This window comes from Aegilops tauschii, chromosome 4 (assembly GCF_002575655.3).
Source record: "Aegilops tauschii subsp. strangulata cultivar AL8/78 chromosome 4, Aet v6.0, whole genome shotgun sequence".
NCBI lineage: Eukaryota > Viridiplantae > Streptophyta > Magnoliopsida > Poales > Poaceae > Aegilops > Aegilops tauschii.
In genome coordinates, this window is record NC_053038.3 from 119,531,900 (window position 1) to 119,603,988 (window position 72,089).

A 72,089-nucleotide genomic window follows, 5' to 3' on the forward strand; every position below is an offset into this window, starting at 1 on the left:
GCAAATAATGATATATTACTCATGCAATGCAACCAAACTTGTGCACCGAGTCCCTCGGACTCTCTTATCCAACGGGTTGCCTCGCAACCGAACGGTGATCTTTCCGGCGATCACAACCACGACCAACACTTGGTCTCCAACACTCACCGAGACCTCGTCTCGTGGTCATATCAAACCATTGCCCTGACTTCTCATGACTATCTCACAATTCAAGTCACCATATTCTTCACATCTTTATTTACCAACTTAATTATTTCAGGTTTATCCTCCATTTCGACCAAGACCTGATAGTGGGACCTACTACGAACTGTGTTGCTATCGATAGACTTTATATACACTCTGCAGTGGTAGCACACTGTACCCACACCACGGAACTCATGGCCTCGTCATCCCATTCGGGTGGACCAACCGCATTCCGACGAAACCGACCTACTGACGTGACACTCTCACGGCCACTCTGACCCACTCCCAACTGGGCTAGTCCTGGGTGGCCCCGTGTCTACCAAAGACACAACGACCACCGTCGTGGCCAAAACGTCCCTCACGGGGACTGGTACAAAAGATTATAACAACGGGCACACAAGGTTATGTCTGCCTACCTGATTAGGGTAAGCATGCCCATAACCTTCCCTAGTTGGAGGCACTGGCGAGAGGCACGACAATAGATCGCATTAAGGCCTCCCCATAAGGCAAATGTGGCCGCACTGAAAAAGTTCGATTTGGTGGCACTATGCCTCGATCCCATCGATGACGGAGGAGGTTTGTTATTATTAAGTCATTTTATTTTCTTATCCATCATCATGAACATGAATGCAACAATGAGCATGCAGCATACAAATGCATGAACAAAATATTGAACTTCTCAAGTGCACAACTATAGCATAAGGAACATGACAATACCAAGTAATAGCATATCAACGGTGCATTACAATCCTCATAACATTTTATAACAAAGACATGCAAATAAAGTAGAGTAGTGACATGGCATTATCAATAACAACATTCTAATTAGCATGGCAAACGATATCGTGAAAACAGAAGCATGCATGACAGTCATAATGGAATAACTGCAGACGAAAACGATATGAAACAACTGCAACTACACACACAAGGTGCAAGCAAAGTCAACATGGAAGTTCGGGGCTCATGATAAGAGGTTGGCTTGCCTGGGGGGTCGACAAATACTCCGGGAAAAAGTGCGGAACGATCGCGGAAAGATATGCCGGAAACAGTTCTCTCTCGGAGGGGGCTGTTTACGGGCAAGGGAAAAATGGGCATTTTTAGAATGTGCAAACATAGAGAAAATAGAATTGAGCGTTGGAATCACCTTATTCGGAGTTACGGGTAAAAAGATACGGATGTTTAAAGCTCAGGGACTAGTCTGTAAAAATACTTCTACAAGCAGGTCCCTGGTAGTTTGAATAGAACGTGTCTTCTCTGAAAATACGTTTTCCAGAGACGGAAACGTATTCCCGGCAGAGGAGAAGTACGCTTTCTGAGATTGAAAGCGTACTTTCCAGAAATGCGCTTTCGCGCGGGGAAAGCGACTTCGCGGCGGGGCGCCGCCACTTATCCGACGTGGCCAGCGGGTCAACACGGCAGCAGCGCGGCCGGGCGCCTGGGTCACTGCCAGGTGGGGTCAGGGAAAGGCGCGGGGCTCTCCTGGCCAGGTCAACGCCTCCTCCTGGTCGTCTCCTTCCTGCTCGCAACGCCGGCAACAGAGGGAGCCGGGCGCCGGCCTGGCCGTCGTCTAGCTGCTCCCCAGGGTCGGCCGACGAGCGGAGGGGCTCCGCCACTCAACGCCGTGCCCGTAGGTAGCCTGGGAAAGGCCCGGGGCAGCCTACAGCGCCGGGGCCGTGGAGGTCCGCGGCGCCCGGAGAAAGAGGGCGGCGGGGTCGGTGGTTGGGTGGCTCTGGTGGGGGAAAAGGACGGGCGGCCAGCCAGGGAGGATCGCCGGAGAGTGGCGCGTCCATCCATGGGCTCGGACAGGGCTGGGGACGGCTGGAGAGAGGGGTTGGGCGCGGAACAGAGAGGTGGGCTCGCCGTAAATCTGAGCGCTCTGGCGAGGGATACGGTCGGGCTCAGGCGCTGGAGTGCTCTGGAGGAATGGGGAAGGGGTTGGCTTGCTTGGAGAAGGCTCGGGCTGGCTATTTATAGCCGGGGCAAGGAGGGGAGGAGGTGGCACGCGGCGAGCGACATGTCCGCGTGTTGGCGACGGCGCAGTGTCGGCAGGCGCGGCCAAGGCTCACGGGAAGCAGCGGGAAGGCGACGAGGAGGATCAAGACGAGCAGCAGAGGCTCACGGAGACGAGAGGCGCTCGGGGACGAAAGGAGGAAGCGGACAGAGGCGAGGAAGAAGACGAGCTCACGGGCATGCACTACTCGAGCGTTGGCACGGCTCGCCGGAGAAGAAAACGAAGGGGGCCAGAGATCCAGAGGGAAGAGGACGGCGAGGGGGAACTGTTGGGCATTAATGGCGAAGCCAGAGACGGTCGGAGCAGCGATGCCGACGACAACAGTGGCTAGACCACCGTTTTGGCTGGCTGCCCTCATAGTCACCACTGACATGGCGCGCTCTGGGGATTTTACTCAGGCCAGTTCATGTCTACCACGTAGTCCCTCCAGAGTGGAGTATTACCATGGTAAAGAAACGGGCAGAGACAAAATGAGCTGAGTAAACCAAGCTCCACAAGTTTACTGCTGCAAACTTTACCTCAGTCTAGAGATTAAACCAGAGAGGGTAAAAGGTAAAAATGGCGTCTGGGAGGCTTAGGGTAGCAAGGACTACGGTCCTGGAGATTATGAGATAATTTGGTCAAGTATTTAGCATAGTTGCTGTACAACTGCTAAATCTGACCTAGAAACTGAATGAGGAAGAAGCACTCACTAGGAGTGATGGATTGAGCTAAAACTTGGCAAATTTTGATAATTTGGACATACAATGATGCTGTAAAAAGTTCATACCAAATGGACTTACCAAAATGGTACTTCCTTCACAGCTATCATTTCTGTCCAAAAACTTCAGAAAACTCCTCAGGGTAGTTGGCTAGATGAAATGAGCCAAAATCTTGTGGAGATAGATCATATAGATAGGCAAAGGCCTGGGAAAATTATCAGCCATAATGGAGCAAGATAAAATACACTTTCTTCACAAACTGAAAAATTGGACAGAAACCAAGAATTGCTCCTGTGCTCACATAGTTCAATGAAATGAACTGAATTTGGGTGGAGGCTAATGATTTGAGATACTTGAGAGGATGGAAAAGTTTCATCCCATTTGGAAACTCTATGAAGGTACTTCCTTCACAAAGTTGCATTCTGGTCAGAAACTTTGAAAAATTGCACAGGGAGCTAGGATGAATGGATTGAGCTCATATTCGGCATCCATGGGTTATTTATCATTGTTACACACCCTGACAAATTGCAGCTCAAGTGGAATTAGGAATAAAGCACTTCCTTTGCAAAATTTTAGAGAAGGCAGAAACTTGTATTGGATCATGTGCCAAAATTTTGAACTGAGGAACATGAGATTAGGATCGAACTAGTGATTATATAACAAGGACAAGCTCCACAATTTATGTGGTAATTTTCTCTGCTATAAAAATAGTAGTTCCTTTGGAAAATGGCAGAAATGCAATATTGGCATTAAATAGGAAAAGGCAATTTTCCTTATTTAATTATGGCCAATATACTTGCCAGAGCTTGGATTAAGCATAAGTATCAACTCCACCAATTCTCATGAATTTAGGAGATGTCTAGCTATGCCTTTGGATTTTATTCCTTAGAAAGGCAAGAAAAGGAATAAATCACAATTCAAAAATATTGCATGGGACTTAGCAATATTTTTGCATATCCAAGGTTCAGAAAGATAGGATGATCTCTGGGAACAATTGGGAGGATCAACAGATCAAGGAAAAATGATGGCTCCTTTGGAAGCACAAAGGACCTATCCAAATTCCAAAAATTTGGAATTAGGGTTTGAGAGGATTTGAGCTGATGCAAATGAGGTCTTGCCCAATGAAAAAGATATGAGCAAGGTTTTGAAAGGTTGGAAATGACAAAAATTCCTCAGAGTCATCCAGCAAACTCAGGAGAAAGATTTTGAAAATGAGTGCCAGGAAGGAATAACAGCACAAAAATTGATAACCCAATTTTGGGGCTGTTACAACTCTTCCCCCCCCCTTAAAAAGAATATCGTCCTCGAGATTCCTAGGGTTACAACACAATCGAAAAGATAACCACTCCGGGGAAAAACCTCGGGGTTAATTTTTTAACCCTTTGGTTAAATTCAAACGAGATAGGGGCACCGATAATTGGTACACCCGGAAAGGGGTATGGCAAACCTGGATATATCCACTGCTAGGGGCACTTGAGATCAAACTCCCGAAAAATGCTAGATGCACCCAATGAACAGTGGTTTCCCCTGCTGACACGTGGGTCCAGGGCCCACTGGCAGCCTCCTTCTTCTACCTCCAGCTTGCTGCTTCTCCTATGCTGCTGCTCCGCGTGCGGCTTGGCGCAGCGCGCATCTAGCTCCTAGGGCAATGAGGACCCTAGAGCCATAGTGCACGGCGTGCACGGCGCCGGTGCAGCGAGCACTCATGTCGCGGGCCAGCACCTTGTCGGCACTGCTCGCGGATTCGCCTCTTGGACGCCGGTGATCGAGCGACGAGCGGTTCTCCTGGACCTCGCTCACCGTACACCGGGGTTGGGTTATAAAAGACGGCAGCGCGGCTCTCCTCCAACGCACAAACACAATGCCACTCTACTACCTCTTTGGTTTGGGCAAGATCAAGCCGAGCTCCTTCGGCGAGCAGGTGTTCTTGGTGGCGTTGCGTTTGTTCCTCGCAGCGCTGCTGGGCACGCTGATAGGCTCGTCACTCCTCCTGCTGATTCTCATCAGGAATGATCGAGCTCGGAACAACGCACGACTGGGTGCGGTGGCTCGTGATGCGGGAGAAGATGGCGCACTGGGTGGTCCTCCGCCATGCTTGATTCTCCGTCGGTTTGCCCCGGCGGAGTAATCGCATGCTGCGGTGGAGCGGTGGTGGCGATCAACCTGCGCCACGCAAGGCAGAGGTGATGGTGGTGATGGGGTCCGGATGTAGGTGAGGTGGCTGTGCTAGCTCGAAAATCACACGGAGTACGAGGAAAATTTCGTGGATAGCTCCACGAAATGTAGGTGTCAAGGTGGAATCAAGTTGAAACTTGTATCGGGGTAGATGTACTGGATCGAGGGAGTAAGGTTGGCAGTGTTCCTCCGGAAATGAAATTGGGAAGAAGAATTAGAGACGGGGAATTTCCGGGCGGAAATGCCTCTACGAGGTTCTTGATTTGAAAATCCGGCACACGGTGTATGCACAGATAAATAGGGGTATGTGACTTTGCATTTCCCCGAGTACTGCCCGAATGTACTCGTGGGTGAACCGGGTATGTGTGCAGTATGCAGTAAAATCTAAGCTAGCAAACAGACAGAGGCAATAAACATGCAATGAAAAACACACGAGACAAATCATACTAGAGTGTGTTCATGCTAGTGGGTATATGTACTCCTGGCATACATATACCTACACTAGCGCGCATTTTATTATAGACTCGAGACGAGTCAATGTTATTTTAGTGTATGTGATCTACTAATTAAAATCTTGTTAGCAACATAGTGTCAACCCTGTCAAACATTTCTGCTTGATAGAGAGACAAGCAAAAATACAAAAACAAAAGCACAAAAGCATACATGGAACACAACATACGGATTACAACAGTACTAGCATACAACAGAGCACGAACGCTCTACGCACTAAATGGAACAACTCATTCCGGGATACATGGTTCTATCCTCATATTGGGGATGAACCGACAGACTGATCACCTCACTGCGTGACTGAGGTCATGCAGAGGACTTGCCTTGCTGGGGCTCTCCGGGAGGACGAAGACTGAGCCAATCTCCATCTTCATCGTCTGACAGCACTATGGGTTGGGGTTCGGCTGCTGGGGGTGTGGCTGAAATTGATCCGAGCAAATGCTGCTGGTGGATCCGTAAAAGAGCCTTGTCGAGGGTGACGATGTTGGGTCTAGGCTACAACACAGGCTGAGAGGATAGCACTGGTTCGGATGGCATTGGGCAAATGACTTGAGATGCGAATTTACGAGCCTCGCGGTAAGCTTCCTTGACGACTCGCACTGCATCGTTGTCCAGAGTTCTAAACTCGGCAGGCATCTGGGAAATCATCATCCCCTGGGCGGTGATATACTACACCAAGCGAGCGATTGCGGGGTCATCTCCTTGGATAGCGGGAGAAGGCTGCATTCCTAGTTCTGTCACAATGGGGTAAAAGAAGAAATCCCGCCTCGCAGCCATATGCGGGTACCTGGTTCGGAGGTGAAGCATAGCCTCCACAGTAGCGGCCTGAATGGCTAAATCAGAGGTGTGCATAGCTCTACCCTGAAAAACCAACGGCTGGCCATCTGCTGCGGGACCTAGGCTGATGTGCACTCTTGCATCAAAGCGATGAAGGTGAGGGACGGGTGCTGATTGGAACACCAGGTAATCGGGGCTATCCTTACAGCCAAAGGCTTTGGTGAGCATCTTAGTAAGAAGGGGTGGAAAGCCAGTGTGGTTGACGGCACCTGTGCGGGTGTAAAGCTTGGGAGCTTTGAAGGTGCCAGCCATGGCTGGAGTGCTACTAGCTAGGCTTCTCCGCAGGGACATGGCTGACTGAGGGGTGAGCGATACGGCGAGCGGAAAGGGGTTTTTTATAGGCAGCTATGCGGGACATGCCCGCATGGTGTGGCCCCTTTCCCTTAATGGCGAAGGGTGAGTGGTGCGGCCGACCGGAAAGGATGCGGTTGCTATTCGTTCCACGGATAACTAGGCGGGGACAGCGGGGTGAGGACGTGTCGGTCCCGACTGCGCCACCTGTTGATTAACAGTGGCCATGCCGGATGCCAGGGATGCCCTTAGGGCCATTACGGGTTAATGGTAGCGGTGATCTAATGCTAGGATAACCTATGCCAGCCTGGCTGCTCTGATACCATGTCCTGTGGCACCCCGATCCGCATGGAGCGGGGGCCTTCGCACGTCAGCCCATGATAACACCTGACACACGACAGGTCCATAATACAGCATTCCAGGTACAATAATATTCATCAAATACATGTGCATAAGCTTATATCATTGATGAATACAATCATCTGGCATAGCCCTACGACTATTTGAATGGCAGCGGAAGTCTATTAAAAATGGCGGTGGAAGTCTTGGTTTGGCGGCTCATCAACTCTGGCTGGACTCCACAACTCACAGGACTGGCAAGGTTATGGCCTAGCACGATGGATCAATCGAATAATTCAAGTATGACCTACAAAACTGGCATGACATGCCAGGTCAGTACATTGAATGTACTTGCAAGACAACCAAATACATAGCATCCAAACAAGCAGAAGACAAGGCAAGAACCGAGCGCATGTAACAGCCTATCTCATATCAATTACTAAACATGGCATGATAAAGATCAACTAAGCATGAACAATATCATAGCATCTACTAACATGACAGTAATCATGGCATATCAAAACCTTCCTCTACATGGCAATGGCAAACATAGCATATCATCTCAATCATGGCATAATTTAACATATAAATCAAAGCATGGCACGGCATCATGAAACTATGCTGAAAATAAACTACCAATCATATCCCATGCAGACATAACATGTTAACTATATGCAACCATCTTCCGTTCTATCATGGTTCTTTAAATGCAAATAATGATATATTACTCATGCAATGCAACCAAACTTGCGCACCGAGTCCCTCGGACTCTCTTACCAACGGGTTGCCTCGCAACCGAACGGTGATCTTTTCGGCGATCACAACCACGACCAACACTTGGTCTCCAACACTCACTGAGACCTCGTCTCGTGATCATATCAAACCATTGCCGTGACTTCTCACGACTATCTCACAGTTCAAGTCACCATATTCTTCACATCTTTATTTACCAACTTAATTATTTCAAGTTTATCCTCCATTTCGACCAAGACTTGATAGTGGGACCTACTACGAACTGTGTTGCTATCGATAGACTTTATATACACTCTGCAGAGGTAGCACACAATACCCACACCACGGAACTCATGGCCTCGTCATCCCATTCGGGTGGACCAACGGCATTCCGACGAAACCGACCTACTGACACGACACTCTCACGGCCACTCCGACCCACTCCCAACTGGGCTAGTCCTGGGTGGCCCCGTGTCTACCAAAGACACAACGACCACCGTCGTGGCCAAAACGTCCCTCACGGGGACCGGTACAAAAAATTCTAACAACGGGCACACAAGGTTATGTCTGCCTACCTGATCAGGGTAAGCATGCCCATAACCTTCCCTAGTTGGAGGCACCGGCAAGAGGCAAGCCAATAGATCGCATTAAGGCCTCCCCATAAGGCGAATGTGGCTGCACTGAAAAAGGTCGATTTGGTGGCACTATGCCTCGATCCCATCAATGACGGAAGAGGTTTGTTATTATTAAGTCATTTTATTTTCTTCTCCATCATCATGAACATGAATGCAACAATGAGCATGCAGCATACAAATGCACGAACAAAATATTGAACTTCTCAAGTGTACAACTATAGCATAAGGAACATGACAATACCAAGTAATAGCATATCAATGGTGCATTACAATCCTCATAACATTTTATAATGAAGACATGCAAATAAAGTAGAGTAGTGACATGGCATTATCAATAACAACATTCTAATTAGCATGGCAAACGATATCGTGAAAACACAAGCATGCATGACAGTCATAATGGAATAACTGCAGACGAAAACGATATGAAACAACTGCAACTACACACACACAAGGTGCAAGCAAAGTCAACATGCAAGTTCGGGGCTCATGATAAGAGGTTGGCTTGCCTGGGGGGTCGACAAATACTCCGTGAAAAAGTGCGGAACGATCGCGGAAAGATTTGCCGGAAACAGTTCTCTCTCGGAGGGGGCTGTTTACGGGCAAGGGCAAAATGGGAATTTTTAGAATGTGCAGACATAGAGAAAATAGTCCCATTGAAAAGAGCTCGACGAACAGAGAAATTGAGCGTTGGAAGGTCCTTATTCGGAATTACGGGTAAAAAGATACGGACGTTTAAAGCTCAAGGACCAGTCTGTAAAAATACTTCTACAAACAGGTCCCTGGTAGTTTAAACAGAAGGCGTCTTCTCTGAAAATACGTTTTCCAGAGAGGGAAACGTATTCCCGGCCGAAGGTGAGGAGAAATACGCTTTCTGAGATTGAAAGCGTACTTTCCAGAAATGCGCTTTCGCGCGGGGAAAGCTACTTCGCGGCGGGGCACCGCCACTTATCCGACGTGGCCAGCGGGTCAAGACGGCAGCAGCGGGGCCGGGCGCCTGGGTCACTGCCAGGTGGGGTCAGGGAAAGGCGCGGGGCCCGCCTGGCCAGGTCAACGCCTCCTCCTGGCCGTCTCCTTCTTACTCGCGACGCCGGCAACAGAGGGAGCCGGGCGCCGGCCTGGCCGTCGTCTGGCTGCTCCCCAGGGCCGGCCGACGAGCGAAGGGGCTCCGCCACTCAACGCCGCGCCTGTAGGTAGCCTGGGAGAGGCTTGGGGCAGCAAAGGCTCACAGAGACGAGAGGCGCTCGGGGACGAAAGGAGGAAGCGGACAGAGGCGAGGAACAAGACGAGCTCACGGGCACGCACTGCTCGAGCGTTGGCACGGCTCGCCGGAGAAGAAAACGAAGGGGGCCAGAGGTCCAGAGGGAAGAGGACGGCGAGGGGGAACTGTTGGGCATTAATGGCAAAGCCAGAGACGGTAGAGTAGCGATGCCGATGACAACAGTGGCTAGACCACCGTTTTGGCTGGCTGCCCTCGTAGTCACCACTGACATGGCGTGCTCTGGGGTTTTTACTGAGGCGAGTTCATGTCTACCACGTAGTCCTTCCAGAGTGGAGTATTACCATGGTAAAGAAACGGGCAGAGACAAAATGAGATGAGTAAACCAAGCTCCACAAGTTTACTACTGCAAACTTTACCACACTTTAGAGATTAAACCAGAGAGGGTAAAAGGTAAAAATGTTGTCTGGGAGGCTTAGGGTAGCAAGGACTACGGTCCTGGAGATTATGAGATAATTTGGTCAAGTATTTAGCATAGTTGCTGTACAACTGCTAAATCTGACCCAGAAACTGAATGAGGAAGAAGCACTCACTAGGAGTGATGGATTGAGCTAACACTTGGCAAATTTTGATGATTTGGACATACAATGATGCTGTAAAAAGTTCATACCAAATGGATTTACCAAAATGGTACTTCCTTCATAGCTATCATTTCTGTCCAAAAACTTCAGAAAAATCCTCAGGGCAATTGGCTAGATGAAATGAGCCAAAATCTTCTGGAGATGGATCATATAGATAGGAAAAGGCCTGGGAAAATTATCAGCAATAATGTAGCAAGATAAAATACAGTTGCTTCACAAACTGAAAAATTGGACAGAAACCAAGAATTGCTCTTGTGCTCACATAGTTCAATGAAATGAACTGAATTTGGGTGGAGGTTAATGATTTGAGATACTTGAGAGGATGGAAAAGTTTCATCCCATTTGGAAACTCTATGAACGTACTTCCTTCACAAAGTTGCATTCTTGTCAGAAATTTGAAAAATTGCACAGGGAGCTAGGATGAATGGATTGAGCTCATATTTGGCATCCATGGGTTACTTATCAATGTTAAACACCCTGCCAAATTGCAGCTCAATTGGAATTAGGAATAAAGCACTTCCTTTGCAAAATTTCAGAGAAGGCAGAAACTTGCATTGGATCATGTGCCAAATTTTTGAACTGAGGAACATGAGATTAGGATTGAACTAGTAATTATATAGCAAGTACAAGCTCCACAATTTATGTGGGAAGTTTCTCTGCTATAAAAATAGTAGTTTCTTTGGAAAATGGCAGAAATGTAATATTGGCATTAAATAGGAAAAGGCAATATACTTGCCAGAGCTTGGATTAGCAATAAGTATCAACTCCACCAATTCTCATGAATTTAGGAGATGGCTAGCTATGCCTTTGGATTTTATTCCTCAGAAAGGCAAGAAAAGGAATAAATCACAATTCAAAAATATTGCATGGGACTTAGCAATATTTTTTCATATCCAAGGTTCAGAAAGATAGGATGATCTCTGGGAACAATTGGGAGGATCAACAGATCAAGGAAAATGATGGCTCCTTTGTAAGCACAAAGGTCCTATCCAAATTCCAAAAATTTGGAATTAGGGTTTGAGAGGATTTGAGCTGATGCAAATGAGGTCTTGCCCACTGAAAAAGACATGAGCAAGGTTTTGAAAGGTTGGAATTGACAAAAATTCCTCAGAGTCATCCAGCGGAGAAAGATTTTGAAAATGAGTGCCAGGAAGGAATAACAGCACAAAAATTGATAACCCAATTTTGGGGCTGTTACATTGATCTGACTCCTTCATCTTGATTTGATGGTATCCGGAGTATGCGTCGAGGAAGCACAGTGAGTCGTGTCCTGTGGTTGCATGAGTAATCTGATCGATGCGAGGGAGGGGGAAGGGATCCTTAGGGCAGGCCTTGTTGAGGTCTTTGAAATCGATGCACAGGCGCCATGATTTGTCCTTCTTTGGCACCATCACCAGGTTTGCTAGCCAGTCCGTGTGTTTTATTTCTCTAATGAATCCGGCCTCGATTAGCTTGGCTAGCTCCTCCCCGTAGCTTGACATTTGGGTTCGGAAAAGCGCCGCAGTGTTTGTTTGACCGGTTTATGTCCCTTAAATATATTGAGGTTGTGTTCGGCCAACCTACTTGGGCCTGGCATATCAGAAGGGTGCCAGGCGAATATGTCCCGGTTCTCGTGCAGGAACTCTCGTAGCGCGGCGTCGACCGTTGGGTCTAGTTGTGCCCCAATAAATGATGTCTTCTTGTGGTCCGTTGGGTGCACTTGGATTTGACTATTTCTTCTGCTAGTTTGAAGGAGGTGGATTTGGGTCGTTTGTCCAGGATTACGTCGTCCCTATCCACCATGGAGGGCAATGCGGTTAATTCTTCGGCCGCGAGGGCTTCAGATAATGCCTCAAGGGCCAAGGATGCAGTTTTATTTTTGGCACGGAGTGCTATGTCCGGATCACTGGCGAGAGTGATTATGCCGTTGGGCCCGGGCATCTTGAGCTTCATATACCTGTAGTGAGGTATAGCTTGGAAGCGTGCGAATGCATCTCGCCCCAATAGGGCGTGATATCCACTATTGAAAGGGGCCACTTGGAAGGTTATTTCTTTGGACCGATAGTTCTCCGGTGTGCCGAATACCATGTCCGGTGTGATTTTTCCCGCGCATCGCGCCTCCCGACTCGGAATAATTCCTCGGAAGGTCGTGCTACTTTGCTCAATGCGGCTCATGTCTATTTCCATTTTGCTGAGTGTATCCTCATAAATGAGGTTTAGTCCACTGCCGCCGTCCATGAGAACCTTGGTGAGCCGAAAGCCGTCCACGATCAGACTGAGGACCAAGGCAGCTGGTGCCCGGACTGTTCTAAATTTTGGTTTGTCACCGGCATTAAAGGTTATGGCCGTGTCGTTCCAAGGGTTTATTGCTGAGATTTGGCAGACTTCGGCGAGGTCGCGGAGTGCCCTTTTGCGCTTATTATTTGAAGCGTAGGTCTCGAAGACCGTCAGTACTCTGAGGTCGTCGTCTTCTGGGGATCCTGCTCTGCGGTGTTTTTGGTGAGGATATCCTCGCCGCTCTGGGCCACTTGCCTGAGTATCCAACATGCTCTAAGGCTGTGGGTTGATATGGTATCCAGTGTTGTGTGTATTTTGCATGGCCCATCGAGCCATCCCTCCAGAACGGTTCCGTGCCCTGTAATGGGCTTGTATTTCTTTATTATTGGGCCGGGAGTGCCATGAGGGTGCGTCCTTTTCACCTGAACGAGGGGTTTGGTGGGAACCGGTGGTTCCCAGCGAGCTGCCTGAGTTTTCCAGACGCTTTCCATTGCGTAGTACTTGTGTACTATGTTTGCCAAGTCTGCGAAGTGTGATACGCTACGGCGGTTGATGGCGTTGAGGATTCCTTCATCCATGCAATTGTTGCGGAATGCTGAGATTGCGTCTCCGTCGCGGCAATCTTTAATCTTATCTTTGACAAGGAGGTATCTAGCCCAGAAGTGGTGGACTGTTTCCTGAGACTGCTGTCGTATGCCCATGAGAGCGCTTATATCTGGGTGGGTGGGTGGACTTAAATCCGGACCCTGACCCAATTTGGGATCCGGAGTCTGAAGAACATCCGAACTTAATAGTTCGGGCTTCGGTATGTTAACTGATTTTTTGGGCTTGTCGTCCGATTCTATGTTCGGAGGACAAGGCATGTCTTTCTGCAGGCAGGTGTCCGGTTCCTCGACGCCATCAACCGCCGTTGGCTACCGCTATCTGGTAGAGGAGGAGTTGTCTTGCTCCTCGACTACCGCTATCTGTTGGGTGATCGGCGGAGTTTTCATTTCTCTCTGGTCGGCTTTAAGCCCAATTCGATCGTAGTCTGTAGCGACCCCCAAGGCGGCGATGCGATCTAGGAGTTCGTTTAAAGACGATAACTCCTTCGGATCCATCCGTTTGGAGTATTCGGGATCAACGCGGAGGCGATTTTCGATGACCCAAGAGGTCATCGTTGGCTTAAGGGCCGAACAGGCGGTCATGATGAAGCCGCCCAACCGGAGGGTTTGGCCTGGGGCCAGGGCTCTTCCGGAGGTGATATTGTCCTTGACGACAAGGCGAGCCATCAACCCTTTTGACGACGGCACAGCGGAACTCTCAATGAAAGCACCAATGTCGGTGTCAAAACCGGCGGATCTCGGGTAGGGGGTCCCGAACTATGCGTCTAAGGTCGATGGTAACAGGAGACGGGGGACACAATGTTTACCTAGGTTCAGGCCCTCTCTATGGAGGTAATACCCTACTTCCTGCTTGATTGATCTTGATGAATATGAGTATTACAAGAGTTAATCTACCACGATATCGTAATGGCTAAAACCCTAGAAGTCTAGCCTGTATGACTATGATTATATCTATCCTCTATGGACTAAGCCCTCCGGTTTAAATAAACACCGGAGGGGACTAGGGTTACACAAAGTCGGTTACAGAGAAGGGAATCTTCATATTTGATCGCCAAGCTTGCCTTCCACGCCAAGGAGAGTCCCATCCGGACACGGGTGGAGTCTTCGATCTTCGTATCTTCACAGCCCATCAGTCCGTCCCATGGCTAATAGGTCGGATGCCCGAGGACCCCATAGTCCAGGACTCCCTCAGCTAGGGCATCTCCTGAGGCTGGGGGACCTTAGGAGCCCGGTCGCCTATTGGGGCAACTGCAGCCTCAGGAGCGCCACCTTGTGGAGCCTGGTCATCCACTAGCGTCGATGTGGCTTCAGGGGCGCCGGCTTGGTGCTGCATCATCTCGACCGAACGTGCAGCATCGTGCGTCAGGCCCTTGGCCTAGCGCTCTTCTCAGACGGCCACCAGCGCTGCACTGGCTGAGTGGGTCATGGCGGCCAAGTAAAGCACCAGGGGCTCGAGAGGACGTGGCGCCACCACCACTAGTGGGCTAGTGAGGTACCTCTTGAGGTCTTGAAACGCCGCGTTAGCCTACGGAGTCCACTCGAACGGGCCCTTCTTTTTCATCAGCTTGAAGAATGGGAGGGCGCTCTCCCCTAGCTTGGAGATGAAGCGCCCAAGTGAGGTCACGCAACACGCGAGCTTTTGCATTTCCTTGAGAGTCTGCGGCGGGCTCATCTCTTCTATTGCGTTGACCTTCCCCGGGTTCTCCTCGATTCCCCTATGCGACACAAGGAAACCCAGCAACTTATTGGAGGGGGCGCCAAACACGCATTTCTCCGGGTTAAGCCACAGGTCCACCTTGCGCAGGCTGGTGAATGTCTCCTCCAGATCCTGGATGAGGGTCCTTGCCTCCCGAGATTTCACCACGACGTCATCGACGTAGGCCTTAGTGTTCCTCCTGAGCTGCCGGCCCAGAGCGATGTGCATTAGCCACTGGAAGGTTTCCCTAGCATTACGCAGCCCGAACGGCATGCAGGTATAGCAGTACAACCCACATGGGGTCAAGAAGGCCGTCTTCTCACGTCTTGTACCACCATCTTGATCTGGTGGTAGCCCGAGAAGGCATCCAGGAAACATAGTAGGTCACGTTCGGCGGTGAAGTCGACGATCTGATCAATGCGCGAAAGCAAGAACGGGTCTTGAGGGCAGGCCTTGTTGAGGTTGGTGAAGTCGACACACATGTGTTCCTTCCCGCCTTTCTTGGGCACGACGACCGGGTTCGCCAGCCACTCCGGGTACCACAACTCGCGTATGACACCAGCTTCTTGTAGCCTGGGGCTCTCCTGGATGATGAAGGACTGCTTCTCCGTGGACTGCCGCCGCGCCTTCTACTTTACTGGGAGTATGTTGGGGCACACATTTAGGTGATGCTCGATCACCCCCTTGGGACTCCAGCCAGGTCCATGGGCTCCCACGCGAACACCTCCTTGTTCGCGTGCAAGAAATCGACCAGTGCCTTTTCTTGGTCCGGGCGAGGTTGGCACCTATGGTGAAGGTGGCTCCTGATGCCCCACCTTGGTCGACCGGCACCTGCTTCGTCTCGGCCCGGTCTTGAGAGAACAACTGCTTCTTCTTTGCTGGCGCAGCCCCCGGAGCCCCTGGGGCTCCTTCCTCCACAAATGGCATTGTATGGGAGGGCGATGTCAAAGTCGATGAGCTCGGTGCGGTAGTTGTCGCGGGTGCCGAAGGTGATGGGGAGGCGGATCTGCCCCAGGGGGCTGGTGGAGCCATCGACGACCCCAGAGAACGGCTTGGTGGGGCAGAGCCCGCCATGTGACACGTGAAGCAGGCCGAAAGCTTCCACGGAGAGTACATTGAGCCCGGCCCCGCCGTCGATGAGGGTCTTGGTTACCGCTACGTTGCATATGGTGGGGGTGCAGAGCATCGGGAGCGCGCCTGCGCCCGCGGTGGTCACGGGATGGTCTCTTGAGTTGAAGGTGAGGTCGGCTTCGGGTGCCTCCCATCTCGAAGGAGCTCCCTGCTGCACGCGGGCGGCACCCACTTGGCGGAAGAACTGCTTCACGTGGTGGTCCGTGGGTGGTGCCTGAGAACCGCCAAGGAGGGTTGCGACGGCGTGGGGCGGCGGTGCCGCGAAGTGCACGATGAAGAGGCTGCGTAGCTCCTCCCAGGAGGCCACAGAAGACCCAGGCAGGCTGAGAAGCTAGGCGCGCGCACACCAGTGATGGCCATGGGGAACCAGTTGGCCATGACCTTGTCATCGCCAATGGCCGCCCAAACGGCCTCCTCGTAAGCCTGGAGGAAACCCGCCGGATCCGCCGCGCTGTCATACCGAGGCGGCGTCTCCAGCCTGAACTTGGGCAGCCACTGTACCTGTCGCAAGGTGGGGGTGAAGTCCCGGAGGCCCGCAGCGCCTCCGTGCGTGCTTGTCAGTCTGGTCAGAGAGGCGGTGCTTGGCGTGGGAGCAAGTTGGAGAGGTGAGGCAGACGGAGAAGCGAAGCTTCGACGCACCCCTACCTAGCGCGCCAAATTTCGAATTCGGGGTTCCGCAGACCCTTGAGAGGTTCGAACTCTGGGGTGCGTCAGAAGAACTCTCTCTTCCCAGTCTGCCTGCTCAATGATCCCATGGCCTAGCTCGATGAACCCAAGGGACAAGAAACACAATGGTTTATCCTAGTTCGGGCCACCTTGCGGTGTAATACCCTACTCCAGTTTTGTGGTGGATTGCCTCGAGGGGCTGAGGATGAACTAGTATAGTGGATGAAGAGCCTCGGGAGGTGAGGTGTTCTTGAGCTCGACGAGCTGATGAGATGGTCAGGGTGGAATCGATCTGTCCCGTCTATGGTGGTGGCTAAGTCCTATTTATAGTGGCCTTGGTCCTCTTCCCAAATGTAGGCGGGAAGGGATCCCACAATAGCCAAATTTGAAGGGAGACAACTAGTACGAGCTATCTGACAAAAGTAGTCTTCGCATGCAAAAGGCTCTGGTGGTGACGCTGCGGTGGGCTCCACGGTGACCTCCGTCCTGCCGTCCTGGCGGTCTTGGTCTTGTTCCACCGATATGGAAACCTTTGCCTGATTCCTCAGGACCCCGCACCTGCGCTTGCCTCCTTAGCACCAAAGAGCAAACTGAACACTGCACCCGCTGGTGCCCGCCTGGCCTTGGTCGTCATGGCTCACCTCATATGAACCTCGTGAGGTGCACCTTGCCTTGATATCTCCGTTCCTCGGGAGCCAGCCTAGCGAGGCCGCCCCCAGGGAGGTCTTGGTTTCATCCGCCTCGCGAGGCTTGGCCACTCGCGAGGGTCTTGAGTTGTTGTTGCAGAAGTTGGGCCGTACCGGGTCTGTTGACTGAGCCACGCCGTGGGCCACAGGCAGGCAAGTCTGGGTACCCCCGTTCCCAGGACGCTGACATAGTCACATTGCTTGCAAGGCTTATAGTGATGTGCATTACCGAGAGGGCCCAAAGATACCTATCCGATTCACGGAGTGACAAATCCTAATCTTGATCTATGCCAACTCAACAAACACCTTCGGAGACACCTGTAGAGCATCTTTATAAGCACCCAGTTACTTGTGATGTTTGATAGCACACAAGGTGTTCCTCGGGTATTCGGGAGTTGCATAATCTCATAGTCAGAGGAATATGTATAAGTCATGAAGAAAGCAATAGCAATAAAATGAAACGATCATAATGTTAAGCTAACGGATGGGTCTTGTCCATCACATCATTCTCTAATGATGTGATCCTTTTCATCAAATGACAACACATGTCTATGGTTAGGAAACTTAACCATCTTTGATTAACGAGCTAGTCAAGTAGAGGCATACTAGGGACACTTTGTTTTGTCTATGTATTCACACATGTACTAAGTTTCTGGTTAATACAATTCTAGCATGAATAATAAACATTTATCATGATATAAGGAAATATAAATAACAACTTTATTATTGCCTCTAGGGCATATTTCCTTCAATTCCCCCACCTTTCGATCCCCTAGCCCGCATCAAGTGTCCCCCAGTTCGCCGAAAAGCCATGGTGCACCGCAAGATCACGTACTACAAGATGTTGGTGCCTCGGTGTTTATCTTAGGGGTGTGTGGGGCCTAGGAGCTACTGGCACCCGATATGGAGATCACCGGGCTTAAAGGGATGGCCGGGGGGTGCTGCCAAGCATGGCGGTGGTGTGAGGTCGAGGGGAGGGCGGGGCGGCGGAGGCAGGGGTCTGGGCCGGTGGTCGCTGGCGGTTCGAGAAAGATCGTGAACAATGACTGGCAGGATTTAGACGAAGGCCATCTACCCGTTCCTTGTAGATTGGATGGTTCATAAAAAATCGACTGACCTATTTATTTTCAGTCGACTGTTATTTTGATAGGACCACATGTGGTGGTTGATACGTCCATTTTGCATCATGTTTTCTTACTTTTATTTATGATGTTTTTATCCACAATAATGCTTTTTCGAGTAATTCTAATGCCTTTTCTCTCATAATATGCAAGGTATACACAAAGAGCGAGAATTCCGGCAGCTGGAAATCTGGACCTGGAAAAGCTATGTCAGGCCACCTATTCTGCACAACTCCAAACAAGCTGAAACTTCACGAGGATTTTTTATGGAATATTTGATGAATATTGGAGCAAATAACTACCAGAGGGGTCCACCAGGTGGGCACAACCCACCTTGGCGCGCCAGGGAGCCCAGGCGCGCCCTGGTGGGTTGTGCTCATCCAGGCCCACCTCCGGTGCCCATCTTCTGGTATATAGGTCATTTTGACCTAGAAAAAATAAGTAGAGGATTTTCGGGACGGAGCGCCGCCATCTCGAGGCGGAACTTGGGCAGGAGCACTTTTGCCCTCCGGCGGAGCGAATCTTGGGGAGGGCAATCTCCATCAACATCTTCAATAGCACCATCACATCTCAAACCCTAGTTCATCTCTTGTGTTCAGTCTTGTTACCGGAACTATAGATTGGTGCTTGTGGGTCACTAGTAGTGTTGATTACATCTTGTAGTGTTGATTACATATTATATGTTCAGATCCATTATGCTATTTAATACCCCTCTGATCTTGAGCATGATTATCATTTGTGAGTAGTTACTTTTGTTCTTGAGGTCACGAGAGAAATCATGTGAACTTGATGTGTTCAATATTTTGATAGTATGTATGTTGTTATTCCCCTAGTGGTGTCATGTGAACGTAGACTACATGACACTTCACCATGTTTGGGCCTAAGGGAATGCATTGTGGAGTAGCAATTATATGATGGGTTGCGAGAGTAACAGAAGCTTAAACCCTAGTTTATGCGCTATTCCGTAAGGGACCGATTGGATCCAAAAGTTTAATGCTATGGTTAGAATTTATTCTTAAGAATTTTCTCGTAGTTGCGGATGCTTGCGGGAGGGTTAATCACAAGTAGGAGGTTTGTTCAAGTAAGAACAGCACCTAAGCACCAGTCCACCCACATATCCAATTATCAAAGTACCGAACACAAATCAAACCAACATGGTGAAAGTGACTAGATGAAATTCCCGTGTACCCTCAAGAACACATTGCTTATCATAAGAGACCGTTTTGGCATGTCCTTTGCCTCAAAAGGATTGGGCTACCTTGCTACATGTTTGTTACTACTATCATTACTTGCTCGTTACAAATTATCTTGCTATCAAACTACTTTGGTAACACTTGCAGACATTACCTTGCTAAAAACCACTTGTCATTTCCTTCTGCTCCTCGTTGAGTTCGACACTCTTACTTATCGTAAAGAGCTACAATTAATCCCCTATACTTGTGGGTCATCAAGGCTATTTTATGGCGCCGTTGCCGGGGAGTGAAACGCCTTGGTAAATGGAATTTGGTAAGGAACATTTATATAGTGTGCTGAAATTTATTGTCACTTGTTACTATGGAAAACAATCCTTTGAGGGGTTTGTTTGGGGTATCTTCACCTCGACTGGAACCACAATTAGCTATCCCTAAACCTACTGCACCTATTGAAAATATTTAATATGAAATTCCTTCAATTATGATAGAACAACTGCTAGCTAATACTTATGCAGGAGATGGAACCGAACATCCTGATATGCACTTGATATATGTAGAACAAATTTGTGGATTGTTTAAGCTTGCAGGTTTACCCAGAGATGAAGTTATGAAAAAGGTTTTCCCTTTATCTTTGAAGGGAAAAGCATTGGCATGGTATAGGCTATGCGATGATATTGGATCTTGGAATTGGAATCGGTTAAAATTGGAGTTCCACCAAAAAAATTATCCTATGCATCTAGTTCATCGTGATCGGAATTATATATATAATTTTTGGCCTCGTGAAGGAGAAAGTAGCGCTCTAGCTTGGGGGAGGCTTAAGTCAATGTTATATTAATGCCCCAATCATGAGCTCTCAAGAGAAATTATTATCTAGAATTTTTATGCTCGGCTTTCTTATAATGATCAAACCATGCTTGATATTTCTTGTGCTGGTTCTTTTATGAAGAAAACTATTGAATTCCGGTGGGATCTTTTGGAGAGAATTAAACACAACTCTGAAGATTGGGAACTCGACAAAGGTAAAGAGTCGGGTATTAAGCTTAAGTATGATTGTGTTAAATCTTTTATGGATACCGATGCTTTTCAAAAGTTTAGCACTAAATATGGACTTGACTTTGAGATAGTGGCCTCCTTTTGTGAATCATTAGCTACTCATGTTGATCTCCCTAAAGAGAAGTGGTTTAAATATCACCCACCTATTAAAGAAGAAATCAAAGAACCGGTACCAGTTAAAGAAGAAACTATACTTTACAATGTTGATCCAGTTGTTCCTTCTGCTTATATTGAGAAACCACCTTTCCCTGTTAGGATAAAGGAACATGCTAATGTTTCAACTATGGTCAACAAAAGCTATATTAGAACACCCAAACCTGATGAAAAAATTAAAGTAGAACCTAGTATTGCTATGGTTAAAGATATCTTGGAATAAGATATGGATGGGCATGTTATTTACTTCTGTGAAGAAGCTGCTAGAATTGCCAAACCTGATAAAAAGGATAAACATAGACCTGTTGTTGGCATGCCTGTTATCTCAGTTAAAATTGGAGATCACTATCATCATGGTTTATGTGACATAGGTGCTAGTGTGAGTGCTATTCCTTACACCTTATATCAAGAAATTATGAATGACATAGCACCGGCAGAGATAGAAGACATAGATGTTACTATTAAACTTGCTAATAGAGACACTATATCACCAATTGGGAATGTTAGAGATGTTGAAGTCTTGTGTGGGAAAATAAAATACCCTACTGATTTTCTTGTTCTTGGTTCCCCACAAGATGACTTTTGTCCCATTATCTTTGGTAGACCTTTCTTGAACACCGTTAATGCTAAGATAGATTGTGAGAAACAAAATGTCGTTATTAGTTTTGGTGATGAGTCTCATGAGTTTAATTTTTCCAAGTTTAGTAGAAAGCTTCATGAAAAAGAATTGCCTAGTAAGGATGAATTAATTGTTCTTGCTTCTATTGCTGTACCACCTACTGATCCTTTAGAACAATATTTGTTAGACCATGAAAACGATTTACATATGCATGAAAGAAATGAAATAGATAAGATTTTCTTTGAACAACGTCCTCTACTTAACATAATTTGCCTATTGAAACTCTAGGAGGTCCTCCTCCACCTAAAGGTGATCCTGTGTTTGAATTAAAACAATTGCCAAACACTTTGAAATATGCTTATCTTGATGAAAAGAAGATATATCATGTTATTATTAGTGCTAACCTTTCAGAACATGAAGAAGAAAGATTATTGAAACTTCTAAGGAAGCACCGAGCTGCTATTGGATATACTCTTGATGATTTAAAGGGAATTAGTCCCACTCTATGTCAGCACAAACTTAATATGGAACCTGATGCTAAACCCATTGTTGATCACCAACGTCGGTTAAATCAAAAGATGAAAGAGGTGGTAAGAACGGAAATATTAAGACTTCTGGAAGCAGGTATAGTCTATCCTATAGATGATAGTAGATGGGTGAGTCCTGTTCATTGTGTCCCTAAGAAAGGAGGTATAACTGTTGTTCCTAATGATAAGAATGAACTTATTCCACAAAGAATTGTTACAGGCTATAGGATGGTCATTGATTTTAGGAAATTAAACAAAGCAACCAGAAAAGATCATTACCCTCTGTCTTTTATTGATCAAATGCTTGAAAGATTGTCTAAGCACACACATTTTTGCTTCCTTGATGGATATTATGTTTTTTCACAAAATACAAGTTTCTCAACCTGATCAAGAAAAGAACACTTTTACTTGTCCCTTTGGAACCTATGCTTATAGATGTATGTCTTTCGGTTTATGTAAAGCAATTGCTACTTTTCAAAGATGTATGACTGTTATATTCTTTGACTTTTGTGAAAAGATTGTTGAGGTTTTCATGGATGACTTCTCTGTTTATGGGAAGTCTTTTGATGATTGTTTAAGCAATCTTGATCGAGTTTTGCTGAGATGTGAACAAACAAATCTTGCCTTGAATTGGGAGAAGTGCCACTTTATGGTTAATGAAGGCATTGTCTTGGGTCATAAAATTTCGGAAAAAGGTATTGAAGTAGAAAAAGCTAAGGTTGATGCAATTGAGAAAATGCCATGTCCTAAAGATATAAATGGTATTCGTAGTTTCTTAGGTCATGTTGGTTTCTATAGGAGATTTACCAAAGACTTTTCTAAAATTTCTAGGCCTCTTACGAATCTTTTGCAAAAGGATATTTCCTTTTGTTTTTTGATGATGATTGTTTAGAAGGCTTTGAAACACTCAAGAAAGCCTTAATTTCTGCACCTATTGTTCAACCACCTGATTGGAACTTGCCTTTTGAAATTATGTGTGATGCTAGTGATTATGCTGTTGGTGTTGTTCTAGGACAAAGAGTTGATAAGAAATTGAATGTTATTCATTATGCTAGTAAAACTCTAGACAGTGCTCAACGAAATTATGCTACTACTGAAAAAGAATTCTTAGCAATGGTGTTTGCTTGCGATAAATTTAGAACTTATATTGTTGATTCCAAAGTAACTGTTCACACCGATCCTGCTGCCATTAAATATCTTATGGAAAAGAAAGATGCTAAACCTAGACTTATTCGATGGGTTCTCTTGTTACAAGAATTTGATTTACATATCATTGATAGAAAAGGAGTTGAGAACCCTGTAGCTGATAATTTATCTAGGCTTGAAAATGTGCCTAATGACCCATTACCTATTGATGATAGTTTTCCTGATGAGCAGTTAGCTGCAATAAAAGTTGCTCATAGTACTCCTTTGTATGTTGACTATGCTAATTACATTGTTGCTAAATATTTACCACCTAGCTTTACATACCAACAAAAGAAAAAATTCTTCTATGATTTCAGACATTACTTTTGGGATGACCCACATCTTTATAAAGAAGGAGTAGATGGTATTATTAGACGTTGTGTACCTGAGCATGAACAGGGACAATCCTACAGAAATGTCACTCCAAAGCTTATCGAGGGCATCATGCTGGAGATAGAACTGCTCACAAGGTATTGCAATCTGGATTTTATTGGCCTACTCTCTTCAAGGATGCCCGTAAGTTCATCTTATCTTGTGATGAATGTCAAAGAATAGGTAATATCGGTAAGCGTTAAGAAATGCCTATGAATTATTCACTTGCTGTTGAACCATTTGATGTTTGGGGATTTGATTACATGGGACCTTTTCCTTCCTCTAATGGGTATACACATATGTTGGTTATTTTTGATTATGTTACTAAATGGGTAGAAGCTATTCCAACCAGTAGTGCTGATCACAACACCTCTATTAAAATGCTTAAGGAAGTTATTTTCCCAAGGTTTAGAGTCCCTAGATATTTAATGACTGATGGTGGTTCACACTTTATTCATGGTGCTTTCCGTAAAATGCTTGCCAAGTATGATGTTAACCATAGAATTGCACCACCTTATCATCCTCAGTCTAGTGGTCACGTTGAACTTAGCAATAGGGAAATAAAATTAAGTTTGCAAAAGACTGTCAATAGGTCCAGGAAGAATTGGTCTAAGAAATTAGATGATGCACTTTGGGCTTATAGAACAGCATATAGAAATCCTATGGGTATGTCTCCTTATAAAATGGTTTATGGAAAAGCTTGTCATTTGCCTCTTGAGTTAGAACATAAAGCATATTGGGCCATCAAAGAGCTCAACTATGATTTCAAACTGGCTAGTGAAAAGAGGTTATTTGATATTAGTTCTTTAGATGAATGGAGAACCCAAGCTTATGAAAATGCAAAAATTATTCACAGAAAAAGTTAAAAGATGGCATGACAAGAGAATCCAAAAGCGTGAGTTTAAAGTCGGAGGATATGTTCTTTTGTACAAATCTCGTTTCAGATCCTTTGCAGGAAAACTCCTCTCAAAATGGGAAGGCCCCTATGTTATCGAGGAGGTTTATCGGTCTGGAGCCATCAAAATAAATAATGCCGAAGGTACTAGCCCGAAGGTTTCCAATGGGCAACGAATAAAACATTATATCTCAGGTACGCCCATTAATGTTGAAAGTAATATTATCCAAACTTTGACACCGGAAGAACACATAAAAGAGTCCTTCTGGAACACTCCAGAATTGTGAAAATAAGGAGGTACGTGATTAAGTAAACAGACTCCGCAAAATCCTCAAAAATATTTTTTGTCAGTTTTGGAATATTTAGAAAATTAGGAAAATAAGAAACTTCCAGGAAGCGTACCCAGGTGAGCACAAGACACCAGGGCGCGCCAGGCAAGCCTGGCACGCCCTGGTGGGTTGTGCCCACCTGGGACACCCTCCGGACTCCTTTTTCTACAGCTTGCTTGTTTCCCAAGATAAAAAATATATATATACTTCCCGAACCTGTTAACCACCGTATCGTGAAGAAATCCTCTGTTCTCTTTTCTTGCTGTTTTCAGTCAGATCTATCAAGCCAGGCATCATGTCTTCCTCCTCCTCCAACAACATGGAAGAAGATGCTTGGTTGATGAAGGTCGAGCTGAAGAGGGAGGAGCCTATGGACACCTTCAAGGGAGACAAGGGCAAGGAGGCTACCGTAGATCCACCCTCGGTGGCAGAACAAGCACTGCCTGCCGAGGAGGAAGAAGAAGATATCCTTAAGCCTTACCTTGCTCATCTTACCCCTACTGAGATTGAAGCCTTTCGCATCATTGAAACAGTTCGCATACAAAATAAGTATCTCACTCGTGAAAATATTCTGCATCAAGAGCATATCATCCATCTCCGGAGCGTCGTCCGTCGATTGGAGAATCTCTTGATCCTTAAGGATAGGATCGCTTCATCACCACCATCATCTTCTTCACCACCAAAAGAGAATTGAGTATCGGGTATGGGCACTCCCCTTGGCTTCCGCCAAGCTTGGGGGAGGTGCCCCGGTATGTTATCATCCCACTATCCTTTTTCCTTTACTTATTTTAGTTTGATCTTTTTCTTTAGATGAATAAAAGTTTAGTTCGATCATTTCTTCTTTGAGAACTTGCTTAGTGATCTATCCTTGTAATCGTGTGCAAGATATATAATAAAGTCTACTTTGAGTTTTTGCTTTCTTTACTTTCATGTTGCAAATAGAAAAGAAATAAGAAAGAAAAAGAGAAAGGAAATTACTCAAAAAGATCATATACTAATCCTATGGTAGGTGATGACATCACATAAGGAAAAGTATAAGTAGAAAATTTTATTAGAGATTGACAAACATAGCTTTAGTCAATGATGCAACTCATGAAAGAATTAATAAGGGAAGAGAACATTCACATATAAATATACTATCCTAGAAATCTTTTGTAATTGTGAGCCTCATCAAAATATTATATGCCAAAATTGTTGACGTTGGACAAGGAAGACAACTTAATGGTTTATGTTTGTTTATATTCACATAGAAGTCATATTGTCATAGATCCTTTAACATGTGGTGCTTGCCCCCTATCTTTGCTAGCCATACATTCCGCACTAAGTAGAGATACTACTTGTGCAACCAAAAACCCTTAAACCCAAATCTCATTTTCAAGAGTCCACCATACCTACCTAGGGATTGATCAAGATCCCTCAAGTAAGTTGTCATCGATGCAAAAAGGCAATAAAAATTGCTTCTAAATGCGTGAGATCATTTACTGTAAGAGAAAAATGAGCGTTGCACGAACTTGTGATGGTGAAGCATAAAAGCGACAGACTGCATAATAAAGGTCGCTATCACAAGGGGCAATGCAACGTGACATTATTTTGCACTAAGGGGTTGAGCATACAAACAAATAAGCGCATGGCAACCTCTGCTTCCCTCTGCGAAGGGCCTATCTTTTACTTTTATGTATTTACTTTTATGCAAAGAGTCAAAGTTTTCCTTCTGTTCCTTTTTATTTTTCTCCTTTGGCAAGCATCATGTGGTGAGGAAAGATCTAGGCAGATATGTCGAGTTGAATATAGATAGCATGAGTTATTATTGTTGACATAACCTTGAGGTGAATACGTTGGGAGGCGAAACTATAAGCCCCTACCTTTCTATGTGTTCGGTTGAAACGTTTTGCTCATGTGTACGCGGTGAGTGTTAGCAATCATAGAAGACTATATGATGGTTGAGTATCTGGACTTGCCTAAAGGCTCCTATACGTGACCCTTCCTAAAAAGATGATGAATTGTAGTTGCAAAGTTGACTGAGAACATAGTTTATTGGTTTTAATAGACTTTTTGCTTTATACTTCAATAGTGTGATGAATTGTCACTTATTCATGAGAAGTATATGATAAAAGTTCTATGATAAAAGTCTTATGTTTAATTTTGTTGTTGTTATAATAATCTACATGATGCTTCTATGTCCGTATTTTGTTTTTAGCGACACCTCTCTCTCAAAGCATGTGGACATGTTTTTGATTTCGGTTTTTGCTTCAGGACAAGCGAGGTCTAAGCTTGGGGGAGTTGATAAGTCCGTTTTGCATTATGTTTTCTTACTATTATTTATGATGTTTTTATCCATAATAATGCTTTTTGGAGTAATTCTAATGCCTTTTCTCTCATAATATGCAAGGTATACACAAAGAGGGAGAATTCCGGCAGCTGGAAATCTGGACCTGGAAAAGCTACGTCAGGCCACCTATTCTGCACAACTCCAAACAAGCTGAAACTTCACGAGGATTTTTATGGAATATTTGAGGAATATTGGAGCAAATAACTACCCGAGGGGTCCCACCAGCTGGGCACAACCAACCTTGGCGCGCCAGGGAGCCCAGGCGCGCCCTGGTGGGTTGTGCTCACCCAGGCCCACCTCCGTTGCCCATCTTCTGGTATATAGGTCATTTTGACCTAGAAAAAATAAGGAGAGGACTTTCGGGACGGAGCGCCGCCGTCTCGAGGCAGGAGCACTTTTGCCCTCCGGTGGAGCGATTCCGCCGGGGGAACTTCCCTCCCAGAGGGGGAAATCATCATCACCAACAATTCTCCAATCTTGGGGAGGGCAATCTCCATCAACATCTTCAACAACACCATCTCATCTCAAACCCTAGTTCATCTCTTGTGTTCAATCTTGTTACCGGAACTATAGATTGGTGCTTGTGGGTGACTAGTAGTGTTGATTACATCTTGTAGTTGATTACTATATGGTTTATTTGGTGGAAGGTTATATGTTCAGATCCATTATGCTATTTAATACCCCTCTGATCTTGAGCATGATTATCATTTGTGAGTAGTTACTTTTGTTCTTGAGGTCATGGGAGAAATCATGTTGCAACTAATCATGTGAACTTGATATGTGTTCAATATTTTGATAGTATGTATGTTGTGATTACCTTAGTGGTGTCATGTGAACGTCGACTACATGACACTTCACCATGTTTGGGCCTAAGGGAGTGCATTGTGGAGTAGCAATTAGATGATGGGTTGCGAGAGTGACAGAAGCTTAAACCCTAGTTTATGCCCTATTCCGTAAGGGACCGATTGGATCCAAAAGTTTAATGCTATGGTTAGAATTTATTCTTAATACTTTTCTCGTAGTTGCGGATGCTTGCGGGAGGGGTAATCACAAGTTGGAGGTTTGTTCAAGTAAGAACAACACCTAAGCACCGGTCCACCCACATATCAAATTATCAAAGTACCGAACACAAACGAAACCAACATGGTGAAAGTGACTTGATGAAATTCCCGTGTACCCTCAAGAACGCTTTGCTTATCATAAGAGACTGTTTTGGCCTATCCTTTGCCTCAAAAGGATTGGGCTAACTTGCTGCACTTTTGTTACTACTATCATTACTTGCTCGTTACAAATTATCTTGCTATCAAACTACTCTGCTACTTACAATTTCAGCACTTGCAGACATTACCTTGCTGAAAACCACTTGTCATTTCCTTCTGCTCCTCGTTGGGTTCGACACTCTTACTTGTCGAAAAGAGATACAATTGATCCCATATACTTGTGGGTCATGAGTGGTGTCCTGGAGGAGTACCTGCATTTCCCAGCCATCCCTGTGCTCTTATATTACAAAATCATACGGAGTAGAATCTAATTTTGTTTGCCATGCAATGCTGTAGGGCTATCATATGTCTCCTGTCACTTATTTTTCAGCCACCTACTATCTGTTACTTTTACAGTGCACTAGTTCTGCACACACTTCACCCATACTCTCACTATTGTGTTTTTATGCATGGGTATTTCAGACTCTGCCTTGACAGAAGCACGAAATAAAAGAGAGAAGTCACTCCTGCTTTCTTCGTGGGCAGGCAAGACACGTGTCTGCGCCTTAAAGGTTGCATGTTCAACAGATGGAGATGGTAAATGTAGCTCTGGAGTTGATGATCTCGCTCGCCATGAACCACCATCCCAGGTGCTTGCTTTAACTTCGCGGTGTCATATGTGGTTGCATGTTGCATATTTTGTCTAGCTTGTATTCGAATGGTCGAAGTCGGTCTTTATTAAGATAAGGAAAGATATTCTTTACATGAACCACCATACTAGGAGCACCAGAAGACAAATAGCTAGTCAGGGCACTGGCCGAGACAGTGACAAGCCCAACACAGATAGGCATCACCTAGAAGCCAACTAAAAATCCATGATGGTGGCGAAGCAGCCCGCCTCCCACCAGGCTCTCAGGTCCTCGATGATCATGCTCACCACTCCAGCAGGATGTCTAGCTTGTATTGCTTCCAATTTGGTTAAATTGCATCTGCTTAGCTTACACATTGTACCTTTGAATATGACATGCCTTCCTGTTTTTGGTACATACTAGTACATCTGTCTATTAACCATGTTCTTACATCAAACTTATGTTCTTGTGTATCCCTCATCAATCACTTATGATGAGACAGTTAGGCTCATGGGCTGCTATAAGAAAAGATCCTCTTTTAAAGAATGCAGTGTCAGCCTCCCCACACGATTCTCAAGAAACATCAATGCTAGATGAAGATAGTCAGCGTAGCTCTGTAGTTGATGACCGCATTTCCCCTACACCACCATCACAGGTGCTTGCTCTAACTTGGCAGGATGATATGTGGTTGCATGTTGCATATGGTGTATAGATTGTAATTCTTCCAATCTGGTTAAACTGCATGTGCTATTCTGCTTAGTTTATATATTATACCTGTTAATGTGACATGCCTTCCTGTTTTTGGTACATAGTACATATGTCTATTAAGCATGTCCTTACATAAAATTACTGCTTTTTTGTATCCCGGATCAATCAATATGACGAGACACCTTTAGTATATGCAGTGTGATATTGGTTGCGTCTTTTATATGATTTATATCATGCGATGGTTCTAATTTGTTGAAACGCCATTTATGATGGGACAATTTTAACTTGGCAAATTCATATTGGTTGCATCTTTAATGTGGTGTCTAGATTGCATTGCTTCTTATTTGTTGAAATGGCTTCTGCTTAGTTTACACAAATAGTTGTGAATATGCATGCCGTCCTGTTTTTCGTACATATTCCATCCTGGTATCATCTGTTTGCCTTACATCAAAGTAGTGATTGTCAGTATCATGCACGAATGAGTTCTGAAGAGTGAATTTTATTGCTTTTTCTTGTCGATTTTACTTGACAATTCAAAATCAATAAAGCGGAAGGAAATTAGCAAGGCAGTGGATAAAGGTGCTCCTTCCAAACGGAGGGCCTCTACAGATTCTACTCCGCCACCCCCAAGAAGATTTGCAAGACAACACAGGCATAAACACTCAACGTAGCTGTGTTGATGATGAGCACATATCCCCTAGTGCACCATCACAGGTGCTCCCTCTAACTTGGCACTGTTATATGTGGTTGCATGTTATGTATGATGTCTAGCTTGTATTGCTTCTAATTTTGTTGAATTCCATCTGCTTACTTTACACATTATACTTGTGAATAAGACATGTGTTCCTGTTTCTAGAACATACAATATCTGTCTATCACACCATGTTATTACATCAAAGTACTACTGTCGTGTAACCTGCAACAATCACTTATGATAAGACACGTTTGACTTGGGAGTGTGATATAGCTAGGTTACATCTCGCATTCTTTTCTAGCATGTACTACTTCTAATTTGTTGAAATGGCACATATGACGAGACAGTTTTAACTTGGTAGAGTGATATTCGTTGCATCTTTCATATGGTGTCTTTCTTTCATTGCTTCTAATTTGTTGAAATGCCTTCTGCTTAGTTTACACATCATAGCTGTGAATATGCAATGCTGTCCTTTTTTCTTACACATTTAATCGTCCTATCATGCGGTCGCCTTACATTAAAGTAGTGCTCGTTAGCATCCTGCATCAGTGAGTTCTGAAAATCGAATTTTTATTCATTTTGATTATGGGTTTGACTTGACAAGGCAATACAATTAAGAAATAGGAAGGAAAAAATAAGGCAGGGACTGATGTCGGTCTTCCCGCGAAACCGACATCCCAGGTGCTTTCTCTAGCTTGGCAATGTCATATTGTCTTGCATGTTGCATATGGTGTCTCACTTGTATTGCTTGTAATTTGATTAAATTACTTCTGCTTAGTTTACACAAATACATGTGAATATGCCATGTCATCCTGTTCTTCGTACATATTCCATCCTCGTATCATGTGTTTGCCTTACATCAAGGTAGTGATTGTCAGTATCATGCATGAATGAGTTCTGAAGAATGAATTTTATTGCTTTTCTTGTCAGTTTACTTGACAATTCAAAATCAATAAAGCGGAAGGAAATTAGCGAGGCAGTGGATAAAGGTGCTCCATCCAAACGGAAGGGCTCCATAGATTCTAGTCTGCCACCCCCCAAGAAGATTTGCAAGACAACACATGCATAGACATTCAACGTAGCTGTGTTGATGATGAGCACGTCTCCCCTAGTGCAACATCACAGGTGCTTCCTATAACTTGGCACTGCTATACATGGTTGCATGTTATGTATGATGTCTAGCTTGTATTTCTTCTAATTTTGTTGAATTCCATCTGCTTACTTTACATATTATACTTGTGAATAAGACACGTGTTCCTGTTTCTAGAACATACAATACCTGTCTATCACACCATGTTCTTACATCAAAGTACTACTGTTGTGTAACCTGCAACAATCAGTTATCATAAGACACGTTTGACTTGGGAGTGTGATGTATGTTACATCTCGCATTCTTTTCTAGCTTGTACTACTTCTAATTTGTTGAAATGGCACTTATGACGAGACAGTTTTACATTGGTAGAGTGATATTCATTGCATCTTTCATATGGTGTCTAGCTTTATTTGCTTCTAATTTATTGAAATGTGTTCTGCTTAGTTTACACATCATAGCTGTGAATATGCAATGCTATCCTTTTTTCTTACAGATTCAATCATCCTATCATGTTGTCGCCTTACATTAAAGTAGTGCTCATCAGCATCTTGCATCAATGAGTTCTCAAAAGCGAATTTTTATTCATTTTTCTTGTGGGTTTGACTTGACAAGGCAATACAATTAAGAAATAGGAAGGAAAAAATAAGGCAGGGACTGATGGGCGTCCTCCGGCGAAACCAGCATCCCATGTGATTTCTCTAGCTTGGCAGTGTGATATTGTCTTGCATATTGCATACAGTGTCTCACTTGTATTACTTGTAATTTGATTAAATTACTTCTGCTTAGTTTACACAAATACTTGTGAATACGCCATGCCATCCTGTTTTCATACATACTACATCCTCGTATCATGTGTTTGCCTTACATCAAGGTAGTGATTGTCAGTATCATGCATGTGTTGGGGAACATAGCATGCAATTTAAAAAAATCCTATGCTCACGCGAGATCTATCTAGGAGATGCATAGCAACGAGAGGGGGAGAGTGTGTCCACGTACCCTCGTAGACCGAAAGCAGAAGTGTTTGACAACGCGGTTGATGTAGTCGAACTTCTTCTCGTTCCGACCGATCAAGCACCGAACGTACGACACCTCCGAGTTCTGCACACGTTCAGCTCAATGACGTCCCTCAAACTCTTGTCCAGCAAAGTGTTGAGGGAGAGTTTCGTCAGCACGATAGCATGGTGACGGTGATGGTGAAGTGATCCGGCCAGGGCTTCGCCTAAGCACTACGACAATATGACCGAAGGCGTAAACTGTGGAGGGGGCGCCGCACACGGCTAGGAATCAATGTTGTGTGTTCTAGCGGTGCTCCCCCTCATATATATAGGTTGGAGGGGAGGAGAGGCAGCCAAGGGGGCGCCCCGAGTAGGAGGAATCCTACTTGGGCGCCTCCCAATTCGGCCTCCCCCCTTCCATATTCATCCGGAGAGGGAAGGAAGGAGGAGGGAGGAGAGAAGGAAGGGGAGGCCGAATCCCTCCCCTTCCTTTCCCTCTTCTCCTCTTTCCTTCCCCCTTATTTTGGCCTACATGGGGCGCACCAGCCCCCTAGGGGCTGGTGAGTCCCCTTCTTGGCCCATTAGGCCCATGTAGTTGCCGGGGGATGTCCGGAACCCCTTCTGGTGACCCGATATGTACCCGGTACCCCCAGAACACTTCTGGTGTCCGAATATCATCGTCCTATATATGAATCTTTACCTCTCGACCATTTCGAGACTCCTCGTCATGTCCGTGATCTCATCCGGGACTCCTAAAAACATTCGGTCACCAAATCACATAACTCATATAATACAAAATCGTTATCGAACATTAAGTGTGTGGACCCTACGTGTTTGAGAACTATGTAGATATTGGTTTCTGGATGCTCATATTGGTTCCCACATATTCTACAAAGATCTTTATCGGTCATACCGTAATGGCAAGATACGTTATTCCCCTTGTCATCGGTATGTTACTTGCCCGAGATTCGATCGTTGGTATCATCATACCTAGTTCAATCTCGTTACCGGCAAGTCTCTTTACTCGTTCCGTAATACATCATCCCGCAACTAACTCATTAGTCACATTGCTTGCAAGGCTTATTATGATATGTATTACCGAGAGGGCCCAGAGATACCTCTCTGATACTCGGAGTGACAAATCCTAATCTCGATCTATGCCAACCCAACAAACACCTTCGTGTTAGGAACGTAGCATGCAATTTCAAAAAAATTCCTACGATCACGCAAGATCTATCTAGGAGATGCATAGCAACGAGAGGGGGAGAGTCTGTCCACGTACCCTCGTAGACCGAAAGTGGAAGCGTTTACTTAATGCGGTTGGTGTAGTCGAACGTCTTCTCGATTCAACCGATCAAGTACCGAACGTACGGCACCTCCGAGTTCTGCACACGTTCAACTCGATCATGTCCCTTGAACTCTTGATCCAGCAAAGTGCTGAGGGAGAGTTTCGTTAGCATGATGGCATGGTGCGATGATGGTGATGTGATCCATGCAGGGCTTCGCCTAAGCACTACGCCAATATGACCGGAGGAGTAAATGCTGGAGGGGGGCACCACACACGGCTAAGAACAATTGATGTGCCTTAGAGGTGCCCTCCCGCCCCCGTATATAAAGGATGGAGAAGGGAGGAGACCGGCCTAGGGGCGCTCCAAGTGGGGGGGAGTCCCACTTAGACTCCTAGTCCAATTTGCCCCCCCCCCCCCTTCCTTTCATCGGAGGGGGAAAGGGGGAAGGAGAGGGAGAAGGAGAAGGAAAGGGGGGCCGTGCCCCTCCCCTAGTCCAATTTGGACTCCTCCCTTGGGGGGGCGCCACCCTTGTGGGCTGCCTTACCTCCCTCCTATGGCCCATAGGGCCCATATCTTCCCCGGTGGGTTCCGGTAACCCCCCGGTACTCCGATACGTACCCGATACATTCCGAAACACTTCTGGTGTCCGAATACTATCATCCAATATATCAATCTTTACCTCTCGACCATTTGCAGACTCCTCGTCATGTCCGTGATCTCATCCGGGACTCCGAACAATCTTCGGTCACCAAAACACATAACTCATAATACAAATCATCATCGAACGTTAAGCGTGTGGACCCTACGGGTTCGAGAACTATGTAGACATGACCGAGACACATCTCCAGTCAATAACCAATAGCGGAACCTGGATGCTCATATTGGTTCCTACATATTCTACAAAGATCTTTTATCGGTCAAACCGCAATGACAACATACGTCATTCCCTTTGTCATCAGTATGTTACTTGCCCGAGATTCGATCGTCGGTATCTTCGTACTAATGCGGCTTGAAGCTACATCGGTATTTCCCCAAAGAGGAAGGGATGATGCAGCACAACGGCGGTAGGTATTTCCCTCAGTTATGAAACCAAGGTTATCGAACCAGTAGGAGAACCAAGTAACACAACATAAACAGCCCCTGCACACAAATAACAAATACTCGCAATCCGACGTGTAAAAGGGGTTGTCAATTCCTTTCGGGTAGCGGCGCCCCAAGATAGGCAAACGGACGTGAATAAAATTGTAGTAGATTGATAGATCGAATGCCAAATAAAATAAATAAGAGTAAAACGCAGCAAGGTATTTTTGTATTTTTGGTTTAATAGATCTAAAAATAAAAGCAAAGGAAAAGTAGATCGCAAAGGAAAATATATGAGAAGAGACCCGAGGGCCGTATGTTTCACTAGTGGCTTCTCTCGAGAAAAATAGCAAACGGTGGGTAAAGAAATTACTGTTGGGAAATTGATAGAACTTCAAATAATCATGACGATATCCAGGCAATGATCATTCACTACTACACGATGCTGCTAATGTGACACTACGATCAGAGACCCTTCGACGAAACTGTGTGTGATGCCATAATCGCAAACTGTGGTGTAAAAAACCATCAAAAAGGTGCAAAACGTTTGCGATGGAGGATGCATCAAAGACGGTTCAGATTTTAGTTGCGTGTGCGATGCAGGGCATACGGTTCAGCTCAATTAATTGTTTGCGATGAGGAGGAACAAAAGAAACGGGCAGCCAGATGAAGGTGTGTGTGATGTACAGCATACGGTTCATTCGGATGAACTGTTTGTGATTAGGCAACACAAAAGAAATGGTTAGCCAGATCAAAGGTGTGTGCGATATACGACATGCGGTTCACTCGAATGAACTGTTTGCGTTGAGACATGAGAACATAAACGGTTCAAATGAACAAGATGTGTGTGTTACGAGGCAAACATGTCTGTAATCGGAAACGTGTGCGTAGACCGATAAGAACACAGACGATTACTGCTAACAAGCCGTGTGTGTTGTGAGCAAACGATTGCTGGTATACAATTTTGAGTGATTGATGAAAACATCACCAACGGGTTCCATTGTTTAGTCCGTGTGCGACGTGATTTTCTTTGTCCGCACACCATCTACGCTCTGTCTACAGAGCATCAACATATATACTTAAAAAGGCAGCATTGCATTACCAAATTAAGCATACAATTACACAAGTGACTACACACATAACATTTGCACACACCAAAGTAAGCAATTACATGCATACTAAAGTAGGAGAAATGAGGATCAAATCATCTACTTATTGTTGCGACGACGCTTGCCATTGCTCTGCTTCCTGCTGGATCCTTGGCCATTTTGGGGAAGGAGGCACTTCCTCATGTCAACGATCCACCTATACATGTCGTAGCTCGTGTACGCCTCCTTGGCCGCGTACACGACGTGAGCTTTGTCGAGTTTCTCCATCCAGGCCGAGTGCCAGGCACGCTTGTCCTTGTTGCACGAATCCTTCATGTCTCTGTAGTAGGGGTCGATGATGGCCTCGGCGAGGTGAACCAGTGAGTCCTTCTCATGCTCCCTGCTGCCCCAGATCTTGTATTGGCCCTGGATGTCGACAAGATTCTGGCAGGCGATGCCCGAATTCTCGAGCGCCTTGACATTGTTGCTGATGTCCACCATAGCAAACATGTAGTGGGGTCTGTTGACAAACCTGGCAAAACTCTCGCAAGGCCTTGTGGCCAGGCAGTAGTGGTAGACGAGGACATGGTGGCGCACGCACATCTGGGCGACGGCGACCTTGGGACGAGACCAGGCACGAGCGTGGGTGTACTCGAGGTCGAACAAGACCACCTTGTACTTCTCCTCGGCAAGCAACAGCTCCATGATGTGGATGGAGTGCTCCACCCAGACCGGGTCGTTGGTGTACACCACCAAGAGGTCCATGAACCTTCTGTGGGTGTCCACCACGGCACGCCTGGTGAACTGCTGCTCGTCGTCGGCAGCCGCTCGGAGCGCCATTGGAGCCGTGCAGGATACCCTCTAAGAATTTATCATGGTGGGTGTGCTTCTTGCAATGGTGGGGCGCGATCGAAAGGTTGAAGAGACACAAGGGTAGGTTAAATGGTCGTTGTAATAAATGGGGGCCGGCCAGCCTGTAATCGTCACGTCTTGTCACGGTGTTCATAGCGGAGGATACCAGTGCAAGCTTGACAACACCGCACCGCACGCGTGGGCTCGAACAGGCACCAAATGTATCGTCGATGAGCCTGTTCCTGCGCTACCGCGCTGTTTACCGCGCAAGCTTCCCGCCCGGCTAGTTTGGCCACGCGTCGGCTAGAAGAGGGACAAATCATGGGCGTTCATTGGCAAAAGGCTTTGTAAAAATGAAGTGTGTGGAATGACTTCGGTCATAAGTTTACCCTTGGGTGATGAGGTCTAAGTTACACAGAAGGGTGATGATGGACACTCGAGTGCGATAATTAATTCTGCGCTCTACAGTGCACACGGTGGAAGAAACCAACTGTGTGCAATAATGTGATGTGAGATCGACAAGGTAAACCGATTCGAGAATGGTTAATAAAATCTAAGACCATTGCATATTAAGGTCAAAATAGTGCTAGCAATATACGAGTCTTATATGATGCCATTTCAACGACTGTACCACAAAAACTTGAAATGTTACAAGGTTCAAATTCCAGAGTTATATGGCTCAAATTCGAAGATTACAAGGTTCAAACTGATATTAGAAATGAAATTCAGCTCATCAGCTGCAAACGCTCGTGCTGATCCGCTGAACATGGATATCAGAGAGGTTCAAACTAATATCACCACTTGTAAGTCTGGCTTTGAAACCTCACAATTTTTGCAAAGGGGTCAGCCACTGAGAAGTCATGTATGGGGTTGACACGATGACTTCCGATTACTCTATCATCTGAACTTCCAAACTGAAATTCATCATTTTTGGAGCCTACTCCATTCTGCCGCAGGCGCCGACGCTGATCAGCAAACCATTCATTTTTGTGAAATAAATGTAGGGCAAACCTCATTGCCTTCAGCACCCTTGCTCTGAGAACAAAGAACCTGGCGAATATAATCTTTGGTAAGGTCCCTCGGTAGGAGTTCAAAGTAATTTCTGAGAGATGCAAATCTAGGCATTCGACGTGATTGTTATATTGTATCACATTATCCACCACTGGGCCTAATCTTATCTGCAAAAGAAGAAAACGTGTTAGTGCCTACATGCAGTTTTGAACATTACTACAGGCCTAGCTATTTGGTTTGTAGGATTTGTAAAATGCACTAACATGCCATCTTCGATCTGACATGATTAACATGGGCATTTGATTACATTCTAGAAAAATGTAGCCTTCTTCACAAGAGGTTGGAGTGGATGAAAAGTTCCCTAAGAAAACTAGTACAGATGAATCCAAAGAGAAATGCTTATTGATTGTAACCATATGGATCAAGCAACCAATATGGGGGGGCATGTATGTACTGAAATCCTCCAAAAGAACCTTCAGAAATCGTAGTACATTGTCATTGTAAACTTGGAAAAAAGGTGTCACAAATTGAACTCCCTTATGGTTAACATTTAACAGGAAAGGAACATCACCTCGATATATAGCTTCTCCGGGCACGGGAAGCATCTCAGGAAACTGAAAACTTGCTCCAGGTCGGGGCCGATAGATTCTAGTGCTAAGACCTTCACTGTGTGCAGTTTCGGGGTCAAGCTTGTCGGAATCATTTTCTGAATGACAGATGAACAAACATCTTCAAAATTAGAAATAATGTTATTTTTTAGAAGGAGAGGTAGAAGGTGGCTGTTGTACCTGAACGGGTGTGGATCCAATAACAAGTTTGGAGTATTTGTCAGATGAGTAGCCCAACACTATCAATTTTGGCACGGAAATGGCATTGATTCTTGTCGGACCTTCTTGATCAACTACAAGTAATCTTTCAAGTGCAGGTGTGTCCTGGATGACCATACCGTGGTCCACCTTTTGTGATGTCTTCCTGCCGCACCAGCAACACACATAAATAGTCCGGAGAGTCATGGAGGTGATGTGGAAGGTACTCATCCCATTGATTGCCTGAAGACGAAGGTATTCGAGTGCAGTACAGCCACGGAGCAGGCGCTCCATGTCACCCTTTGAGAGGAAGACGGCGACGAGCTCGAGGTGCTTCAGTCATGGTAGAATAAGAGTGGGCGCATCATTAAGGGGCGGGAAATGGCAGTTCCTGAACTTGGCGACGCGCAGCGTGGGTGCGAGGCGGAGTGCGGACTTTGGCAGCGACCGCATATGCCCATCATCAAAAGTGAGCTCCTCGAGCTGATCTAGGGCGGGGGGTCGGAACCAGTCGTCAAGCTTGGCTCGGTCCTTGTCGTTGGAATGGAACTTGCCCATTCTAAGGCCTTTGGTTGGCCCAAGGTGACTGCCGAGGATCTTGGAGAACGCATCCAAGCTTTTGCGATAGCCATGGCAGAGCTCGTGGATGTCGATGAAGTCGAGAGGGCTGGAGTTCCATAGGGGGCGCCACCACCGGGAAAGGAGGGTTTTCCGCGCCCCATATTTGATTGGGAGGAGGGAGATGATGACTCTCAACATATCATCGGGGAGGCTGCTGATTAAGTCTAGGCCTGCTCGAGTCGCTTGCAGTTCTAGCTCGCCCCGCCTCCGCTTGTTGGCAGCCCCGTTCTCCACCTCCGGAGTTTCCTTGTCAGCGGCACTTTCTGATAGAAATGGGAGTACAGGGAATATTTAGTTAAAACAGGGCAATAGAAAAGTGTATTGGTAACTAGAAGTTATTAGGTAGGAATATAGTAAGAAAAGGGAATAACAATTGGTTGCTTAAATACTACACAATTCATTTGACATTGCTAGGTAACTCAACATATGCAGATAGTTGAAAAGAAAACTTACTTCGAACAAAGTCTGGACAGATGATTTTGTCGGGGAAGTTAGCATATATCTCATGACCAGGCCCTTCTATGTGCAGTGCAATTTTGGTGCCAGCTTTCAGTACATAAAACTTTTCAATTTCATTCCAAAAGCCAGTGGCAAAATAGGAGTCACCACGTTCATCAAGTCTTACAGTAGCAACGATTGTAAATCCATGGTTTGTGTGTAGTATGACATTCGTGGATCCTTGATCTCTGTGAAGGGGAAAATGTGCACTACATAATTTGTTGCATAGCGAGGGATGTCCTGTAGAAAATGGTAGGATTGTTAAAGAAAATATGGTAACATACAAATATGGGCCCAAATTGAAAGAACTATACAACAGTTGAAATCGAAGGACAAAAATCTATAATTAAACAGATAGGGTAAACATGATGTCATGGAAAAATGAGAGTAATCGAAAGAACAATACATCATTAATTTGCCTAATATAGAAAGAATAGGGGAAAAAATCCCCTTTGACGTATATGGTGCATGTGGCACCTTTTATCCAAATGTAACAATATTTAGAATATGTTCAGGAAAGTAGGTCATGCCAACCGATTTAGGGTGAGATTGAACATACCTCACGCGTCCTCAAGTTATCTGGTACGGTGAGATGGAATCTCTGGCGGCGGTCGCCAAGTCCTGAAGTGTCAGCGCACTGTACATTCTATGAATGAAAGAAAACCCTCAAATCAGCTCGAATAAAAACTAATTCACGGTGATTTCCGCCGGGTGATTAAAGGAGGCAGATGAACTGGGATAAGAGATGAGATAATATCTCGTTAAATTAGTTACCTCATTGTCCATGAGAAAGAACCCTCAGTACGGCAGATTCCCGAACCGAGCGGAGTTGGGTCGACCGCGAGCGGCGTCGAGAAAGTCGATGGCGATAGGCGGCAGCAAGCGGAAGTGGTGAGATGCGGTGGGCTTGGCCGGCAGCCTGGCAGCGGCAGCAGGCATCGAGCTAAGTGTTTACCGCCGCGATAGGCGGTGCCATGGCATAGACGCGGAGGAGCTTCTGCAGGTGTGAATGGGGAACGTACCGGAGGGGCCGAGGGGGTGGCGGGCGGGGTGAGGGTTTTGTGACGCTGGGATGGTGAGGGTTTTCTTTTTTCTTTTTTGAATTGGGTGGTGAGGGTTTTCTGTCCCACAAATAATTTTGGGGGCGACGGTTTGCTAGAGTGAACCATGTGTGATTGACGCAGCAGGCAAAATGAAAGTCATTGCACACAGTTCCAATTCTAGGAACCGTGTGTGATTGACGTACTACCTCCGTCCTGGTTTATTGGTCCCCCGTTGTAATTTTTACCAAAATTTGGTGAAATATTTAACATACTCAGACATAGATAATAAGCGTACACGTACATAAGCATAGTTCAACCATAAGTACATAGTTCAACCATCATTAAGCATACTCAAGCGTACATAGTTCGATCCATCCCACATCTCATCTCACATGCGGCCGGCACGATCCTGAAGCTTCTCCAGGTACTCGGCGTACGCGTCGTGCGCCACCTTGCGAGAATACTTCTGCTTGAAGGAGCCAACGGCCCGTCCTCTTGCATGCGCCAGGACACTTAGATACGCGTCATGAATCTTGTGGTTGCAAAATGGGCATCCATAGCCGTCGTTCCAGGTCCTAATACGCCTGCTATGCATTCCCGCATAAAGCTCCCTCAGGATTCGCCTCTTGTACCTCCTCTGGGCATCTTCATCCTCGCTGTCCACATCGTCAGACAACACCTATACAAATAGTAAAACAAATTTGGCACCAAATCACTGATTACATGCCGTGAAGTAGGATTAGGAATTTATGGCTATTTATTTATACATATCCAGAGATTATGGTTAGAATTTTAAGCACAGTCGTCTATGTACAGACCAATCTTGAAGAAAATAATGGCACAAACATATGTAGGTCATTCAAAATCAATTGTCAAGTCCTGGCTAGGAATTATTAGCACGAACACTAACCCTAGTCGGATTACTAGCAGAAATCATTTGCACAGATGAAACAACTAATCACTTATCACCTGTACCATTCAAACAATCAATACACTACACAGATCTAAGAAAACTTACTCAGATTTCATGGATTGGGAGAACATAACCACATAATTTTTATTCCAAAAAGGGGGAGGCGGGAGTAACCAGAGAAACACTATGATCTATTTGACACATAAATGGGTATAGATGACTAACCAGCTGTCCGTCATCGTCGGAATCGTCGCCGGAGTGGTCGTCGGAGTCGGTGTGGAACTCCGCCTCCGGCTGCGGAAGCTCGACGCCGTCGATGACGTCAGGGTGGAGCGATAACTCGCCGGCGGTGACGGCAACCTCTGTCTCCATCTCCACGTCGTGCTCCGGTGCTTTAGCAGCCCCGGCGTCGCCACTCCCTCCGATGGGGCGCTTCATCGACATCCTCATACACTGACAGCTTTGAGGACTGAGAGCGGCGTCGAGGATGCAAGCGGAGAGAGAGGATTGTGTGTGCGTAGCGAAGATGGGGGTGCGGCCGCTCGCGCGCACCATTAATATGGAATAGTGGGAGTTGTGGGAGAGAGGCTGGCCCCGATCAAACCGATGGCTCGCCTCCCGGTGAGCCTGCCATCGGACTGCTGGCATGCCTACCAAAGTTTCACATAGCTACTCGCACGCCTCCCGATGACACTATGCAGTGAGCACGCCTCCGTCAATTCACACACATGCACGCACGCCTCCCTGTCTGCCTGCGTGGCGGACTGCTCGCATGCGTCCCGTCAACTCACGCCTGCTCGCACGCCACACGGGTCGCGTGGCGGCTGTCGGGGAACGTAGTAATTTCAAAAAAATTCCTACGCACACGCAAGAACATGGTGATGCATAGCAACGAGAGGGGAGAGTGTTGTCCACGTACCCTTGTAGACCGACAGCGGAAGCGTTATCACAACGCGGTTGATGTAGTCGTACGTCTTCACGATCCGACCGATCAAGTACCGAACGCACGGCACCTCCGAGTTCAGCACACGTTCAGCTCGATGACGTCCCTCGAACTCCGATCCAGCCGAGTGTTGAGGGAGAGTTTCGTCAGCACGACGGCGTGGTGACGATGATGATGTTCCACCGACGCAGGGCTTCGCCTAAGCTCCGCGACGGTATTATCGAGGTGTAATATGGTGGAGGGGGGCACCGCACACGACTAAAATATCGTATATCAAGTGTGTCTAGAGGTGCCCCCCTGCCCCCGTATATAAAGGAGCAAGGGGGAGGCCGGCTGCCCTAGGCGCGCCAAGGAGAGGGGGGAGTCCTCCTCCTAGTAGGAGCAGGACTCCCCTTTCCTAGTCCAACTAGGAAAAGAGGGGGGAAGGAAAGAGAGGGAGAGGGAGAGGGAAAGAGGGGCTGCGCCCCCCTCTCCTAGTCCAACTAGCATTCCTCATGGGAGGGGGCGCGCCACCTCCTGGCTGCTGTCCTCTCTCTCCCCTCAAGGCCCACTAAGGCCCAATACTTCCCCGGGGGGTTCCGGTAACCCTCCGGCACTCCGGTTTAATCCGAAACTTCTCCGGAACACTTCCGGTGTCCGAATATAGTCGTCCAATATATCAATCTTTATGTCTCGACCATTTCGAGACTCCTCGTCATGTCCGTGATCACATCCGGGACTCCGAACAACCTTCGGTACATCAAAACATACAAACTCATAATATAACTGTCATCGTAACGTTAAGCGTGCGGACCCTACGGGTCCGAGAACTATGTAGACATGACCGAGACACCTCTCCGGTCAATAACCAATAGCGGAACCTGGATGCTCATATTGGTTCCCACATATTCTACGAAGATCTTTATCGGTCAAACCGCATAACAACATACGTTGTTCCCTTTGTCATCGGTATGTTACTTGCCCGAGATTCGATCGTCGGTATCTCGATACCTAGTTCAATCTCGTTACCGGCAAGTCTCTTTACTCGTTCCGTAATACATTATCCCGCAACTAACTCATTAGTCACAATGCTTGCAAGGCTTATAGTGATGTGCATTACCGAGTGGGCCCAGGGATACCTCTTCGACTATCGGAGTGACAAATCCTAATCTCGAAATACGCCAACCCAACAAGTACCTTTGGAGACACCTGTAGAGCACCTTTATAATCACCCATTTACGCTGTGACGTTTGGTAGCACACAAAGTGTTCCTCCGGTAAACGGGAGTTGCATAATCTCATAGTCATAGGAACATGTATAAGTCATGAAGAAAGCAATAGCAACATACTAAACGATCGGGTGCTAAGCTAACGGAATGGGTCAGGTCAATCACGTCATTCTCCTAATGAGGTGATATCGTTAATCAAATGACAACTCATGTCTATGGCTAGGAAACATAACCATCTTTGATTAACGAGCTAGTCAAGTAGAGGCATCCTAGTGACACACTGTTTGTCTATGTATTCACACATGTATTATGTTTCCGGTTAAAACAATTCTAGAATGAGTAATAAACATTTATCATGATATAAGGAAATAAATAATACTTTATTATTGCCTCTAGGGCATATTTCCTTCAGTCTCCCACTTGCACTAGAGTCAATAATCTAGATTACATAGTAATGATTCTTACACCCATGGAGTCTTGGTGTTGATCATGTTTTGCTCGTGGAAGAGGCTTAGTCAACGGGTCTGCAACATTCAGATCCGTATGTATCTTGCAAATTTCTATGTCTCCCACCTGGACTAAATCCCGGATGGAATTGAAGCGTCTTTTGATGTGCTTGGTTCTCTTGTGAAATATGGATTCCTTTGCTAAGGCAATTGCACCAGTATTGTCACAAAAGATTTTCATTGGTCCCGATGCACTAGGTATGACACCTAGATCGGATATGAACTCCTTCATCCAGACTCCTTCATTTGCTGCTTCCGAAGCAGCTATGTATTCCGCTTCACACGTAGATCCCGCCACGACACTTTGCTTAGAACTGCACCAACTGACAGCTCCACCGTTCAATGTAAATACGTATCCGGTTTGCGATTTAGAATCATCCGGATCAGTGTCAAAGCTTGCATCAATGTAACCACTTACGATGAGCTCTTTGTCACCTCCATAAACGAGAAACATATCCTTAGTGCTTTTCAGGTATTTCAGGATGTTCTTGACCGCTGTCCAGTGATCCACTCCTGGATTACTTTGGTACCTCCCTGCTAAACTTATAGCAAGGCACACATCAGGTCTGGTACACAGCATTGCATACATGATAGAGCCTATGGCTGAAGCATAGGGAACATCTTTCATCTTCTCTCTATCTTCTACAGTGGTCGGGCATTGAGTCTTACTCAATCTCACACCTTGTAGTACAGGCAAGAACCCTTTCTTTGCTTGATCCATTTTGAACTTCTTCAAAACTTTGTCAAGGTATGTGCTTTGTGAAAGTCCTATTAAGCGTCTTGATCTATCTCTATAGATCTTAATGCCTAATATATATGCAGCTTCATCGAGGTCTTTCATTGAAAAACTCTTGTTCAAGTATCCCTTTATGCTATCCAGAAATTCTATATCATTTCCAATCAGTAATATGTCATCCACATATAATATCAGAAATGCTACTGAGCTCCCACTCACTTTCTTGTAAATACAGGCTTCTCCAAAAGTCTGTATAAAACCAAATGCTTTGATCACACTATCAAAGCGTTTATTCCAACTCCGAGAGGCTTGCACCAGTCCATAGATGGATCGCTGGAGCTTGCACACTTTGTTTGTTCCCTTTGGATCGACAAAACCTTCCGGTTGCATCATATACAACTCTTCTTCCAAAAATCCATTCAGGAATGCAGTTTTGACATCCATTTGCCAAATTTCATAATCATAAAGTGCGGCAATTGCTAACATGATTCGAACAGACTTAAGCATCGCTACGGGTGAGAAGGTCTCATCGTAGTCAATTCCTTGAACTTGTCGAAAACCTTTCGCAACAAGTCGAGCTTTATAGACAGTAACATTACCATCAGTGTCAGTCTTCTTCTTCAAGATCCATTTATTTTCAATGGCTTGCCGACCATCGGCCAAGTCAACCAAAGTCCATACTTTGTTCTCATACATGGATCCCATCTCGGATTTCATGGCTTCAAGCCATTTTGCGGAATCTGGGCTCACCATCGCTTCTTCATAGTTCGTAGGTTCGTCATGGTCTAGTAACATAACCTCCAGAACAGGATTACCGTACCACTCTGGTGCGGATCTTGATCTAGTTGACCTACGAGGTTCAGTAATAACTTGATCTGAAGTTTCATGATCATTATCATTAACTTCCTCACTAATTGGTGTAGGTGTCGCAGAAACTGATTTCTGTGATGATCTACTTTCCAATAAGGGAGCAGGTACAGTTACCTCATCAAGTTCTACTTTCCTCCCACTCACTTCTTTCGAGAGAAACTCCTTCTCTAGAAAGGATCCATTCTTAGCAACGAATATCTTGCCTTCGGATCTGTGATAGAAGGTGTACCCAACAGTCTCCTTTGGGTATCCTATGAAGACACATTTCTCCGATTTGGGTTCGAGCTTATCAGGTTGAAGTTTCTTCACATAAGCTTCGCAACCCCAAACTTTAAGATACGACAACTTTGGTTTCTTGCCAAACCATAGTTCATAAGGTGTCGTTTCAACGGATTTCGATGGTGCCCTATTTAGAGTGAATGCAGCCGTATCTAAAGCATAACCCCAAAACGATAGCGGTAAATCAGTAAGAGACATCATAGATCGCACCATATCTAATAAAGTACGATTACGACGTTCGGACACACCATTACGCTGTGGTGTTCCGGGTGGCGTGAGTTGCGAAACTATTCTGCATTGTTTCAAATGTAGGCCAAACTCATAACTCAAATATTCTCCTCCACGATCAGATCGTAGGAATTTTATTCTCTTGTTACGATGATTTTCAACTTCACTCTGAAATTCTTTGAACTTTTCAAATGTTTCAGACTTATGTTTCATTAAGTAGATATACCCATATCTGCTCAAATCATCTGTGAAGGTGAGAAAATAACGATATCCGCCACGAGCCTCAATATTCATCGGACCACATACATCTGTATGTATGATTTCCAACAAATCTGTTTCTCTCTCCATAGTTCCAGAGAACGGTGTTTTTGTCATCTTGCCCATGAGGCACGGTTCGCAAGTACCAAGTGATTCATAATCAAGTGATTCCAAAAGTCCATCAGCATGGAGTTTCTTCATGCGCTTTACACCGATATGACCTAAACGGAAGTGCCACAAATAAGTTGCACTGTCATTATCAACTCTGCATCTTTTGGCTTTGACATTATGAATATGTGTGTCACTACTATCGAGATTCATTAAAAATAGACCACTCTTCAAGGGTGCATGACCATAAAAGATATTATTCATATAAATAGAACAACCATTATTCTCTGATTTAAATGAATAACCATCTCGCATTAAACAAGATCCAGATATAATGTTCATGCTCAACGCTGGCACCAAATAACAATTATTTAGGTCTAAAACTAATCCCGAAGGTAGATGTAGAGGTAGCATGCCGACGGCGATCACATCGACTTTGGAACCATTTCCCACGCGCATCGTCACCTCGTCCTTAGCCAATCTTCGCTTAATCCGTAGCCCCTGTTTCGAGTTGCAAATATTAGCAACAGAACCAGTATCAAATACCCAGGTGCTACTGCGAGCATTAGTAAGGTACACATCAATAACATGTATATCACATATACCTTTGTTAACCTTGCCATCCTTCTTATCCGCCAAATACTTGGGGCAATTCCGCTTCCAGTGACCAGTCTGCTTGCAGTAGAAGCACTCAGTTTCAGGCTTAGCTCCAGACTTGGGTTTCTTCTCCTGAATAGCAACTTGCTTGCTGTTCTTATTGAAGTTCCCCTTCTTCTTTCCTTTGCCCTTTTTCTTGAAACTAGTGGTTTTACTGACCATCAACACTTGATGCTCCTTTTTGATTTCTACCTCCGCTGCCTTTAGCATTGCGAAGAGCTTGGGAATTGTCTTATTCATCCCTTGCATGTTATAGTTCATCACGAAGCTCTTGTAGCTTGGTGGCAGTGATTGAAGAATTCTGTCAATGACGCTATCATCCAGAAGATTAACTCCCAGTTGAATCAAGTGATTGTTATACCCAGACATTTTGAGTATATGGTCACTGACAGAACTATTCTCTTCCATCTTGCAGCTGTAGAACTTATTGGAGACTTCATATCTCTCAATCCGGACATTTGCTTGAAATATTAACTTCAACTCCTGGAACATCTCATATGCTCCATGACGTTCAAAATGTCGTTGAAGACCCGGTTCTAAGCCGTATAGCATGGCACACTGAACTATCGAGTAGTCACCAGCTTTGCCCTGCCAGACGTTCATAACTTCTGGTGTTGCTCTTGCAGGAGGCCTGGCACCTAGCGGTGCTTCCAGGACGTAATTCTTCTGTGCAGCAATGAGGATAATCCTCAAGTTACGGACCCAGTCCGTGTAATTGCTACCATCATTTTTCAACTTAGCTTTCTCAAGGAACGCATTAAAATTCAACGGAACAACAGCACGGGCCATTAACATAGACAAGCAAGATACTATCAGGTACTAAGTTCATGATAAATTTAAGTTCAATTAATCATATTACTTAAGAACTCCCACTTAGATAGATATCCCTCTAATCATCTAAGTGATTACGTGATCCAAATCAACTAAACCATGTCCGATCATCACGTGAGATGGAGTAGTTTCAATGGTGAACATCACTATGTTGATCATATCTACTATATGATTCACGCTCGACCTTTCGGTCTCCGTGTTCCGAGGCCATATCTGCATATGCTAGGCTCGTCAAGTTTAACCTGAGTATTCCGCGTGTGCAACTGTTTTGCACCCGTTGTATTTGAACGTAGAGCCTATCACACCCGATCATCACGTGGTGTCTCAGCACGAAGAACTTTCGCAACGGTGCATACTCAGGGAGAACACTTTTATCTTGAAATTTTAGTGAGAGATCATCTTATAATGCTACCGTCAATCAAAGCAAGATAAGATGCATAAAGGATTAACATCACACGCAATCAATATAAGTGATATGATATGGCCATCATCATCTTGTGCTTGTGATCTCCATCTCCGAAGCACCGTGCTTGTGATCTCCATCTCCGAAGCACCGTCATGATCACCATCGTCACCGGCGCGACACCTTGATCTCCATCGTAGTATCGTTGTCGTCTCGCCAACTTATTGCTTTTACTACTATCGCTACCTCTTAGTGATAAAGTAAAACTATCACATGGCGATTGCATTTCATACAATAAAGCGACAACCATATGGCTCCTGCCAGTTGCCGATAACTCGGTTACAAAACATGATAATCTCATACAACAAATTATATCACATCATGTCTTGACCATATCACATCACAACATGCCCTGCAAAAACAAGTTAGACGTCCTCTATTTTGTCGTTGCAAGTTTTACGTGGCTGCTACGGGCTTAGCAAGAACCGTTCTTACCTACGCATCAAAACCACAACGATAGTTTGTCAAGTTGGTGCTGTTTTAACCTTCGCAAGGACCGGGCGTAGCCACACTCGGTTCAACTAAAGTGAGAGAGACAGACACCCGCCGGTCACCTTTAAGCAACGAGTGCTCGCAACGGTGAAACCAGTCTCGCGTAAGCGTACACGTAATGTCGGTCCGGGCCGCTTCATCTCACAATATCGCTGAACCAAAGTATGACATGCTGGTAAGCAGTATGACTTATATCGCCCACAACTCACTTGTGTTCTACTCGTGCATAGCATCGACGCATAAAACCAGGCTCTGATACCACTATTGGGGAACGTAGTAATTTCAAAAAATTTCCTACGCACACGCAAGAACATGGTGATGCATAGCACCGAGAGGGGAGAGTGTTGTCTACGTACCCTCGTAGACCGACAGCGGAAGCGTTATCACAACGCGGTTGATGTAGTCGTACGTCTTCACGATCCGACCGATCAAGTACCGAACGCACGGCACCTCCGAGTTCAGCACACGTTCAGCTCGATGACGTCCCTCGAACTCTGATCCAGCCGAGTGTTGAGGGAGAGTTTCGTCAGCACGACGGCGTGGTGACGATGATGATGTTCCACCGACGCAGGGCTTCGCCTAAGCTCCGCGACGGTATTATCGAGGTGTAATATGGTGGAGGGGGGCACCGCACACGGCTAAAATATCGTATATCAAGTGTGTCTAGAGGTGCCCCCTTGCCCCCGTATATAAAGGAGCAAGGGGGAGGCCGGCTGCCCTAGGCGCGCCAAGGAGAGGGGGGGAGTCCTCCTCCTAGTAGGAGTAGGACTCCCCTTTCCTAGTCCAACTAGGAAAAGAGGGGGGGAAGGAAAGAGAGGGAGAGGGAGAGGGAAAGAGGGGCTGCGCCCCCCTCTCCTAGTCCAACTAGGATTCCTCGTGGGAGGGGGCGCGCCACCTCCTGGCTGCTGTCCTCTCTCTCCCCTCAAGGCCCACTAAGGCCCAATACTACCCCGGGGGGTTCCGGTAACCCTCCGGCACTCCGGTTTAATCCGAAACTTCTCCGGAACACTTCCGGTGTCCGAATATAGTCGTCCAATATATCAATCTTTATGTCTCGACCATTTCGAGACTCCTCGTCATGTCCGTGATCACATCCGGGACTCCGAACAACCTTCGGTACATCAAAACATACAAACTCATAATATAACTGTCATTGTAACGTTAAGCGTGCGGACCCTATGGGTTCGAGAACTATGTAGACATCACCGAGACACCTCTCCGGTCAATAACCAATAGCGGAACCTGGATGCTCATATTGGTTCCCACATATTCTACGAAGATCTTTATCGGTCAAACCGCATAACAACATATGTTGTTCCCTTTGTCATCGGTATGTTACTTGCCCGAGATTCGATCGTCGGTATCTCGATACCTAGTTCAATCTCGTTACCGGCAAGTCTCTTTACTCGTTCTGTAATACATCATCCCGCAACTAACTCATTAGTCACAATGCTTGCAAGGCTTATAGTGATGTGCATTACCGAGTGGGCCCAGAGATACCTCTCCGACTATCGGAGTGACAAATCCTAATCTCGAAATACGCCAACCCAACAAGTACCTTTGGAGACACCTGTAGAGCACCTTTATAATCACCCATTTATGTTGTGACGTTTGGTAGCACACAAAGTGTTCCTCCGGTAAACGGGAGTTGCATAATCTCATACTCATAGGAACATGTACAAGTCATGAAGAAAGCAATAGCAACATACTAAACGATCGGGTGCTAAGCTAACGGAATGGGTCAGGTCAATCACGTCATTCTCCTAATGAGGTGATCTCGTTAAAAAAATGACAACTCATGTCTATGGCTAGGAAACATAACCATCTTTGATTAACGAGCTAGTCAAGTAGAGGCATACTAGTGACACACCGTTTGTCTATGTATTCACACATGTATTATGTTTCCGGTTAATACAATTCTAGCATGAATAATAAACATTTATCATGATATAAGGAAATAAATAATACTTTATTATTGCCTCTAGGGCATATTTCCTTCAGCAGCACATATATTGTTTTTCTATTTGGATGATTAATGCTGCCGCTTTATTGCTTAGCCGAAGCATGGGACATATCCATTGTTGGTCTAACACTAACGGTTCGAATAAATAATCCGTTTGGGATATTGGTTCCCAATTATTAATAATCTCCCGTCTATAATTAGATAAAGATTACATCAAAACTGGTCTCAAATTTGACAAAAAAAGTACAATGCCACTTTGTATTGGTGTCCATATGACAACACGATAAGTTTCATGAAGTTCAAATAAGTATTGGATGTACTAGAATTTAAAAATCAAGATTCTCAATGTTTGAAATTTGTTGCACGGGGAGTAAACATGCACCCAGTGAGACGCATGTGTTTCTGCAATCCATTTACGTGCACTGTCACGTGTGCATGTAGCTCAAATTTGATTTTGCACATTATACCCATAGAATATCAATCAATCAATGTACTAAAACGTCTTAATGATCTCTGTGATTTTTTGAAATTAAAATGTCCCCCCTTGGTAACATGTATGTTAACCGCGGGATAATTAATTTCACATGCATCGTAGTTGGGGTGGATTCACGGTGTGTGTGTGGGTGTGTGCGTCTGGGGGTCGCGGGTGGCTCGCAGTACACTACGAGTTGTGAGCCACTGTGTGGGTTGGCCGTTTCGTTAGGCAGGCTGGTGCCACCTCATAGTCGTGAAAATCGTTATTTAAAATATTACACAACCCTTTCATACATAAATGTTTTGGCCAAATACAGTCGATGGTTGTCCTACACGACACTCGATACTCGCGTGTGACGCTTTCTATGGGCCCGCGAGGTCGTCGTCCATCACTTTGACGAACAGCCGGTAGTGAGGTTAATTTGACCAGCAAGGTAGAATCTTTTTGTTTGTGTTATGGTGGTATATAGTACGCGTCGAAGAGGTGGGAGGGGACTAGCATATATACTATACGTACGCGTCCGTGAACAAGTACACCTCACTCAATGTCGGGACTTTTTGGTTACCAAGGCACGTGCCACATCAAAATTGTGAAATTGGTTATTCAAACATCACACAACACCTTTTTGGGCCACATGCATATCCTACCTAGGACACTCACGTGTGACGCTTCCATCTGTGGGCCCACGAGGCCATCGTCGATGCATGCATGCATCACTTTGACATACATCGGGAGAGGTTAATTAATTTCACCATCGATGAGGATTCTTTTGGGTTGTACATATATTACGGCAGGAGCATATAGTATGTGGTGAAGAGGGGGGAAGGGGGCCATCATATGTAGTACCCTTGATATGAACCTCACTCCGTGTGGGTGCATGGTTTATGGTTTTTGAGGCATGTGGCACATCAAAGTTGTGCATTTTGGGTATTCAACATATATATGTTTGGCCCACATGCAAAGTAGTGGTGGTTGTCCTCTCACACCGACTTAAGCGGTTATCAGCGATATCGATGCTTTCCGTCTATGGGCCCGCTTGGTCCATCACTACTTTTTACGTGACAACAAGAGAGGTTAATTTGACTTAGGAGGGGATTATTATTTTTGCTCTAGGATGGCATGCATGATATAGTTTGAGCACACACACATGCATGTGTACGTATGAATCCCTCCCATAGAGTCGAAGTGGCTAGTACAACGACACATCGTGAACCATTCTCGCTCTGTGTGGGGAGCTAGTGTACGATTTTTGACACACGCGCCACATCAATGTTGTGTATTCAAACATGCATGCACGCATCACCTCCATACATATGCATGTAGTTGTTGCCTTCGAATGATACACTCCCTCGCGTGGTTATCGGCGACAAGCCTATATATTCGTGGGCCCACGTGGACATCCATGATCACCTTGACCAACAACAAGATAGGTTACCATGGTGGATTCTTCATTTGGTTCGTGTTATCGTAGTATAGGTCATGGTGAGATTCAGACCTAATTAAGTTTGAGCGCATATACTATGCATGCATGCATGAATCCCCGCGTTGGCTTGAAGTGTGGTGTAACATACATATGCATCGTCAACCCAACCCTCACTCAGTGTGTCGATTTCTAGTTCGAAATCACCGTGCCACATCAAAGTTGTTCCATTGTTACTCAAAAACACACCTCTCCGGTACATATGTTTGGGCCACACGCATGCAGAAGTTGTCTTCGGGACTAGCTACTTGCTTGATTATTGGCGAGCTAGCCCATCTCCAGGGTCGCATGGATGGCCATCACTTTGACCAACAACAAGAGAGAGGTTGTACTTGTGCACCTGTCACGCACACATCCGCACAGTACATTGGGCTCCACGAGGCTCCCCCTCTCAAAAATATCTGCCCGCCTCGAGGGTTTTTCTGTTTCATAACACACGGTTATTATCTCCGGACCGTCTGCGATGTTTCTTGTTCCCAATCCCGCCTGCATCCCTAGAAAATATCTGCCCGCCTCGAGGGTTTTTCTGTTTCATAACACACGGTTGTTATCTCCGGACTGTGTGCGATGTTTCTTGTTCCCAATCCCACCTGCATCCCTAGAAAATATCTGCCCGCCTCGAGGGTTTTTCTGTTTCATAACACACTATTGTTATCTCCGGACTGTGTGCGATGCACTATCATCAAAATTTTCAATAGCCCGGCATTTCACTCCCGCGTTTGACTCCCGCGTAGTAAAATTTTCAGTACCCGTGTCATTTCCTCAAACACCCCGCGCCCCCCTCCACACACACACACACACCAAAACCTCCTCGAGCGTGCGCGCGCGCACACACACACACCCTCCCTTGCTCGAAACCCTAGCAAGGTCCTCGCCGCCGCTGCCGCAAGGCCTCCATTGTCAACATCTGTCGGTTTGCCCGTGTAGCTTACCCATCGATCTCATACCCAGGCCGCCTTGAGTTTCTTAGATGATGCCTGCCAAACGCCCCTTTTCCCACAGATCCCCATCCCCATCCCCCATTCCAGAGCATTGCAGCCTAAGCCCGGCTATGCTTCCCGTGGAGCTCGGAGCGACTAGCCCAAAAGTGGTGTATAGAGGTCTCTTCGCCCGACGTTGCCGAGGAAGCTGACGACCATTACTGGCGACAGGCACTCAAGCAACGGGCTAGAGTATGCGGGCATGTCTCGTCCGCCGGCTACGACATCGAGGTCATCAACAGCGACGCCTTGAGTGCGGGTTGTGTCATAGGTTAAGTGCCCCACTCCCAACCCCTCGGGTTCAACCATCGTCGATCTCATCCATGGCCCCACCGTTGATCTCCTCTAGCTCGCTGTCAACAATTTGCCATTCTACATCGCCATCGAGCCCCTTTTGTCATTTCTGAAGGACACGTCCTGCGATGCTGGCTTGGGATCCACAGCTTCCAAGTCAGACCTCATCGGCGGCGACTATGAGGAGGGCACCCCCTCCGGCTCTTCCAAGGGGAAAGAGCCTGTCTGTGACATCAGGGAGGGCACCCTACAGTCGTGCTCTTCCAAGGGGAAGGAGCCCATCTGCGACAACATGGAGCGCATACAGGGTCCATGCTCTTCCCACGGGAACGAGCCCCATCTGTTACAAGTGAGGAAACCCATGATTTGTTTATTTCAGTTGTTCACAATGTGATGCTCTATATGTGCAATTATTTACTATGCAGTACATTTCATCAATCCAGTTTTAAACATACCGATAGGAATGCATATATTTGCTTGTTGTTAAGCCTGATATAGCTAGCATATGCCTCTTTTCAAGTTTTTTGAATGTTCGGTTGTTTGTAGTTAGCATATGTTCAGTTTCAAATGCTATCTTTGGTTGTTCGTAGTGTGCCTTGTTTATTCCAGTTATTCACAATGTGATGTTCTATATGTGCAAGTATGAACTATGCAGTTCAATTTCATCAGTACCAGTTTCAACAATACCACTTGAATGACTACATTTGGTTGCCGCATCTTGTAGTTAACATGCCTTTCCATTTTTATTTAACCATAACCAGTGTACTTAGACCCGCACAATACCAGTTTGAATGACTATGTTTGCTTGTTGTTAAATGTTAGGCTTGTTGCAGTTAGCACACCTTTCCACTTGTTTTTCTTTACTAGCGTGCTTAAACCTGCACACTGAAGCTATCTTTTGGAGATTATTTTGTCTGCCATGTATAATTTTGGTCGATGTTTAGCCTGCTGTGCTTAACATGCTTCTTGATGTACCTACACAGGACAATTTTGGGAACGACTGATGTTTTCCATCGAGGTTAGTTTCATCCCATGGCTTATATCTACTCACTGTTCAGGATATCGGTAGCTGGTACCATATAGGCCGGCGGCTGATAAGGGACTAATCGATGAATCAGACTTTTAACTGAATATATCTGCAACCCATTTTTTGTTAGGTTAACTAGGGCCATATGTAATATATCTGAGGCTACATAGCAACATGCACTGTACTTAATGTCTAAATATGCAATCCTAGGCTACATAGCAACAAGGAAGGGTGTTACATTAATGTTCTAATGATGTCTAGATATACGTAGAAGAGCAGCAGCAGCAGCAATAGCAACAACACATCCCTGTTTGGTTACAGAACTTAGCTAGAGGTTAAAGTTAGTTTCTAGCTCATTACTAACCCTGAACTAACTCCATCCAAAGAGTTGTTTGGATGGCAGGGTTAGATTGACAATAAATGCACTAGGAGAACTAGCTCCAATTAGCACCTCTTGGGTTGGATAGTTTTTTTGGGTGGGTTATAGATGCAACTAGCTCAAACTAGCCCTCATGTTTAGATATACTTTAGGGCTATTTGAGCCTGAACTAGCTCAAACTAACTGTAACCCATGGATACAGCAGCAGTTAATCAGCCAATAATTTGTAAGAATGAACTAAACTCCTTCCGGCCCATAATATAAGATGTTAATTCATCTAATATCTGAGTATATTGGATGTTATAAGATACTCCCTCCGTTCCTAAATATTTGTCCTTTTAGAGATTTCAAATGGACTACCACATACGGATGTATATAGACATATTATAAAAGAGTGTTGTACTACATCATTGTGCAATTGATGTTTAGCTTCTAATTTTAACTTGGTGCTTTTAGGTACATATGTCACTGGTAAAGATCTGCGTTTCGACCCTTTCTGCGTAAGGGGCAATGAGATATCGATGAACCAGCATCAAGTGAGGAAGCTGATAAAGATTGTTAGGAAAATGGGTCCAAAGATGGAATTAAACTATTTGTTTACACTTTATCCAAGACAATAGCGAACTACAGGATGGTAAGTAAGAACTCTGCAGCCTTCCTTTTACTGCCCACAATGAATTGTGTTAGATGACAATGTCTGAATCTTTTTCCTTTGTAGTGGTTGCCAAAGCAGTTTACTCAAGATTACCTCTCAACCTACATGATTGGTGGGCATGCAAAGGTTAAAGTATTTCTACCAGAACACGATGATTATCTAGATGTTTTCATGAAGACCGTGAAGGATGGGCGGTTGGCCATCACAAGGGGTTGGGCTAGAGTCGTGTGTGCCTTCTGCATGGAGGAGGGCCCAATATGGGCATTCCGCTTCACCTTGTTCAGCAACCAGAATATATTTCGCCTCTTTCTTTACCGTCTTTAATAGTACAAGTATACAACTGTGGTTCATCATTCTTTATTTGGTTCTTATGTAATTCTTGAACATATGTACCTATGAATCGAATAATGCATTGGTTGTTTGAACCCGATGGATATGAATAAAGCTGTAGCATACACTCAAATTCAAATTCAAATCCAAATCCGGTACAATTTGGTAAAGCAGCAATTAAATTACGGTGAAATTACGCTCTCCAGGTTGTTACGGCACACATGGTTGGTAAAACACAAACGTTTGCGATATGCACCATAATCCGAGATGGTTCACAAAGAGGAGACGTGTGCAAGCATGCACATAGTTGCCGTTTGCAAAGCGTGCGCGATGTCAGACAATATCACAAACGGTGCGGGCAAACTAAACGTTTATGTTAGTTGCCTTATCGTACACGATTCGCAACCATGAACTGTTTCTGATGAAGTATGCATCATAAATGCTGCACCACAAAATAGCGTGTGCGATAGTTGTCGTGTACTACGATGTTACGACGGTCCGACGTTTCGTAATCCTGTACGACACTCGTACGACGATTAGCTAATCTTCTTAACGCGTGAACCGTTTGTGATGGGCCGCGCATCATACATGTTCTATAATAGTGAACCATTTGTGATGGGCCGCGCATCATAAACGTAGCACCACAGAATACCGACTGCGATGACAATGCGAGCAGAAACGAGTAGGAGTACTGTAGGGGCCCTATCCCCGACGGTTTCTGGGTCGTGTGGGAAGGACCCCCAATCGCCCACACTCACTTGGCGACGGTTCCAAATGCCGTCGCGGAAAGGGGTTAAAAACCGTTTGTTTAGGACCGACGCGCACGAGTGATTATATAGGCATCACGTCCAAGATTAGTAGACCAACTCCTGCCTGCATCTACTACTATTACTCCACACATCGACCGTATCCATCATGCATCTAGTGTATTAAGTTCATGGGAAAATGGAGTAATGCAATAAGAATGATGACATGGTGTAGACAAGATCTATCTATGTAGAGATAGACCCCATCGTTTTATCCTTAGTAGCAATGATACATACGTGTAGGTTCCCCTTCTGTCACTGGGATCAAGCACCGTAAGATCAAACCCACTACAAAGCACCTCTTCCCATTGCAAGAAAAATAGATCAAGTTGGCCAAACAAAACCCAAATATCGAAGAAGAAATACAAGTCTATAAGCAATCATGCATATAAGATATCAAAGAAACTCAAATAACTTTCATGGATATAAAAAGATAGATTTAATCATAAACTCAAAGTTCATCCGATCCCAACAAACACACCGCAAAAAGAGTTACATCATGTGGATCTCCAAGAGACCATTGTATTGAGTATCCAGCGGGAGAGAGGAAGCCATCTAGCTACTAACTACGGACCCCAAGGTCTACAAAGAACTACTCACGCATCATCGGAGAGGCGCCAATGGAAGTGGTGAACCCCTCCGTGATGGTGTCCAGATTGGATTTGGTGGTTTTGGACTCTGCGGCGGCTGGAATTGATTTTCGTCGACTCCCCTGGGGTTTCTGGAATATTGGGGTGTTTATAGAGCAAAGAGGCGGTCCGGGGGTACCCGAGGTGGGCACAACCCACCAGGGCGTGCCTGGGCCTCCTGGCGCGCCCTGGTGGGTTGTGCTCCCCTCGGAGCACCCCCCAGGCACTGCCTTGGCCCATTAGGTGTCTTCTGGTCCATAAAAAATCTCCGTAAAGTTTCGTTGCATTTGGACTCCGTTTGGTATTGATTTCCTCCGATGTAAAAAACATGCAGAAAACAGCAACTGGCACTTGGCACTATGTCAATAGATTAGTACAAAAATATTATATAAAATGACTATAAAACATCCAAGATTGATAATATAACAACATGGAACAATAAAAATTATAGATACGTTGTAGATGTATCAGCATCCCCATGCTTAACTCCTACTCGTCCTCGAGTAGGTAAGTGATAAAAACAGAATTTTTGATGTGGAATGATGCCTAACATGTCATGTCATAGTTCTTTTCTTTATAGCATGGACATTTGGACTTTTATATTGTTCAAACCAATAGTCTAGTTTTGACATGACAACTTAAATACTCAGGCATATCAACAAGCAACCATGTCTTTCAAAATATCAATGCTAAAATAAGCTATCCCTAGCCCATCATGCTCAATCATTGATCCATTCACGAAACACACTCGAAGATTAACTACACCCAATGCTCAAGTATGATCATAGTGCCTCCTAGTTGGTGCTTTATAAGAGAAGATGGAGACTCAAATTCAAAATAAAAATTGCATATAGTAAAAGAAAGGCCCTTTGCAGAGGGAAGTAGGGATTTGTAGAGGTGCCAGAGCTCAAACCGAAAATTGAGAGATAAAAACATTTTGGGAGGTGTGCCTTTCCTACCAATGAAAACGACTTAGAGTTCCCAACACTTTCCATGCTAGATATATCATAGGCGGTTCCCAAACAGAAAATAAAGTTTATTCCCTTTCCCACCATACTTTCACTTTCCATGGCTAACCGTATCCACGGGTGCCTTCCATACCAACACTTTCCAAGGAATTTATTATTTGACAACATAAAGTAAATTCATTTTCATTTCGGGACTGGGCATCCCTAATACATTTGCCTTCTCTCGTGCAATGACAAGTGACTAAACACTCATCGTGAGAATAACACATCTAGGATGGAAAATATTAGCCACCCCTCACCGCTCCGCGAGCGGTACGAACACACAAAAGAGAAGTTTATTTTGAAATTTATAGATGGCACATACAAATTTGCTTAGAACGGCAAAATAATACCGCATATAGGTAGGTATAGTAGACTCATGTGGCAAAACTGGTTTAAAGGTTTTTGGATGCACAAGTAGTGATCATACTTAGTGCAAAATGAAGGCTAGCAAAAGATTGCGAAGCGACCAACAAAGAAACGAATAATCTCATAAGCGAGCATTAAGCATAATTAACACCGAATAATGCACCACAAGTAGGATATAATTTCATTGCATAATTATTGACTTTCGTGCTTGCATAGGGAATCACAAACCTTAATACCAAACTAAAGCATAATTACTCATCAACATGACTCACATATCACATCATCATATCTAAAATCTATTACTAAGAATCAAGCTTATTCTGTCCAATGATCTTCATGAAAGTTTTTATTATATCCTTCTTGGATATCTATCACTTTGGAACTAATTTTCATATGTTGCTTTTGATAAGCTCAAACAAATATAGGTGAAGATCATGAGCATAATATTTCTTTCTCTCAAATTAATTTAAGTGAAGCAAGAGAGAATTTCTTGAAAAAATTTAATAACTCTCAAATAAATCTAAGTGAAGCAAGATATCATTTCTTCAAAAATACTAAAGCACACCATGCTCAAAAAGATATAAGTGAAGCACTAGAGCAAGTCCATAGCTCATAAAAATTTAGGTGAAGCATAGAGAGCAATTCTAACAAGTCATGACATAATTTTGGCTCTCTAAAATAGGTGTGTCCAGCAAGGAATCAAGACTTAAAACAAAAAAATGAAACAAGCAAAGACTCATATCATACAAGACGCTCCAAGCAAAACACATAGTATGTGACAAAAAATATAGCTTCGAGTAAAATACCGATGGTCGTTAGAAGAAAGAGGGGATGCCACTCGTGGCATCCCCAAGCTTAGTTGCTTGCTCTTTTTTGGATAATAGCTTGGGATGCCGGGGCATCCCCAAGCTTAGGCTCTTCTTACTCCTTATTCCTTCATCCATCGTAAGATAACCCAAAACTTGAAAACTTCAATTACACAAAACTCAACAAAACCTTCATGAGATCCGTTAGTATAAGAAAGCAAATCACTACTATAAGTATTGTAGCAAACCAATTCATATTTTTTTTGAATTATATCTACTATATTCCGACCTTTCTATGGAAAAAAATTATCAAAGAAACCCATAGAGCCATCAAAACAAGCACACAACGCAAAGAAAACATAATCTGTCAAACACAGAACAGCCTGTAGCAATATGGATATTTCGAATACTTATGTAACACCAAAAATTCTGAAAAATTAGGATGGCCTGAGAAATTTGTATATTGATCTCCTGCAAAAAGAATTGGTATTTTATCACTCTCTGGTAAAAAATGAGAATTTTTTTCGTGAGCACAAAAGTTTTTGTTTTTTCAGCAAGATCAAACAACTATCACCCAAGAAGATCCTAAAGGCTTTACTTGGCACAAACACTAATTAAAACAAAACCACAATCATAATAGTAGCATAATTGTGCAAACACTCAAGAACAAAAAGCAAAAATAAATTGTATTCATTGGGTTGCCTCCCAACAAGCGCTATAGTTTTACGCCCTTAGCTAGGCATAAAGCAGGGATCTAAGTTTTCTCATCTTTGTCCTTTTGAAAGCAAAGAGAAAATTTCCTATCAATGGCATTTAATTTTCTATTTTGTGAAAGCACATGGCCATTGATAGTAGAAGAAAGATTAAGCATGTTGCGAAAATTTGTATCTAAACTAGCCTTCATCTCTTTGATTATTTCATTTTGATAAAAGCATAAAAGGGTAATTGATTCAACATTTTCTCCCTTGGGGTGCCCAAATATGGTTTTCATCTTTTCATTAGTATCAACGGCATCCCCTTCAAGAAAACCGTTTTCAAATATAGAATCCAAAACTTGCTTCAAGGAAGAAGGTAAACCAGCATAGAAACTTTTCAGGTATATCTTTATCTGATATTGGGGCACATAGCTAGCTCAGATCCTCAACGGCCTATCCCAAGCATCTTTCAAAGATTCATCAAGCAAATAACAAAAAATTCCGGGATCATCTTCTTCAAAATTGTCAGAGTTTTCCTTAACACCCCCGGTAAGTCTTTCCATAGCATCATTATTTATGAGCTTAGAGAGGACAGAGGGGTTATCCAAAGCATTAAAACTCGGGAGAAAACCCTTAGCTTCTCTATGGTCGGTCATGGCGACAGAGAAGAGAGTTTACGAAAAATAGCGAGTGAAAAAGAGGGCGAATAAAACGGCAAATTTCTGTGAAGTGGGAGAGAGGAAAATGAGAGGCAAATGGCAAATAATGTAAATTGCGAGGAGATGAGATTTGTGATTAGGAACCTGGTATATGTTGAAGATCCTCCCCGGCAACGGTGCCAAAAATTCCTTTTGATGCGGCTTGAAGCTACATCGGTATTTCCCCAAAGAGGAAGGGATGATGCAGCATAGCAGCGGTAGGTATTTCCCTCAGTTATGAGACCAAGGTTATCGAACCAGTAGGAGAACCAAGCAACACAATGTAAACAACCCCTTCACACAAGTAACAAATACTCGCAACCCGACGTGTAAAAGGGGTTGTCAATCCCTTTCGGGTAATTGCGCCCCAAGATAGGCAAACAGACGTGAATAAAATTGTAGTAGATTGATAGATCAAACTTCAAATAAAATAAATAAGAATAAAACGCAGCAAGGTATTTTTATATTTTTGGTTGAATAGATCTAAAAATAGAAGGAAAGGAAAAGTAGACCGCAAAGGCAAATATATGAGAAAGAGACCCGGGGCCGTAGGTTTCACTAGTGGCTTCTCTCGAGAAAAATAGCAAACGGTGGGTAAAGAAATTACTGTTCGGCAATTGACAGAACTTCAAATAATCATGACGATATATAGGCAATGATCATTATATAGGCATCACGTCCAAGACTAGTAGACCGACTCTTGCGTGAATCTACTACTACTACTCCACACATCGACCGCTGTCCAGCATGCATCTAGTGTATTAAGTTCATGGGAAAACGGAGTAATGCAATAAGAATGATGACATGATGTAGACAAGATCTATATATGTAGAGATAGACCCCATCGTTTTATCCTTAGTAGCAATGATACATACGTGTCGGTTCCCCTTCTGTCACTGGGATCAAGCACCGTAAGATCGAACCCACTACAAAGCACCTCTTCCCATTGCAAGATAAATAGATCAAGTTAGCCATACAAAAACCAAATATCGGAGAAGAAATACGAGGCTATAAGCAATCATGCATATAAGATATCAAAGAAACTCAAATAACTTTCATGGATATAAAAAGATAGATCTGATCATAAACTCAAAGTTCATCCGATCCCAACAAACACACCGCAAAAAGAGTTACATCATATGGATCTCCAAGAGACCATTTTATTGAGAATCCAGCGAGAGAGAGTAAGCCATCTAGCTACTAACTACGGACCCGAAGGTCTACAAAGAACTACTCACGCATCATCGGAGAGGCACCAATGCAAGTGGTGAACCCCTCCGTGACGGTGTGTAGATTGGATTTGGTGGTTTTGGACTCTGCGGCCGCTAGAATTGATTTTCATCAACTCCCCTAGGGTTTCTGGAATATTGGGGTATTTATAGAACAAAGAGGCGGTCCGGGGGCACCCGAGGTGGGCACAACCCACCAGGGCGTGCCTGGGCCTCCTGGCGCGCCCTGGTGGGTTGTGCTCCCCTCGGAGCACCCCCAGGCACTGCCTTGGCCCATTAGGTGTCTTTTGGTCCATAAAAAATCTCCGTAAAGTTTCATTGCATTTGGACTCCGTTTGGTATTGATTTCCTGCGATGTAAAAAACATGCAGAAAACAGCAACTGGCACTTGGCACTATGTCAATAGATTAGTACCAAAATATTATATAAAATGATTATAAAACATCCAAGATTGATAATATAACAGCATGGAACAATAAAAAATTATAGATACGTTGTAGATGTATCAGCATCCCCATGCTTAACTCCTACTCGTCCTTGAGTAGGTAAGTGATAAAAACAGAATTTTGGATGTGGAATGATGCCTAACATGTCATGTCATAGTTCTTTTCTTTATAGCATGGACATTTGGACTTTTATATTGTTCAAAGCAATAGTCTAGTTTTGACATGACAACTTAAATACTCAAGCATATCAACAAGCAACCATGTCTTTCAAAATATCAACGAGCTATCCCTAGCCCATCATGCTCAGTCATTGATCCATTCACGAAACACACTCGAAGATTAACTACACCCAATGCTCAAGTGTGATCATAGTGTCTCCTAGTTGGTGCTTTATAAGAGAAGATGGAGACTCAAATTCAAAATAAAAATTGCATAAAGTAAAAGGAAGGCCCTTTGCAGAGGGAAGTAGGGATTTGTAGAGGTGCTAGAGCTCAAAGCGAAAATTGAGAGATAAAAACATTTTGGGAGGTGTGCCTTTCCTACCAACGAAAACGACTTAGAGTTCCCAACACTTTCCATGCTAGATATATCATAGGCGGTTCCCAAACAGAAAATAAAGTTTATTCCCTTTCCCACCATACTTTCACTTTCCATGGCTAACCGTATCCACGGGTGCCTTCCATACCAACACTTTCTAAGGGATTTATTATTTGACAACATAAAGTAAATTCATTTTCATTTCGGGACTGGGCATCCCTAATACCTTTGCCTTCTCTCGTGCAATGACAAGTGAATAAACACTCATCGTGAGAATAACACATCTAGCATGGAAAATATTAGCCACCCCTCACCGCTCCGCGAGCGGTACGAACACACAAAAGAGAAGTTTATTTTGAAATTTAGAGATGGCACATACAAATTTGCTTAGAACGGCAAAATAATACCGCATATAGATAGGTATAGTGGACTCATGTGGCAAAACTGGTTTAAAGGTTTTTGGATGCACAAGTAGTGATCATACTTAGTGCAAAATGAAGGCTAGCAAAAGATTGAGAAGCGACCAACAAAGAAACAAATAATCTCATAAGCGAGCATTAAGCATAATTAACACCGAATAATGCACCACAAGTAGGATATAATTTCATTGCATAATTATTGACTTTCGTGCTTGCATAGGGAATCACAAACCTTAACACCAAACTAAAGCATAATTACTCATCAACATGACTCACATATCACATCATCATATCTAAAATCTATTACTAAGAATCAAGCTTATTCTGTCCAATGATCTTCATGAAAGTTTTTATTATATCCTTCTTGGATATCTATCACTTTGGAACTAATTTTCATATGTTGCTTTTGATAAGCTCAAACAAATATAGGTGAAGATCATGAGCATAGTATTTCTTTCTCTCAAATTAATTTAAGTGAAGCTAGAGAGAATTTCTTGAAAAAATTTAATAACTCTAAAATAAATCTAAGTGAAGCAAGATAGCATTTCTTCAAAAATACTAAAGCACACCATGCTCAAAAAGATATAAGTGAAGCACTAGAGCAAGTCCATAGCTCATAAAAATTTAGGTGAAGCATAGAGAGCAATTCTAACAAGTCATGACATAATTTTGGCTCTCTCAAATAGGTGTGTCCAGCAAGGAATCAAGACTTAAAACAAAAAAATGAAACAAGCAAAGACTCATATCATACAAGACGCTCCAAGCAAAACACATAGTATGTGACAAAAAATATAGCTTCGAGTAAAATACCGATGGTCGTTAGAAGAAAGAGGGGATGCCACTTGCTTGCTCTCTTTTGGATAATAGCTTGGGATGCCGGGGCATCCCCAAGCTTAGGCTCTTCTTACTCCTTATTCATTCGTCCATCGTAAGATAACCCAAAACTTGAAAACTTCAATTACACAAAACTCAACAAAACCTTCATGGGATCCTTTAGTATAAGAAAGCAAATCACTACTATAAGTATTGTAGCAAACCAATTCATATTTTGTTTTTGAATTATATCTACTGTATTCTGACCTTTCTATGGCAAAAACTCATCAAAGAAACCCATAGAGCCATCAAAACAAGCACACAACGCAAAGAAAACATAATCTGTCAAAAACAGAACAGTCTATAGCAATATGGATATTTCGAATACTTATGCAACTCCAAAAAATTTGAAAAATTAGGACGTCCTGAGAAATTTGTATATTGATCTCCTGCAAAAAGAATTGGTATTTTATCGCTCTCTGGTAAAAAATTAGAATTATTTTCGTGAGCGCAAAAGTTTTTGTTTTTTCAGCAAGATCAAACAACTATCACCCAAGAAGATCCTAAAGGCTTTACTTGGCACAAATACTAATTAAAACACAAAAACACAATCATAATAGTAGAATAATTGTGCAAACACTCAAGAACAAAAAGCAAAAATAAATTTTATTCATTGGGTTGCCTCCCAACAAGCGCCATAGTTTTACACCCTTAGCTAGGCATAAAGCAGGGATCTAAGTTTTGTCATCTTTGTCCTTTTGAAAGCAAAGAGAAAATTTCCTATAAATGGCATTTAATTTTCTATTTTGTGAAAGCACATGGCCATTGATAGCAGAAGAAAGATTAAGCACGTTGCGAAAATTTGTATCTAAACTAGCCTTCATCTCTTTGATAATTTCATTTTGATAAAAGCATAAAAGGGTAATTGATTCAACATTTTCTCCCTTGGGGTGCCCAAATATGGTTTTCATCTTTTCATTAGTATCAATGGCATCCCCTTCAAGAAAACCGTTTTCAAATATAGAATCCAAAACTTGCTTCAAGGAAGAAGGTACACCAGCATAGAAACTTTTCAGGTATATCTCTATCTGATATTGGGGCACATAGCTAGCTCGAATCCTCAACGGCCTATCCCAAGCATCTTTCAAAGATTCATCAAGCAAATAACAAAAAATTCCGGGATCATCTTCATCAAAATTGTCAGAGTTTTCCTTAACAACCCCGGTAAGTCTTTCCATAGCATCATTATTTATGAGCTTAGAGAGGAAAGAGGGGTTATCCAAAGCATTAAAACTCGGGAGAAAACCCTTAGCTTCTCTATGGTCGGTCATGGCGATAGAGAAGAGAGTTTACGAAAAATAGCAAGTGAAAAAGAGGGTGAATAAAACTGCAAACTTCTGTGAAGTGGGAGAGAGGAAAATGAGAGGCAAATGGCAAATAATGTAAATTGCGAGGATATGAGATTTGTGATTAGGAAGCTGGTATATGTTGAAGATCCTCCCCGGCAACGGCGCCAAAAATTCCTTTTGATGCGGCTTGAAGCTACGTCGGTATTTCCCCAAAGAGGAAGGGATGATGCAGCATAGCGGCGGTAGGTATTTCCCTCAGTTATGAGACCAAGGTTATCGAACCAGTAGGAGAACCAAGCAACACAGCATAAACAACGCCTTCACACAAGTAACAAATACTCGCAACCCGACGTGTAAAAGGGGTTTTCAATCCCTTTCGGGTAGTGGCGCCCCAAGATAGGCAAGCGGACGTGAATAAAATTGTAGTAGATTGATAGATCGAACTTCGAATAAAATAAATAAGAATAAAACACAGCAAGGTATTTTTTATTTTTGGTTTAATAGATCTAAAAATAGAAGGAAAGGAAAAGTAGACCGCAAAGGCAAATATATGAGAAAGAGACCCGGGGCCGTAGTTTTGACTAGTGGCTTCTCTCGAGAAAATTAGCAAACGGTGGGTAAAGAAATTACTGTTAGGCAATTGACAGAACTTCAAATAATCATGATGATATCTAGGCAATGATCATTATATAGGCATCACGTCCAAGACTAGTGGACCGACTCTTGCCTAAATCTACTACTATTACTCCACACATCGACCGCTATCCAGCAAGCATCTAGTGTATTAAGTTCATGGGAAAATGGAGTAATGCAATAAGAATGATGACATGATGTAGACAAGATCTATATATGTAGAGATAGACCCCATCATTTTATCCTTAGTAGCAATGATACATACGTGTCGGTTCCCCTTCTGTCACTGGGATCAAGCACCGTAAGATCGAACCCACTACAAAGCACCTCTTCCCATTGCAAGATAAATAGATCAAGTTGGCCAAACAAAACCCAAATATCGGAGAAGAAATACGAGGCTATAAGCAATCATGCATATAAGAGATCAAAGAAACTCAAATAACTTTCATGGATATAAAAAGATATATCTGATCATAAACTCAAAGTTCATCCGATCCCAACAAACACACCGCAAAAAGAATTACATCATATGGATCTCCAAGAGATCATTTTATTGAGAATCCAGTGAGAGAGAGGAAGCCATCTAGCTACTAACTATGGACCCGAAGGTCTACAAAGAACTACTCACGCATCATCGGAGAGGCACCAATGCAAGTGGTGAACCCCTCCGTGATGGTGTCTAGATTCGATCTGGTGGTTCTGGACTCTGTGGCGACTGGAATTGATTTTCATCGACTCCCCTAGGGTTTCTGGAATATTGGGGTATATATAGAGCAAAGAGGTTGTCCGGGGGGCACCCGAGGTGGGCACAACCCACCAGGGCGCGCCTGGGACTCCTGGCGCACCCTGGTGGGTTGTGCTCCCCTCGGAGCACCCCCAGGCACTGACTTGACCCTTTAGGTGTCTTCTAGTCCATAAAAAATCTTCATAAACTTTCGTTGCATTTGGACTCCGTTTGGTATTGATTTCTTGCGATGTAAAAAACATGCAGAAAATAGCAACTGGCACTTGGCACTATGTCAATAGGTTAGTACCAAAAAATGATATAAAATGACTATAAAATGATTATAAAACATCCAAGATTGATAATATAACAGGATGGAACAATCAAAAATTATTGATACGTTGGAGACGTATCACATACCTAGTTCAATCTCGTTACCGGCAAGTCTCTTTACTCATTCCGTAATGCATCATCCCGTAACTAACTCATTACTCACATTTCTTACAAGGCTTATCGTGATGTGTGTTACCGAGAGGGCCCAGAGATACCTCTCCGATACTCGGAGTGACAATTCCTAATCTCGATCTATGCCAACCCAACAAACACCTTCGGAGATACCTGTAGAGCATCTTTATAATGACCCAGTTACATTGTGACGTTTGATAGCACACAAGGTATTCCTCCGGTATTCGGGAGTTGCATAATCTCATAGTCAAAGGAATATGTATAAGTCATGAAGAAAGCAATAGCAATAAAACTTAACGATCATTATGCTAAGCTAACGGATGGATCTTGTCCATCACATCATTCTCCTAATGATGTGATCCTGTTTATCAAATGACAACACATGTCTATGGTTAGGAAACTTAACCATCTTTGATTAACGAGCTAGTCTAGTAGAGGCTTACTAGGGACACGGTGTTTTGTCTATGTATCCACACATGTATCAAGTTTCCGGTTAATACAATTCTAGAATGGATAATAAACATTTATCATGATATAAGGAAATATAAAATAACAACTTTATTATTGCTCTAGGGCATATTTCCTTCGGTCTCCCACTTGCACTAGAGTCAATAATCTAGTTCACATCGCCATGTGACTTAACACCAATAGTTCACATCACCATGTGATTAACACCCATAGTTCACATCGCCATGTGACCAACACCCAAAGGGTTTACTAGAGTCAGTAATCTAGTTCACATCGCCATGTGATAAACACCCAAAGAGTACTAAGGTGTGATCATGTTTTGCTTCTGAGAGAGGTTTAGTCAACGGGTCTGCCACATTCAGATCCGTATGTATTTTGCAAATATCTATGTCTACAATGCTCTGTATGGTGCTACTCTAGCTAAATGCTCCCACTTTCAATATGTATCCAGATCGATACTCAGAGTCATCCAGATTGGTGTCAAAGCTTGCATCGACGTAACTCTTTACGACAAACTCTTTATCACCTCATAACCGAGAAATATTTCCTTAGTCCTCTAAGGATAATTTTGACTGCTGACTAGTGATCTACTCCTAGATCACTATTGTACTCCCTTGCCAGACTCATGGCAAGTTATACAATAGGTCTGGTACACAGCATGGCATACTTTATAGAACCTATGGCTGAGGCATAGGGAATGATTTTTCATTCTCTCTCTATCTTTTGCCGTGGTAGGGCTTTGAGTCTTGCTCAACTTCACACCTTGCAACACAGGCAAGAACCCTTTCTTTGACTGATCCATTTTGAACTTCTTCAAAATCTTGTCAAGGTATGTGCTTTGTGAAAGTCTTATTAAGCGTCTCGATCTATCCCTATAGATCTTGATGCCCAATATATAAGTAGCTTCACCGAGCTCTTTCATTGAAAAATTCCTATTCAAGTATCCTTTTATGCTATCCAGAAATTCTATATCATTTCCAATCAACAATATGTTATCCACATATAATATCAGAAATGCTACAGAGCTCCCACTCACTTTCTTGTAAATACAGGCTTCACCATAGGTCTGTAAAGAACCATATGCTTTGATCACCTTATCAAATCGTATATTCCAACTCCGAGATGCTTGCACCAGTCCATAGATGGATCGCTGGAGTTTGCATACTTTGTTAGCACCTTTAGGATCGACAAAACCTTCTGGTTGCATCATATACAACTCTTCTTTAAGCAATCCATTCAGGAATGCAGTTTTGACATCCATTTGCCAGATTTCATAAAATGTGGCAATTGCTAACATGATTCAGACAGACTTAAGCATCGCTACGAGTGAAAAATTCTCATCGTAATCAACACCTTGAACTTGTCAAAAACCTTTTGCGACAAGTCGAGCTTTGTAGACAGTAACACTACCATCAGCGTCTGTCTTCCTCTTGAAGATCCATTTATTCTCTATGGCTTGCCGATCATCGGGCAAGTCAACCAAAGTCCATACTTTATTCTCATACATGGATCCTATCTCAGATTTCATGGCCTCAAGCCATTTTGCGGAATCTGGGCTCATCATCGCTTCCTCATAGTTCGTAGGTTCATCATGGTCTAGTAACATGACCTCAAGAATAGGATTACCATATTGTCGGCGTTCTGAGAACGGGGGTCCCCAGACTTGCCTGCCTGCGGCCCACGGCGTGGCTTTGCTAGCAGGCCCGTACGACCCATCTTCATCAACAAGGCATCCAAGACCCTCGCGAGGGGCCAAGCCTCGCGAGGCGGACGACGCAAGACCTCCTCAGGAGCGGCCTCGCCAGGCAGGCTCGCGAGGGGTGGAGAGATCAAGGCAAGGCAAACATCGCGAGGTTCTCGTGACGTGAGCCATGACGATCGAGACCAGGCGGGCGCCAGCGCGCGCAGCATCCTTGTTTCCTCTTTGGTGCAAAGGAAGCAAGCGCAGGTGCGAACTACCGAGGCGTCAAGCAAAGGTTTCCATATCAGTGCAACGAGACCAAGACCAGCAGGACGGCAAGACGGAGGTCACCATGGAGCCCAAGGCGGCGTCACCACCAGAGCCTTTTGCAGGAAAAGACTACTTTTGTCAGGATAAGCTGTACTAGTTGTCCCCTTTCAAATTCGCCGTTGTTGGCTCCCTTCCCGCTCAATATTTGGGGAGAGGACCAGGGCCTCTATAAATAGGACTAGCCACCACAGTAGAAGGCAATTGAGCCTGAGTTGGTCGAATCCTCACCCACACAAGTTCGCCAAGCACAAGAACACCTCAACCTCAGGAGGCTGTTCTTCCCCCTTGTACTGTTCATCCTCAGCCCGAGAGGCAATCCGCCACCAGCACACTGGAGTACGGTATTACACCACAATGGTGGCCCGAACCAGTATAAATCTTGTGTCCCTTGTGTTGTGAGTTCGTCGAGCTAGCCCGTAAGATCTTAGCAAACCTAGGACGTGGATCGGTAGGGGGGAATCTTCATGCACACCCCGGGTAATTAAGCTACAGTGAACCTCTACTAATGATGCCATGTCACCTTGGTTACTGTCGATAAACTCGTGTTAGTTTAAAACCGATTCAAATTCAAAATCAAGCAAACAATAAAAGTTTTCAAATATTGAAACTAAAATGTTCATCATGTGGCAAATAATCCCTAACTAGTTTTGGTGGTGGAACCAACCTTTTTCAAAGTGTTTAAATGCCCTAAAACTAATTAAAACCAGTGCTAAAATAATAATTTATTTGCTTTTGAAAATATAGAAATATTAAACTAATTTATTTTGGTCCAAACTAGGTTTGACAGTGGCATAATTAATAATACTATTTTAGCTACAACTTTTGTATTTTGTAAAACTAAAATTAAATAAAACAGAAAAGAAATAAAAGAAAAAAAGGCAAAGCAAAAACAAGGTAAAACAAATGGGGTAACACCCCCCCAACTGGGCCTCAGCCCAGCAGGCCACCAGGCCGGCCCAATCAGCCCCTACAAGGACCCCGCCGCCCCAGCCTAACCCTAACGCCCACCCCACGATCCCCACTCCCCCTGTCCCCCCTCTCTCTCGATCTGGATCGAGCCCGACGCCCGCCCCCGACACGTCCCCGGCGCCATCGCACCGGCACCACCCCGCCGCCGCCATGCCGTCCCGGAGCCGCCCCCGCGCCCGACCCCTTGCCGCGCCGGAGCCCCACCTCACCGGCGTGCCCGCGCCGAGGAACCGTCGCCTACCGCCA